The following is a 72089-nucleotide window of genomic DNA, read 5'->3' on the forward strand; positions in this document are numbered from 1 at the left end:
GTAGTTTCTGGTAACTATCTCGGTTAAGTCTGTTTCTACAAACTTTGGCTTTAGAAACACCTTACATGGTTCCATGTCGAATATGAAGTTTTTGAACCATATATCTTGCCCCCTTGGAATCTTTGTCACCAAAGCTATGACATTTGGGGAAATTTGTAAGTTCAGGATTCTGACCTTTTTTCTTGAGCCAGTGAAATGTAGTGCAAACTCTTTTTTCACCTAAGTATGTCCTCCCTGCAATTTTTTATAAAGCTTCCAACATCCTGCTTTCTTGAAGGCTTCTACAACTGATTTATCTCTGACTAAGACCTCGATGCTTTCGGGATTTGTTCTTAAACAATGACCAAACCTGTGACTTTTATTATCCTCTGTCATCTTTCCTTCTAAAATCATATAACAAATCAGCCTCGCTTGAAATTCTGTTGATCAGCCTCGCTTGCCTATGGTGGTCAGCCTCGCTTGAATTATGGATGAGAGAAACCTTGGTGAAAAATTACCAAAGCTTACCATTTGAAAAACAATTATGTTTGAGGGTTTGCATGCAAAATACAATGAGAGACTAGCCAACCCTTTCGAATTTGAAATTACCTTTCATGATGAGCCCTAAATTCGAAATGAAGAGTTTTGGATGGCGACATGCTTAAGGACTAACTCCTAGCTGACAACTAATAATGAAAATTTTAATGGAATCTTAACAGATTGATGTTTGACAAGACTGTTCCATGAATCGACACTTTCATAGCGCGCAGGGAAAGTGCTACGAAAAGAGCAGCGTTTCCGCAGTGCAAAATAGACATTTTACACTGTTTGCGCTACGAAAATGTGGTTTCGGGGCTAATTCCAAAAATTTTCAAAATGGTTTAAGTTATGAGTTTCTAAAAAGAATGTAAGACTCATGAAACATGGAATAAGGTTGTTAGACTTTATTTGGATATGAAAAATGAAACCTTTGAGACTCCTAACTTAGCACCTACCCATAAAAACATTGGGTGACTTGACACTTATCTAAGACCATGACTAGGAACAATGTAAACCCTTATTTTGGTGATAACAGGATGCACTAAAGTCCGACATGTAGGCCAAAGTTCCCTTTATATTTACCCAATATCCTCTCAAATAAACTTGCATGATTAAGGAAGCACCTGATCCGAATGGAAACTGGCATCCACCCATGGTATTCATCGACCCATGGTATTCATCTACTCATGGAATATACCCATACAATTATAAGTTGCATCAACCCATGGTATTCACCCACCCAAGGTATTTATCCACCCATGGAATTTACCGATGGTATTCTATGTGACATCCACCCTTGGTATGCATTCACCCATGGTATTTATCGATGGTATTGTAAGTGAGATCCACCCATGGTATTCAATCACCCATGGTATGTACCCACCCATGGAATTTACCTTTGGTATTATAACTAAAAAAATACTATAAGTAACAAGTCAAATTTTGTAAAATGATAGATTGTCCACCACAATGTAGCTTTTACATATTATCTATTTTAATAAAAAGTTTTTTGGTGGTTTTGTTTAATGTGTGTTCTCCTATTTTCTTCTGGCATTTCAATTTTTTAGATCTTGGGGTCCTTCCCCCAAGATATGGATCAATGGTATTAGATTCAAGTTATGAATCCATGGGAATAAGGGTTTGACGCATATTTTAGTTTTACTTTTTTGCACCAATGTTAAAAAAATTCATGCACATGCTACGACTTCTAGAGAGAAATTTCTTGGGCAAAGCAGGAAGATTTTTTTTTTTTCAATTCTTTGCACAAATTTTTTGGGTACGAGGTTTCGTATCAGATATGAAAATTTTGATGAAAAATTGACAAAAACAAATAACATATCTGGATTCCTTGTGAAAAAATACCTAAATTAAAAGAAAAGTTGACCAAATCAGGGTTCAGATGAGGGAGATATCGCTTATTTAAAATCAGTTGTAGTGCAAATTTTTTTTGACGATAATTTGGGGACAGTGGCTCTCCTATCATTTTTTGAAGTTTTTGTGTAGAATTTCAAAAAAATGATTGCAGATTTGAGAACCTCTCGAAAAATAACCCAATTTCAAAAAACAAATTGGTCGAATTAGAGTCTGGATGAGGGAGATATCGCTGATTTAAAATCAACTAATTTTTTCAGAACTTTTATGACGACAGGACACTTGCAACACGAATATGAGTTTCCGAAGTATCTAGATAGGGATTTCAATCACATGGGAAGATGCATAATGATTATTATATTTCCAAAAATATGTTATAATAAATATTATGAGTTATATTGACCGAGTTATGCCCATTTTAAATTAGTTTTTATATTTGAAGCAACATTCAGAGCAGTCTCCCTTCGGAGACGTGCCCTCCCACCCCGCTTTAGTAGGAACCTGCTTCACATTCATTAGTTTCAGCATAATAACATCTAGATTGGGTTCTTTGGAGATGTGCCCTCCCACCCTAGGCTGTGTAGGCACCTACTACTTCAACAATAAGAAACATCATGGTTATGGGTCAACCATACAAAATTATTGTTAATGAATTCCATTTGCTAGGTCGTACACTATTAGTATCATAGTTGGTCACAAGCATTACATGGTATATCTATCCTCAGATCTTTGTTTGTCTTGGTTATGGGTCATCCACAAACCCACACTTCATCAAATTCCATTTGCTAGGCTGCACACAGTCAGTATCACAGTTGGTCACAAGCATTATAGGGTATATATATCCTTAGAGATTCGTTCATCACGATTATGGGTTAACCACACAAAAACCTTCTCTTTAGTGGCTCTTCATATTCAACAAAGGCTTCTTAGGAGGGAACTTCACGCAAAGGGGACCATTGATTCTTAAGGAGAGAGGAATAATCCGAATGGAAATTGGCATCCACCCACAGTATTCATCAACCCATGGTATTCATCCACTCATGGAATATACCCATGCTATTGTAAGTTGCATCAGCCCATGGTATTCATCCACCAAAGGTATTTTTCCACCCTTGACCCATGGTATTGTAAGTGAGATCCACCCATGGTATCTACCCACCCATGGAATTTACCTTTGGTATTATAACTAAAAAAAGACTATAAGTAACAAGTCACATTTTGTAAAAGGATAGATTGTCCACCACAATGTAGCTTTTACAATTATTCTTTGTTTTAATAAAAAGTTTCTTGGTGGTTTTGTTTAATGTGTGTTCTCCTATCTTCTTCTAGCATTTCAATTTTTCAGATCTTGGGGCCCTGCCACCCCAAGATCCGGATCAATGCCAATTTCCATCAAAGTCAACCTAGATGCCTCAGACTATACTAGAATCTTTATACAAAATACCATAATATGTAGGTTCATTGGTCTTTTGCCAAAGCTAATAAACATGCATTCATGCACTTTTCTAACCTAACAATCATAAATTTAAGACTAAGTGTTTACCATGCACCATATATATTTTTTATTGTGAAATTTGACTTGGCCAAAGACATATGTCTCATCCTCAATTTAGACCCGTAGTCATGTGGTAATTGGGTCTAGGCATGAAGCTATGGTTCCCAACTTTCAAACCCTCTTCAGAAACCCTCTAGATTGCCTTGGTTTGGGTAATACACTGCAATATCCCTCTTTAGTGATTGAGCTTTGTATCTTAGGAAATGCCATTGGAAAATCACACTTTCAAAGCATATAAATGGAGAAAAATCATATGATCACATAAAACCACATATATGTAGGCACAAAATTGACCAAATAATTTCTAACCAAAATAAATATGGTTTCTAAAGATTATTCCTAGGCGTAACCTCTGAGCTACATGTATGTAGTTTTATGTTATTAGCTTGTTTTTGGAATTAGTGATGTTGCAACTCATTTTCCCACCATTAAAGACAACTACCTTTCAATATGATCACATAAACAATCCATTTGATGGTTAGGAGAAATGAATGAGCATAATGTAATAGAAAAGTGTCTCAAACAATAGATTTTTCTATTAGGTAAACTTGACTAGGGAAAAGAGTGAAAGTTGATTGGGTCAAATGGTAGTGGTTAGTGTACCCATGGTTTTCTACCCACAAAATTCATGTAAAAAAGGCTTGGTGAAGACTCTATTGTGATAAACTAGGGAGGTGAGAGGTGAAGTCCCACTTGACTGGCTTGGCCAGGTTTTCACAAAGGGATCTAATGGAATTTCATTAGCTAGGTTTTTCCTCAGAGTTGGGGTTTTTCCAGTGTAAAATTTGCGTGCATTGTGTTTATGTTTTGTGTTTTTTTCCTAGTTGGTTTAATGTTCTTCTCAGTAAATCTATTTCTCTCCTGTTAATTTTAACAATTGGTATCAGAGCCAAGTGTTGGCTTTAGAGGGACAAATTTGTTGCTAAGGGTTTATTTTGTGTGGTGAGAAAAAAATGTGAAGACTCAATTTTAGAAATAGCTACCAAAGAGGAGAGTACAATGGAAAGTTTGGGATTGGTGCCTTCATGCATAAGCTAGTTGAGGATATGAGATAAGTAACCAAGGAGAGATTGGCATAACAAATTGAGGCCAATCCAAGGACATAATCACAGAAGCTATGTAGAGATTAAGTTATGTATTGGTTGGCATATTGGCAACCATCTAGTGGGGAAGGATCCAAAGTGGTCGATCAAGGCACCACAAAGGAGGTAGCCTCACATTATGGCTAGTGAATGGCTTAGCTTGATATTTTGCAGAGCTAAGTTGGTCTAACATCTCCAACTACAATGGCATGAGTCTTTTGTGATCTATTCGAGGAAGGTGATTAAGAAGTCGTCCAACTGCTGAGGTGCATTATGTAAATTGTTGAGCAACATAACATAGATAAATGTGTAGGTATACATACTGTTCTAGCTAGAGATACATTTGTATGACATGACAGGGCTGGCCACGTGAATTGAACCTCAGACGTCGCTTTCAAATGCAAAGTTTTACACTTATGGCCAATGATGGGCGATTTTCACTCAACAAATAATTGTAAAGGGAGTAGTGCTCGAGATCACGATAAAGCTCGTTAGAATATGCATGTTTCTGTGTTGCACAATGGCGGTTTCTAATGGATACTTGTTTTGGGTTGCACATATCAATTTTAAGGTTACAATGATTAGCAGAGAACTATAAAAACCCTTGATTAGTGAATGAATCCAATTGTGGTCACACGAAAAAAATTTCTGGTAAATTTTGGTGCTAGACATAGATGATGCAGGGCATGCAGATACCCTGGGTATAAACTTTAAGGGGGGTAAGGTTTAGAGTGAGTGAGGATGACTCACTTGGCTAGTTTGGTCGGATTTAGTCAAGGGAAACCCCAAGTCAAGGTTTAAGGGGGGATTGTTAAGTAAACTTAAATTAGGGAAAGAGTCAAAGTTCACTATGTCAAATGGTAGTGGTTTCGGGCACATGGTTTAGCGTACTCATGGTTTTCTATCCATGGAATTCAAGTAATGAAGCCTTTAAAAGGCTAGGTGAATGCTCTATTATAATAGGTCATGAAGGTGAGTAGTGAAGACTCACTTGACCAACTTAGTTGGGTTTTGGCCAAGGGATATAATGGAATTCCGTTAGTTGGGTTTTCCCTGCAGTTGGAGTTTTCCCAGGGTAAATTTTATGTGCATTGTGTTTATGTTTTGTGTTTTGTTACTGGTTAGTTTAATGTTCCTCTCTAAATATATTTCTCTCTTGTTAATTTTAACATTATCCTTGCTAGAAGATTCATTAGCTGTAAAAAAATCATCTAGAAGGCCCACTAAAGAAAATGAGAGAACCTCATAAGGAGGCCCACCATGTTTTGAAAACCCTTAGGTAGGGACAAAAAATTATACAAAAGATACAAATGTGCAACAACTTTTGGAATCTCATGATATATATAAAAAGAAATCGTGAGTCCCTTCAACCACCCCAACCTAAAAAACGATTAAGGCTTAGATTATTAAAAATTAGAGCCAATGAGTAAAAGAGGGAAAGGAAGAGGAATAAGTCACGCAAACTATGATATAATAGCCAGATAATTTGATAAAAAAAACCATACAAAAATGATATTGAAACAGACAAAAAAAAGAAGAAGAAAAAGACACATCATGAATGCTAGAAGTGACATTTAAACACTAGAAGAAAAATATACATTATGAATGCAAGTAGTAGTCATGCCTTACCAGAAAAACCATGAAAAATAAGTCACTTACAAAGAAATTGCAAACCCCAACTGTAAATTTTGACAAAAATGATTATACACCTCAATAAAAAAATTGTTTTAATTTATATTATTTTGTTTGATTATGAAGTAGTCAATTTTTTAATTTATATTATTTTGTTTGATTATGAAGTAGTCAATTTTGCAATAATTTATTTTTGTTATACAAGCACTTAAAAATAATTAAAAAAAGAAAGAAATATAAACTAAGTACCTAAAAGATCCCTTACCTCCAAGTAATAGGGGACCAACTCAAATAAATGAAATAGTCAAAATTTTGTATCCATTAGTGGTGCAAGTTAAGCCATCATTTTTTAACGATAATTGTTACATTAAAAATAAATTAAAGAAAGGAAAAAAAATCCAGAACGGAATCATGTTAAATTGAAATAAAATAAAGTTTTTATTTTTTTTTATTTTTAATAAACGTTGATAATGATGACATTGTTTACTATCCCATAAGATCAACATGGCTTATGGAATAAATAATTCTTAAATAATTTATTAAAAGTCACTTTTATATTTGAGTATGGTGAAAATAAAAATATAAAATTCATCATAATGGTGTTATATCAAAGAGATTTGAATAATAATTAAATTATAAAATGATGTAAAAGTCTAACTTACATTATTAAGAGATAGACTATTAAATAAAAATAAAGTCATTTTTAAATTCATTTTTATCATAACTTTTATAAAATTATTCAAAATATTTTAAAATTAATTTAATAATCAATATATTAAATATTATCATATTTAACTACGAAAAACAGTATTATAAATTTATTTTATATAATTAAATTTTATTACAAATTTATTTAAAATATTTTAGGTTAAATATTATCCTATTTAATTAAAAAAAATAATATTATAAATTTATTTTATATAATTAAATTTTATTATAAATTTATTTAAAATATTTTGAAATTAATTTAATAATCAGTATATTAAATATTATCATATTTAACTAGGAAAAAGAACATTATAAATTTATTTTATATAATTAAATTTTATTATAAATTTATTTATATAAAATTAAAATGAAAAAGAAAAATGCCACATCCAAAAACACCATCTCGTACTAATCATATCACTAATTCATTTCTTTTGTGCAGGTCCATTTCAAGAAAATGATAATGGCAACATTAATATTTTTGTATTTTAATTATTATTTTTTCATTAATTAGATATTTTAGTTAATTGTTACAATCTTTTTTATATTTAAATGTAAATTTCTCAACTTGAACTTTATTATAAGATTCAGAATTAAAATAGATATAGACTAGTTTAATCCTTTTTAAATAGACAATATTTCGTATGAGGATTATTTTTATTTTTATTTTTGTTTTATTTTTTTAGATTATTTTTATTTTATTTTAACCGAATTAAAATGTTTGCATTACATTATTATTATTATTTTTAACTGAGTCGAAATGTTCACAGGGCCAGACATGACAATACATGACAACATCTCTTTTATAATAAATTGCGCTTCTTAACACAATAAATTTATTAAATTCTTTATTACATTGATTGGTTATATAAAATAATAAAACTTATATTTTATATATTAATTTTTAAAAGATTATAATAAAAAAATTAATAATTAAAATCATAAGTAAATTAATTATCTATTTAATTTATTTAATATTGCATAATATGTTTATCTTCTTATGTTTATCTTCTTGAATAATTTTATTTATTCAATTTTATATTATATAATATATTTATATTATTCAATAATTTTAATCATTATTTCTCTGTCATGTATTATTTTGTATTTTTCTCTGACCCTTTCCTCCTAGGGATCCATTGATTGTTCTCATCTTTTTGTTGCACAACTCAATTCATGTGAGTTGGTTTTTTAGTTATGATAGGGATGCTTTTGTTTTTACGAGAGGAATTGCAATTATTTATTAGACTGATTGGCAATAAGATAATAGAGTTTATATTTTGTATATTATTTAAAATAAAATAAAATAAAAAATTATAATAATTAAAATGATGGGTGTAAAATGAAAATTTAATTATTTATTTTATTTTATTAATTTTATATTACATAATATATTTATATTTTAGAATAATTTTAATTATTATTTTCGTGGTATGTATTGTTTTATATATATTTTTTAAATGTTGATTTTTAATATTTGATATGTGAATTTGATTTTTAGTTAATTTATATCACACAATATAGAAGAAAGTGTTAATTTTTACTTCATGATTTCTATATACTTAGCATAGTCTTTCTTCCCATGAATTTATTCACTATTTCTATCTTTTTGTTTCACAACCTAATTCATGTGAGTTGGTTTTCACTTATGACAACACTTGTTTTTGACTCCATATGATACTTTTTTTTAACTAGAGGAATCAACAATTAAGTTGGTGATCCGAATTTAAACAAGAACACAAAAAATTATAGATATAACCATAAATACAAATATGCAGCAAAAATAACACTTCATTTCATTAATATCAAATACTGAAATATGCTTACAAACATAATGGAAATAAGACTAGCTCGGGTGATGGTAGCTTATCTCTAAGAAGAGATGTGGTGGCTACATGCCTCTGAACTGTGTTACAATGAGGCTCAAGGGCCTATTTATTATTGAAAAACATGAGAAAACCTTAAACAACCAAAACCCTAACCCCAGGGATGTAATGCCAAGAGTTTGTGGGCCCCGTTGGGGTTAGTTGGGCAGCCAACTTCCTGGGGTCATAACTTGGTCATATTATCTCCATTTGGCGCATACGATACCTTGTTGGAAAGGTCTCTCTGAGTACTACAAGGTTTGAGTTAGGCCCTTTCCTTTGGCTATGGGCCTGCAACGAACCTTAAAAAAATGTCGTTTAGGGGTCAAAACTGCGCCAGAAGTTCAGGACCCAAAAAATTGCTAAAAATAGTAAATGCTGAAATAAACAAGGAAACAAATGAAAGTGACTGGAGGTTTAGGTGGGACAGGTGGGTGGCCACTAGTATCCACCTAGATCATTCCTCCCCCCTTAGGAAGTAATGGTCCCCATTGCATGCAGAGCCTCTATGAGGTGAGGAAATTTTTGTTGAACGTGGTCCCTAGTGAGCCACTTGCCTTGGTGTAGGAGTTGGCCAGTTTTGACAACCCCATATAGTTGGATCTTTTGCTGATGAGTGTTCTTGAACCGTGTTTCCATAATCCAATTAGTTGTGGTTTGTTCCATGGAGTTTTGGTTTAACTCTGTTGGTGTGAGTTGCTTTGCAATGTCTGATGTGTCTAGCAATTGTGGGAAGTATGGTCGAAGGCGGTCCACATTGAACACGAGGTGTAGGCCAAGGAATGGGGGGATGATGAGCTCAAAAGCATTGTCTCCCACAACCTTGGTAATGGTGTAAGGGCCATATCAAAGTGGCATGATCTTCTGATGGGCTTCGATAAGGTGTTCCTTTTGTAAATGCAACTAGACTTTGTTGCCCACCTGAAACTTGTATGACACCCAATGTTGGTCATGTCACTGCTTGTACTTGGCATTTGACTTCTCCAAGATGTCATGAACCTGCTGGTGGATGTGTTGGATGCGTTTAATAAATCTGGTCACTTTATCAGCCTTAGACAATACATGTGTGGATTTTGTCTGCGTAGTCACATGAGGCATGACAACATCAATCAGACACAATGGTTGAAATCCTAGACCCACTTGAAAGGGATTGTGAGCCATCGAGCTATGGAGAGCTCTATTATAATTGTGCTACACATATGGAAGACTCTCATCCTAGGTTCGAGGATGCTTGGAGTTGTACATGCAGAGTATGTGCACTATCATCCTATTGATGACCTCCGTTTGGACATCAGTTTGGGGATGGAAGGCAGTTGATTTGGTGAGCTTGGTGTCCAATTGTGTCCAGAGGCTTGACCAGAATGTGCCCAAGCTATCCTGATATGATATAATGGTATGCGGGATGCCAAAATGTACCCATACTCGTTCAAAGAATAATTTCGCAGTGTCCTCTGCTGTGATACTCTTCTTGCAAGCCACCAATATAGCCATCTTAGAAAATTTGTCCATGACCACAAATACACAATCATTACCATTCTTGGTAGAAGGGAGGCAGACATATATTCCATGGAGATGGATTCCCACGGCTGGCTGGGAGTAGGCAGAGGAGTCTACAAGCCTTGCTTCTTGATGGTTGGCTTGGTCATGGCACAAGTAGTTCAGGATCTGATATATTTCCCAACATCCATTCGGAGTTTGGGCCAATAAAAGTACTTTTGTAGTACAACCACAATTTTTCCCACACCAAAGTGTCTTGCGACCCGACTGTAGTGTGCCTCCCAAATCAACTTGGCACACTCACTTGAAGGAACATAAAGATGGCCCAGGTAGCATAATAATGTATCCTGGAGGTGGAATTCAGGAACTTGCTTTCCAACTACTAGGATTTGGTATGTCAAGGTGAACTCTGGATCATTTTTGTATAGTTGCAGCCATCTAGAGGTCTCGTGACCACAAGAGTTGAGAACAATAGCCTGTGCTGCAAATGGGGGGCGAATGAGGCAGTCTGCAACATGATTGGTGCTGCCCTTTTTGTATTTAATGTTCAAGTGGAATTGTTGCAGATAGTAGACCACTTCTGATGACAATTGTTTTACAACTTCCCCTATGTCTGTATAAACTAATGCGGTGGTGGATGACCGTCTCCTTCCCTAGAATGTAGTGATTCCATTGTTGGAAAGCCTGCACGATGGAATGCATCTCTTTATCATAGGTGGGGTACTTCTGAATTGTATCAGAAAGTGTCTCACTATGATAGGCTGCTAGATGCCTGTGCTGGGTGAGGACTGCACCAATAACATAGTATGAGGCATCTGTCTTGATTTCAAATGGATGCTGCAAGTATGGTAATGTGAGTACCGGTGCAAAGCAGAGGCGGTGCTTCAACTCAACAAACTGTTGGGTTGTGTTATATTCTTTCCACGTAGTTAATAGGGGGTTTGAAGGGCACCCGTAACCCCACTTTATGGGGTCTGGGGCAGCGCCCCGGAAAATTTTGGTTTTGGACCATATGTTAGGTTGGGCGGACCCACCTATGGTTTTGTGCATGATTTTCGCACATGTTTTTTGGACGCGATGGTTTTTGGTCCATGGTATTGGATGCGATGGTTTTCGGTTCATGGTATTGGATGCTTCGGCATGTATAAATATGTATTGTAACATTGAAAGGAACATAATGAAAAATAAAGCTGGTAGTCCTGGTTTTGGGATCCAGGGAAAAATCTCTGTGCATATGTGTTTTATGGGTTATGCTCTCGCATTGTTTATTTTCTTTGTTTAAGAATTCGTATGCAGGTAATTTCTGTACAGGGTTAAAACCTACATTTGGTATCAGAGCTGTTTTGGCTTCAAGGGGACGCCTTTGTTGCTGAGGGGTTTCGCTCGGGCCTGTGGTAGACCCTATTCAGTGGGAGATCTGCGAGATCGATTCTGGTGGTGAAAGAAGATGGCGAGCAGTGGAAAGATAGAGATTGAGAAGTTCAATGGTCAGAATTTTGAGTTGTGGAAACTCAAGATGGAGGATCTGTTGGTGGATAAAGATCAGTGGATCGCGGTAGATCCGGGTACTAAACCATCGGGAGTGACTGATGAAGAATGGAAGAAGTTGGATCGGAAGGCAAAGAGCACAATACGATTGTGTGTCTCGGATTCAGTATTGCTGAATGTATCAGGGGAAGCTACGGCAAAGGCTTTGTGGGTCAAGTTAGGGACTTTGTACCAATCTAAGTCTCTGGTGAATAAACTGTTCCTGCGGAAAAAGCTGTATAACCTGAGGATGAAAGATGGAGACTCGGTGACAGAGCATCTGAATGCGTTTAATACTGTGGTAAGTCAGTTATTATCTGTTGATATTAAAATTTCAGATGAAGATAAGTGCATCAGTCTGTTGTGTTCTCTACCAGATTCGTGGGATATTCCGGTTATTGCAATAGGTAGCAATGCAACTGCTTTGTAGTTTGATGAAATAGTCTCAGCCTTGCTGACGGAGGAGATGAGACGGAAAAATATGGACAACCAGAATGGTGATGCCTTGTCTGTACGAGGACGGTCCCAGAACAGAAACAAAAATAAGTCATCGAGTGGGAGATCTAAATCTAGAGGGAGATCTAAATCTCCAGGAAAACCTACAAAGGTGGTGTGTTGGAAATGCGGAAAGGAAGGGTACTTCAGAAGGGATTGTAAATCTAAAGCTCCTGATAAAGGAAAGGGATTTGATGATGCTCCTTCTGTAGAGGCGAAAACCACCTCAGATATCGAAGGTGGGGATGTGTACTTGGCTTCTTCAAGTACACATGTAGATCATGAGGCATGGTTGATTGACTCAGGTGCATCCTTTCACTTCACTCCCCATAGAGAGTGGTTCTCGAGTATGAGAAATACGATGGTGGTGATGTCTTCTTAGGAGATGATAGGAAGGCTAGAATCATTGGTCGGGGAAAAGTAAAGTTGAAGTTGCAAGGTGGAAGGGTTAGAACACTTCCGGGTGTTCTACATATTCCTGCATTGGCCAGAAATCTGATTTCTGTAAGCAAGTTGGATGATGTAGGTGTAAAGACGGTGTTCGAGAAGGATACCTGCAAGATGGTTCGAGGAGCACTGATATTAATGCGGGTAGTTCGGATTGGAACTCTGTACAAGCTGCAAGGTAGCACTGTTGTTGATGGGTGCAATAGTTCTATGGTTCCTGAAAATGGAGTAGAGAATCTAGTGGTATCTGGAGAGAAGACCATGTTGTGGCATCAAAGGCTTGGACATATTGGAGAGAAGGGCCTTCGAATACTTCATGGTAAAGGTATGGTAGAAGGTATGAATAATAGCTCTCTGGATTTTGATTTCTGTGAAAATTGTGTATATGGGAAGTAGAATCGGGTGAGTTTCCCCTCTGGTGGTAAGAGGACGAAACATATATTAGAGCTTGTGCACAGTGATGTGTTTGGACCTGTGAAGGTTCCATCACTGGGTAAGTCTGTGTACTATGTATCATTCATAGATGACTTCTCAAGGAATACATGGATATATTTTCTTAAGAAGAAATCTGAAGTCTTTGACAGGTTTAAAGAATTTAAGGCTCTGGTGGAAAATCAGATAGAGAAGAAGATAAAGGTGTTGAGGACAGATAATGGTAGAGAATTTTGCAGCAAGGAATTTGAAAATTTTTGTAAGAAGTGTGGTATAGCACGGCAGAAGACTACTCCATATACACCTCAGCAAAATGGAGTCGCTGAAAGAATGAACAAGACGTTGATGGAAAGGGCAAGAAGCATGCTCAGTGGTGCCGGGTTAGGACAGGAATTCTGGGCAGAGGCGGTGGATACTGCATGTTACTTGATCAACAGATCACCTTCATTAGCGTTGGAGGATAAGACTCCACAAGAAGTATGGACTGGTAAGAAACCCTCTCTTTCACATCTAAGGGTATTTCGATGTGATGCATATGTACATGTTCCAAAGGAGAAACGAACCAAGTTGGATAGTAAATCTGAAAAGTGCATCTTTATTGGGTATAAGGATGGTTTAAAGGGTTATAAGCTTTGGAACCCAGTCACACGGAAGGTTGTGTACAGCCGAGATGTGTTGTTTAGAGAGGTAAAAGATGTTATTCAACATGAAGTCCAACCAAAGGAACTTGAGAAGATAGAGTTTGAGCCAAAGGAGGAAGAATCAGACTCTGCAGCAGAGGAGGAATCAGAAGATGAAGAGCCACAAACTCCGGCTGTGAGAAGATCAGTTCGAGAAAGAAGGCAGCCAGAAAGGTATAGTCCATCTGCTTTCAGTTCAAATTTTGCTTTGTCTGTTACTGATAATGATCCCAGAACTGTGAAGGAAGCAGTGGATTCAGAGGATGGAAAACTCTGGAAAGAGGCCATGGTCGATGAAATGGCATCTTTGCACAAAAATGAGGCTTGGGATCTGGTGGAGTTGCCGGCTGGAAGAAAACCCATTGGCAGCAAATGGGTTTTCAAGAAGAAGACAAATGCAGAAGGAAAGGTGGAGAAATACAAAGCTCGGTTGGTAGCAAAAGGTTATTCCCAGGTGCCGGGAATTGATTTTGGTGATATTTTTTCTCCTGTTGCCAAGGTAACTTCTATTAGATTACTTTTATCTGTTGCTGCTGCTTTTGATTTTGAGGTAGAACAGATGGATGTGAAGACAACATTTCTTCACGGGGATTTGGAAGAGGAAATCTACATGAAGCAACCTGAAGGCTTTGCGGTGAAGGGTAAGAAAGAACTGGTATGTAAGTTAAAGAAGTCTCTGTATGGGTTAAAACAGTCACCAAGGATGTGGTATCAGAAATTTGATACATTTATACGGGGACTTGGGTTCACCAGAAGCAAAGCAGATCATTGTGTGTATTTTAAATTAATTGGTGACCGTATTATTTATCTGGTCTTGTATGTGGATGATATGTTGCTGGTTGGAAATGACAAAGAAATTATCCAGGATTTGAAGACCCAATTGTCCTCCAAATTCGACATGAAAGATCTTGGTGCTGCAAACTATATTTTGGGCATGGAAATTAAAAGAGATCGGTCAAAGAGGAAGCTCTGGTTAAACCAGAGGAAGTATGTCGAGACAATACTCCAGAGGTTTAATATGCAGGATAGTAAACCGGTGAAGGTTCCTATTCTTGTAGGTGTGAGGTTATCTGTTGAACAGTGTCCCAAGACACAAGAAGAGGAAGAGGACATGTCCCGTGTTCCATATGCAAGTGCAGTGGGTAGCCTGATGTATGCAATGGTATGTACTAGACCAGACATTGCACATGCAGTGGGAGTATTGAGCAGGTTTATGTCAAAACCTGGGAAGGAGCATTAGACAGCAGTGAAGCGGGTTTTTAGGTATTTGCGTGGCACTAGTGATTATGGTTTGTGCTACCAAGGAAGCCCAGGATTGGACAGAGTTTTGGATATTCATGGCTTTGTTGATGCAGACTGGGTTGGAGATCTGGATCAGAGAAGATCTACAAGTGGGTATGTGTTTAACCTATTTGGAGGTGCAGTCAGTTGGATGAGTAAGAAACAATCTGTAGTGGCACTATCAACTACAGAGGCAGAATACATGGCAACCACTCATGCAAGCAAGGAAGCAGTTTGGTTGCAGAGATTGTGTTCAAGTATGGGGTTAGTACAGGGAGCTATAAGAATAGACTGTGACAGCCAAAGTGCAATTTTCTTGGCAAAGAACCCTGCTTATCATTCAAAGACAAAGCACATTGTTGTTCAGTATCACTTTGTGAGGGATATGATAGAAGACAGAAAGGTGTTGCTGGTAAAGGTGGACACTTTGAAGAATACTGCAGATGCATTGACAAAATCTGTGAGCTTTGAGAAGTTCTCTTGGTGTAGAGAAGCAATGGGAATCTCAGGGCTGAAAAAATGACTAAGCTCTCCTGTGGCCCCCTGTGGAAAGAAAACAACAAGTGGGAGATTGTTGGGTTGTGTTATATTCTTTCCACGTAGTTAATAGGGGGTTTGAAGGGCACCCGTAACCCCACTTTATGGGGTCCGGGGCAGCGCCCCGGAAAATTTTGGTTTTGGACCATATGTTAGGTTGGGCAGACCCACCTATGGTTTTGTGCATGATTTTCGCACATGTTTTTTGGACGCGATGGTTTTCGGTCCATGGTATTGGATGCTTTGGCATGTATAAATATGTATTGTAACATTGAAAGGAACATAATGAAAAATAAAGCTGGTAGTCCCGATTTTGGGATCCAGGGAAAAATCTCTGTGCATATGTGTTTTATGGGTTATGCTCTCGCATTGTTTATTTTCTTTGTTTAAGAATTCGTATGCAGGTAATTTCTGTACAGGGTTAAAACTTTTCGTTTACCCTGCCCTCGAACCAGGAAATTTTTTCTTTTGCCCTGCCCTTAGTAATCTGACTCAAAGGCCCAGTGATATGGGAGAATCCCAACACGAACCTTCGACAAAAGTTTGCTAGGCCCAAAAAGCTGCAAAGATCCATTAGAGTGGTCGAGGCTAGACAATCTCGAATGACTTGGATCTTGGCCGGGTCCACATGCATGCCATGCTCATCTATGATGTAACCCAAGTATTGGATCTGGCTCATGCCAAAGGTGCATTTCTCCAAGTTGGCACACAGTTTGTGCTACTCAAGGGTTTGAAGGACCTACCGTATGTGTTGAAAGTGTTCTTCCCAACTCTTGTTGAAGATGAGGATGTCGTCTAGATAAATCACCATGAATGAGTTGGTGAAGGACCGAAATATGTCATCCATTAGGCTCATAAAAGTAGCAGGGGCATTTGTCAACCCAAAGGGAATAAAAAACCATTCAAAAATTCCTTCCTTGGATTTAAAGGTAGTCTTCCATACATCTGTGGGCTATATTGGAACCTGGTGATAACCATACTTCAGATCTATCTTGCTGAAATACTTGGCCCCCTTGAGCCGGTCCAACAGGTCATCAATTCATGCGATTGGATACCTGTTCCTGATAGTGATTTTTTTAGTGCTCGATAATAAATGTAGAGCTTCTAGGTCTCATCCTTTTCTATACAAGTACAATCGGGATCCCACAAGGAGAGGAACTTGGTCAGATGTGCCCTTTTTGCAGCAACTCCTGGATTTTTGCTTAATCTCTTCATTTTCCAAAATGGAGTAGTGATATATCGGCCTGTTGGGTAGAGGTGTTCTAGGAGTTAGATCGATTGAATGCTTGACTTGACAATGCAAGGGTACCCTTATGGGTGAGGAGAAGATGTCCTTGTATTCTTCCACAACCGTATCCACTTGCTTCTACTTCTTGGAGGAACCCTTCCTGGGGGCCATGGATGTGGATATGACCTTCCCCTTACTTTGAGAGAGAATAAAAAAGAAAACAAATTTCCAAATCTGGGAGATGACCTTACTACATTGCTTAGCAAAGATCAAAGAGATGGTGGTAGGTGGGGTTACCTCCAGTATCTTGTATAACTTAGTACCCAAAGAAATAATAACAGAGTTAGTCTAGACTCATATACAACATGTTGCTTACATAAGTATGGTTGTCCTAATAATATATCACAAAATTCAAGAGGAGAAACACCATGCAATATTTCATCCATGAAGGGCTTGATGCTGTAGGGAAGACGACACTACTGGCTTACGCAGAGATCTCGTCCTTGGTTAAGCCACCTGATGGAGTACGAATACAAATGTGTTGTAGTCGATAGGCCCAACCACTTCATGACCTCTTCTGAAATGAGGTTCTTTTGGCTCCCACTGTCGATAATGAATTGCAAAGAAGAACCCTTCACCCACCTTTGCGAGTGGAATAGGCGCTCACCCTCTTCTAGATCTTGAGGCTCAATCTTCTGGATCTTGGTGGTGGCCACAGTGGCACTGGGCTCCATGTTAATAATATTCTTCCCTTTATCATTACCCTTGTCAGGTTTTGACTCAAAGTTGGAACATGCGTCAGACTCGAAAGCCTTCAACTCGGCCACCAGTGACTGCCTGGACCAACTGATAAGCCCCAAAAATGGGTAACTTATTGGGCTCATTTTGCCTATTATTCTTGATTAATCCACCATTCTTCATAATTTATGCATCCTTTTGAATATATTTATGTTGAATGAATGAATGAGAATAGTCACTTGACCATGAAGTCTAATACGTGCTTATTGCAGATTTTTGGACATCTTTTGGACCAAGGTCAAGCATTTATGAGCTAGTTGACAGCCAAATACGAGGGAACAAGGTTGAGGATTAGTAGGAAGGGTGTCTCCTACACTAAATTGCCCCTTCCTCGAGTTCTCCACCATTATCTTGGAGTTCAGCAGCCCACCAAAGATGATTTCCAAGGGCAGTCGAGTAGCGTTTGTGAAGTGGCTGATTACTTGCAGTTTTGAGCAGCCGAGCCCCTCAAGTTAAGGAGGGTTGTTGGAGGTCCTCATGGTGCATAAGTAGGAAGGATTCAAGCGTTGGTATTTTAGCTCTTGAACAGTTGTTTTTCGCACTTTGGTGCTGCTCTGCCTTTCAGCTCATTTTCGAGCTTTTGTTGTAAACATTTTTGTGACATGGTTATTTTTTGAGTAATGGAGATAAATTTCACTTTGCACCAGCTCTGAGCTTTTCTTAGGAGGCTATAGCTCTTGGGTTTGGGCCCAACCCAAGTTCCAGTACCTCCTTTGTGTACTATTATGTGTTTTCTTTGCATTCATAGAATAATTTCTGCTATTTAGGTTAATATCTTGCTTTGTTACTTAGGTTGCTTTTGATGATTAAAATAGCTTTTCATGCTTCATGTTGATTTGACAGTTTGATAACAGAGAAGATTTGGAAAAAGGTCACCAAGCAATCCTTGATCTCATCTCTCCCTCCTTGGGACCATGAGCTGAGACTAAGGCATACTTGCTGCCACAAAAACACTATTTTGCCTTTCAATGCAATTGCAAGTGTTAGATTTTTTTTAGTTGGAAAAGTTGATACCAGTTGTGCTTGCATATTTAGATCTATTCTTGCTTAGGTTTCCATAGTTATCTTGCATGATTTCCTATTCATAACTTGTTGTTCAACATGTTTCTGGTTTTTAGGTCAGATTAGGTCAAAGTAGATAGATCTCTGATTTTTCTAGTATTTCTTTGATTAGTTTTGAGAAATAGTGTGCATATCACCTATAATACATCCTTTCCTATCATGCCTTCATCACAAAACTAGCTCCAACCCCAAATTCCGGGTTCCTTCCTTCCATTTGCCACACTTTTCCAATTTGACCTAATTTCCACATTTTTGTGCAACATTGCTCCCTCCATCCTTGAACAAATCCAACCATCTTCATCCCTCCTCAGCCTCATTTACCAAGTCCTAGTCCTCTTCACATCCTCATCCATCCTCCATTTCCACTTTCCCACTGTCTTTCCACCATCAACCCTCCAAAATCCTCTTTCGGATCTTCCTGTAGAACATCCTGTAGAACCCTTGTAGACTTCATGTAGAAGATCATGTGAGCAGTTTCTCGAGATCTGATCATTGTGAAACTCTTTGGAAGGGTGCTAGGGATCCCTCAGGCCCTCTTCTCACCTTCCCAACCTCTTGCAAGCACCCGCTCCATTTCCTTTCGCCAATCAACCTCTGCACAACCAAAAACAGTTAAAGCACATGCATAATAATTCTGCAAGATTACTCAAAAATACAAAAAGATGTTTTTTCCAGATTTTACTTCAAAAATAGCTTAGTCACATGCATTTTACCTTTCAAAGAATCAATGGCATCCATTTCAGCAACTTTCATCTCTTTTCTTGCACTAGTAGGGTTAGTCGGTAAAACTAGGGTTTGCAAGGGTTTGCATTTCCTTTCAGCTTTCATCTCCTTTCTGCAAGTAGACTAGCCCCCTTTGAGTTAGCTTTCATCCATCACAGTTAAAAGATTCTTCTAAGAGCTCATAGAAATTGGCTTAAGCTCCTAGCAGACTTGTGCCAACTGATCAAGTGACAGCCTGCAGCAAGAGCTAGTACTTGTGCATATAACACCGTCACTTCCAAGTTTGTTACGAACTACCGGGTTGATAAAAGTAAAGAAGGGAGTCCCAGGAGTTGTAGCATCATTGCTGCAATACTGGAGCCCACCATATTTTTGGCGCCGTGCGTCAGAGTATTCGTGATTGTTGCTTTTCTTCTATTTTCTACTGCAACCATCTGCTAAGTAGTTTATTTCAGCAAGAGTAGAGTAGTTATTTCATTTCCATTCTGTAATTTCATTTCCGCAAAAGTAGATTAGACATTTCCTGCTTTCATTTCATTTCAGCAAGCGTAGATTAGAATTTCCTGCTTTCATAGATTAGCATTTCAATTCCGCAATTTCAATTTTGCAAGTGTAGATTAGCATTTCAATTCCACAATTTCAATTCTGCAAGCGTAGATTAACATTTCAATTCTGCAATTTCCGTTCTGCAAGCGTAGCTTAGAATTTCATTCCTACAATTTCATTTCAGCAACATAGATTAGTCCTTTCCTACCTTCATTTCAATTCTGCATTTTCATTTCAGCAAGATAGATTTTAGTTAATTGTAGTTCAATCTATTTCAGTTTTGTAGGTACAAGCAGAAAAAAAAAAAAAAAAAAAAAATCAACCAAAAATATTTCATTTCATGCCTCGTAGGAACAAAGACAATACAGGAAAATTCTTACCCAACACCCCCACCAAATCACTAAGTCACCCTTCTCTCTTCTTCGGTGGCAGTGATCCAGAAGAACCTATAAGTGAACCTCCAGAGATATACGAAGATCCTATAATAGAAGAAGAGCAAGAAGACGTTCCTCTTGAGACCATGGCTGAACACACGAATGATATAGGGAATGAGGAGAGAATAGAAGGTGCCTTTCCCATACGAGAGACAAATGGGGACACAAAAATGAAAAACATAAGTCCCTCAGCCTTACCTCACTTCCATGGATTGACCACTGAAGACCCTGATACCTTCTTGTTTGAGTTTGTTGTCCTTTGTCGAACTTATGACTATGCAGAAGACGAGCAAGAGTTGAACCTCTTTCCCTCTACCCTCAAGGATGCAACACTACGTTGGTTCACAGGGTTACCTAGAAACAGTATCACAACTTGGGCTCAGATGCATCAAGCCTTTAACAACAAATACTGGGATTACTGTAGATCAAAGGAGACGAAGGGAGAAATATTTCAAATGACCATGGGAAGTGATGAGTCTTTGGAATACTATGAAGAAAGGTTCCAACTTAGTTATAAAAGGGCCAGGTGCACACTTGACCCTGAATCTCTGAAGCTGGTTCTGCTTCGAGGAGTCCCTGAAGACCTTCTAGATACCCTCCATTTGCTAGCTGGAGGAGACATCTACCAACTACCTTATGATGACATAAAGACCGTGTTTAGAAACCATTCTAGGGCATCCTAGAAAAGAGGTAGGGGGAATCCATTTTCAGCTAGTGCCACCTTCTCCAAACATGAGTTTACAAATCAGATGGAAGACCTTAAAAGTAAGGTGAGACAGACCATTGCCATGCAACTGGATACTTTCCGAATCCAATAGAAGAAAGAGGAAGCTGAGAGGGTTTTGGCCCTCTTTTGTCCCAGATGCACAAGGAGGCATCCTAAGAACGAGTGTCCATTGAACTCAGTGGAGGTATGTTTCGTTTGTGAGGGAGACCACCCTACAAACTAGTGCCCAACCTTACCCAGACTTAAAGCTGTGTACCAAGGAGCTGAAGGAGCCACTGAACCACTCTACTTCCTCAACCAAAGGAGGCCACATGGATCTAGAACTTACCAGCAGGGGATGCAAGGGACATCCCAAACTTATTACAACCCCAACCAATCCACTCACATACCTTCTTGGGGTTCCCCTGCTCATCCTTCCTGGTCTGCACCCTCTCCTTGGTCATATCCATCTCAATACCATACTCAACCTGCTGCTCATTCGTTTCATTCTCATGTTCAGCCACAACCTCACTGGAATGCACTGCAACAGGGGTGGAGGCCCTAGTACAACTCGCCTCCCACCATTTTGCCTCCACCACCTGCTCAACCACAACCATTACCTCTTGCTCCTCCAAGACAACCCTAGATGCCTGCTCAAGAACCCAAACCCTAATAACTGACAGGCTCAATAGGTATATACTGGAGAGACAACATGCCCTACCTACACTGTGGAGATTCAGGAGATCAACCTACGATTTGGGAAGGTCCTCCCAGATAGCCAACCTCCTCCTAAGGAGGATGAAGTAGAGGAACAAGAAAGTGAACCCAAAGCCATTCCACCCTTTCCTGAGAGACTAACTGGAAACACGCAACCAAACCTAGAAGAGACTGAACTTCTGGGAGAATTTAAACAACTGTGTGTAAAAATACCACTTCTCCAGGCCATTAAAGATGTACCAATCAAAGAGAAGTGTTTTAGGCACCCAGGCAGGTGCAAGAGAGATGCCCCAACTATCAATGTCATAGGACAACTGTCCGACCTAATGTTGGGACAAGTAATCTGTCCAAAATATTTGGACCCTGGGAGTCCTGTAGTGGATGTCCACATCAATGGCACCATAATCCCCCACACCCTGATTGATCTAGGGGCTACCATTAATGTGATGACCAGGGACACTATGCTCAAACTTAACCTTCAGGGTCCCCTAAGGAAGACCTCGACAATACTGCAGTTAGCAGACCGCCCCACTGTGACTCCTAAAGGGATTGTGGAAGATGTCCTGGTCTCTATGGATTCTTCAGAGTACCCTGCGGACTTTTTGGTCCTTCAGCCAAAGGCAAAACTCACTAGATACCCCCTCATTTTGGGAAGGCCTTGGTTAGCTACTGCAGATGCTTACATCAGTTGTCGAGCTGGGAGCATGACCATTAAGAATGGGTCAATGTCCAAACAGCTAGTCCTATATCCTCCTGCCCAACATTTGTTCAAACATGACTTACCTCTCTGGTTGGAGGAGGAAGATGAGGATGAAGTCTACACTTCACTAGTGTGCACCGTGGAAGCCACCAGGGGAGGGCCTCAACCCGAGGATGACCTTATTGAGAATTTAATTCAAAATCCACCTCCCAGTGTGCTGCCATTAGAAGAGTTGGTAAGAGACACCCAAGCCAGTGCTTTAGTGGATCTCTGTGTAGCTGATCTGACCTTTTCCCGAGTTAAGAATGTGGAATTTGGCCCTGAAAGAACCTTGAAGATCAACTCATCCCTATCTCCCTCTCAAGAGAAGAAGCTGTGTAGCTTATTGAACCGCCATTTGGATGCTTTTACTTGGAGCTATAAGGAGATGAAAGGAATCCACCCTTCAGTTTGTACCCATCACATTTACATTAAAGAGGATTGTAAACTAGTCTGACAGCCTCAGAGGAGAATGAATCCAGCCCTTAAGGACATTGTCAAAGAAGAATTGCAAAAGTTGTTGGATGCAGGATTCATCTACCCCATCTCTGACAGCGAGTGGGTTTCTCCTCTGGTGCTTGTGCCTAAGAAAAATGGGAAGTGGAGAATCTGTGTAGATTATCGAGAACTTAACAAAGCTACCAAGAAGGACCATTTCCCTTTGCCTTCAATAGATCAAGTGTTAGATGGCCTGGCAGGGAAGAAGTTATTTTCCTTCCTAGATGGGTTTAGCGGGTATAATCAGATCCAAATCAGCCCAGAAGACCAAGATAAGACCACTTTCACTTGTCCATGGGGTACCTTTGCCTACCGGGTCCTTCCCTTTGGGTTATGCAACGCTCCTACCACTTTCCAGAGAGAAGTACTAAGCATATTTGATGAGCTGGTTCATGATTCGGTGGAAATCTATATGGATGACTTTACTCCTTATGGGTCCAACTTCCAAGAAGCAGTGACTAACCTGGGAAAAGTTTTAGCCAAGTGTGTTGAAATGAACTTGTCCCTTAGTCCTGAAAAATGTGAATTCTTGATGACTGAAGGGACCGTGCTAGGTCATATAATTTCTCAGCAAGGATTACAGGTGGATCCCAACAAGATTGCTATCATCCAAAGGGTTCCACCTCCTCAAAAGGTAAGGGATGTTCAGAGTTTTTTAGGCTTAGTGGGATATTATAGAAGGTTCATTACAGATTTCAGTAAGCTAGTGATGAGCCCCAAATTTTGGTAACATTTTGGGCTCATTTGGCCTACTTACCTTGCTCAACCCTTCATTTTTATCACTTATGCATCATTTCTTAGTATATTCATGTTATTTGTAGGAAGGAGGGCAGTCATTATGCCTATGTGGCTAATACACGTTTATTTCAGGTTTTTTGACATTAAATAGAGCAAAGACCACACAGATGGAGGCAAGGAGACAGCTAAGGTGGCATTGCAGGTTTATAGGAAGGTTTTCCACAGCCTTGAATGACCTTCCTCGTGATCTCCACCCCAACTCCGAGCTCCAACAACTATCACCACCAAGCTAGAAGGCAGCCAACGGATTCTACATGAACAACAGTTTACTTGTAGTTGGACAGCCAAGCCCCACTAATTTAGGAGGCCAGCTTGGCCCTCATAATGTATAAATATTGAAGCTGTAGCCTTCAATGGGGACTTTTGAACCTTTGTTGCAGATTTTGAATCACGAGCTATAGCTCTGTTTTGCTCTTTATAAGCCATTTTTGGCATGTTGTTAGACTTGTGATTATGATCTTTTAATAAGAGGCAGGCAGATTTGAGTTCAATTCTGAGTTCTTAGAGGAGCTATAGCTCTCAGGTTTGGGCCCAACCTGAGAGTAATAGGCCTCCTTTCTTTGTATTGTTACTTGTCTTTCCTTTCCGCATTTCATTTCTTTGCCTTGACATGCATTTGGAAAACACAGTCTGTTGATTTGAATTTCTTGATGTGATTAAGTAGGTTAGTCTTATGTATAAAATGCTTTCAATAGTTTATATTAGAATAGGAGGATTAGAATTCATCAGAGTTCCAAGAAAAGGTTGATCGTACACTCACTTCCACCTCTGTTTAGAGATTGGGAGTGTAGACTGTGCCAACCACCAAAAAACGCAGTCTTACAAGTTCATGCAAGCTTTAAAGTCATATTCCCATTGGTAGAAGTGTCCATGCATTTAGATCTTGAGCAAACAACTCCTTGTTTCAGCACCATGCACGATTTCTCTCTTAACTCACATCGCTGTTCTTTGGTTTTTAATACAACAGTTAGAATAGGTTGATGAATTCTCGGTTTTGTGCAAGACAGAGGTGATTTGTTCCATTTACACTGCGCAGCACCACTCTATCACGTCCTTATCCTTCTCAGCCGTGCCTAAGCCATCTCCTTACCTCCCAGTTAGATCATTTGGCCACCATCTCTTCTGTTATCCACGTTGTTTTATCTTTTCGGCCTTCCATTTGCCTCTACCCTTCTATCGACCAACCAGCTTGACACACCCCTTCTCCATATCATCTCTCTGTCCATAGGCCATCACAAGCTCCCCTCTCATCCTACCTATCCACCCATACAGCTCATTCACTCCTCCATCACCCAAAACTCCGACTGCAGAACATCCTGTAGAAGTAGCAGACTTCCTGTAGAAATCCTGAGCTTCCTGTAGGATCCCCTGCAGACATCCTGTAGAATCTTGCAAACACAGTTACCAGGCACCTGAACGTTGTGAGCTTTTGTGGAATGATGTTAGGGATCCCCTGGAACCTCTCAGAGTCCTCCTAACCTTTCCCAAGCCTTCCTCTCCTTAAACTACACCTGCACAGTCAAGACCCAGTAAGAAGCACAGTCATAATAACTCCAACCACTTGAGCAAAAATACAAAAACATGTTCTCTTCAGATGAAAGTAGTTTAAACTCATGCATCTCATCTCACTAGAAGTAATGGCATCATTTTTAGAAGTTGCATTCCCACCATTGCATCGTAAGGATTAAGCTGGTCAGATTAGGGTTTACTAGGGTTTCCATGCTTTGTTGGCTTTCAGTTCATTCTTGCAAAATAGGTTAATTTCCTTTGAGATAGCTTTCGTTCATCACTTCAAAAGCTTCTTCTGAGAACATATAGAAGTTGGCTTGAGCCCTAACGGACTTGTGCCAGCTAACCAAGTGACAGCTGCGACAAGAGCTAGTACTTGTGCATACATCACCGTCGCTTCCAAGTTTGTTACGAACTACCGGGTTGATAAAATTAGAGAAGGAAGCTCCAGGAGTTGTAGCATTATTGCTACAATACTGGAGCCCACCATATTTTTGGCGCCGTTGTCGGGGAAGCGTCAGAGTATTAGTAATTGTTGCTTTTTCTTCTATTTTCCTACTCTCGCCTTCTGCCAAGTAGTTTATTTCATTTCCATTCTGCAAAAGTAGCATAGACATTTCCTGCTTTCATATATTAGCATTTCAATTCCGCAATTGCAATTTTGCAAGCATAGATTAGCATTTCAATTCTGCAAGCGTAGACTAGAATTTCCATTCCTGTAATTCCATTTGAGCAAAGTAGATTAGTTCTTTCCTGCTTTCATTTCAATTCTGCATTTTTATTTCAGCAAGATAGTTAGTTGTAGATCAATCTGTTTCAGTTTTGCAGGTACCAAAGAAAAAAACAAAAGTAATCAAAAGTCTTTCCATTTCATGCCTCGTAGGAATCGAGATAAAATAGGAAAATTCTTACCCAACACCCCCACCACATCACTGAGTCACCCTTCTCTCTTCTTCGGTGACAGTGATCCAGAAGAACCTATAGGTGAACCTCCTGAGATATACGAAGATCCTATAGCAGAAGAAGAATTAGAGACCATCCCATCTGAAGCTATGGCTGACAATAGAGGAGAAGATGAGAGAATAGAAGGTGCCTTCCCCATCCGAGAAACCAATGGAGACATGAAAATGAAAAACATTAGTCCCTCCGCTCTACCTCACTTCCATGGTCTGACTACTGAAGATCCTGATACCTTCCTGTTTGAGTTTGTTGTCCTATGTCGAACCTATGACTATACTGAAGATGAGCAGAAGCTGAAACTCTTCCCTTCAACTCTTAAGGATGCAGCATTACGCTGGTTCATGGGCTTACCTGGGAATAGTATCACCACTTGGGCTCAGATGCAGCAAGCTTTCAATACCAAGTACCGGGACTACTGTAGGTCCAAGGAAACCAAGGGAGAAATCTTTCGGATGACCATGGGAAATGATGAGTCCTTAGAGGATTATGAGGAGAGGTTCCAACTTAGCTATAAACGGGCCAGGTGCACACTTGACCCTGAATCCCTCAAGTTGGTCCTGCTCCGAGGAGTCCCTGAAGACCTCTTAGATATCCTTCACATGTTAGCTGGGGGAGATATTTACCAACTGCCTTATGAGGACATCAAGACTGTGTTTAGAAACCACTCTAGGGCAGCCCGGAAACGAGGTAGAGGAAACCTCCTCTCAGCTGGTATTCCTTTCTCCAAGCATGAGTTTGAAAATCAATTAGAAGATCTTAAGAGTGAGGTGAGACAAACCATTGCCATGCAACTTGACACATTCAGGATCCAGCAGAAGAAGGAAGAAGCTGAGAGGGCCTTGGCTATCTTCTGCCCTAGATGTACAAGGAGACACCCTAAGAACGAATGCCCATTGCATTCGGTTGAAGTGTGCTTCATTTGTGAGGAGGACCATCCCACAAATCAATGTCCAACCTTACCTGGGCTTAAAGACATGTACCAAGGGACAGAAACCCCCACTGAACCTCTCTATTTCCTCAACCAAAGGAGGCCACAAGGACCTATACCTTACCAGCAGGGGATGCAAGGGGCACCCCAAGCTTATTACAGCCCCAACCAATCTACTCCTATGCCTTCCTGGGGTCCCCCTGCTCATCCTTCCTGGTCTATGCCTCCTCCATGGTCTTATCCACCTCAGTACCCTACTCAGCCCACTACTCATTCATATCACTCACATGCCCAACCACAGCCTCAGTGGAATGCACCTCAGTCGGGGTGGAGGCCCCAGTACAACACTCCTCCCGCCATTTTGCCTCCACCACCAGTTCAACCTCAACCATTACCTCCTGCTCCTCCAAGGCAACCTCAAATGCCTGCTCAACCGAACCCGAACCCCAACAATAGACAGGTCCAGCAGGTATACACTGGGGAAACATCATGCCCTACCTATGCTGTGGAGATCCAAGAGATCAATCTTCGATCTGGAAAGACTCTTCCAGATCGCCAACCTCGTCCCCCAGAGGACGAGGAATACAAACAGGAAAGTGAACCAAAGGCTATTCCACCCTTTCCTGAGAGACTAACAGCCACCACACAACCCAACCTAGAGGAGGATGAGCTTCTGGGAGAGCTCAAGCAGTTGTGTGTGAAAATACCACTTCTCCAAGCCATCAAGGATGTGCCAATATACAACAAACTGGTTAAGGAAAAGTGTTTCAAACACCCAGGCAGGCGAAAGAGAGATGCTTCAACCATCAATGTCTTAGGACAACTGTCTGACCTTATGTTAGGACAAGTCATCTGCCCAAAGTACCTAGATCCGGGAAGTTCTGTAGTAGATGTCCACATCAATGGCACCATCATACCACACACCTTGATTGATCTGGGGGCTGCCATTAATGTGATGACCAGGGATACCATGCTCAAACTCAATCTTCAGGGTTCCTGGAGGAAGACCTCGACAGTCCTGCAACTAGCAGATCGCTCCACCGTGACTCCCGAAGGGATTGTGGAGGATGTCTTGGTCTCTGTCGACTCTTGGGAATACCCTGCAGATTTCTTGGTTCTGCAACCCAAGGCAAAGCTTACTGGATATCCTCTTATTTTGGGAAGGCCTTGGTTAGCCATTGCAGATGCTTACATAAGTTGCCGTGCAGGAAACATGACCATCAAAAATGGTCCTATGTCCAAGCAGCTAGTCCTATACCCTCCTACCCAACCCTCCTTAGAGCATGACTTACCACTGTGGTTGGAGGAAGGAGAAGAGGATGAGGTGTACTCAGCACCTTTGTGCACCCTAGACACCACTAGAAGAGACCCCCCAACCGAGGATGACTTGATTGAGACCTTAATCCAGAATCCACCTCCCAGTGCACTATCCTTAGAGAAATTGGTGGAGGATGCCCAAGCCAGCACCTTAGTGGACCTTTGTGCCACCAACCCTGTCACTCCCAGAGTCAAGAATGTGGAGTTCGGCCCTGAGAGAATGTTAAAGATCAGCTCCTCCCTATCTCCTTCCCAGGAAAAGGAGCTGTGTAGCCTGTTGGCCAGTCATCTAGATGCTTTTGCTTGGAGCTATAAGGAGATGAAAGGAGTCCATCCTTCGGTCTGTACCCATCACATATACATCAAAGAGGATTGTAAACCGGTTAGGCAACCTCAGAGGAGAATGAATCCAGCCCTTAAGGACATTGTCAAGGAAGAATTACAAAAACTGTTGGATGCCGGATTCATTTACCCCATCTCAGATAGTGAATGGGTGTCCCCTCTGGTGTTGGTTCCCAAGAAAAATGGGAAGTGGAGAATCTGTGTGGACTACCGAGAACTGAACAAAGCTACCAAGAAAGACCATTTCCCTCTACCTTTCATAGATCAAGTGTTGGATGGACTGGCAGGAAAGAAGTTCTTCTCTTTCCTGGATGGGTTTAGCGGGTACAACCAAATCCAAATCAGCCCGGAAGACCAAGATAAGACCACCTTCACTTGTCCTTGGGGTACCTTTGCCTACCGAGTTCTTCCCTTTGGGCTATGCAATGCTCCTGCTACCTTCCAGAGAGCTATCTTGAGCATCTTCTCGGAGCTGGTCCATGATGCGGTGGAAATCTATATGGATGACTTCACTCCTTATGGGTCCAACTTCCAGGAAGCATTGTCCAATCTGGGAAAGGTCCTAACCAAATGCATTGAGATGAACCTGTCCCTTAGTCCTGAAAAATGTGAATTCCTGATGACTGAAGGGACCGTGCTAGGCCATACCATTTCTTGCTAAGGGTTACAAGTGGATCCTAACAAAATTGCTCTCATCAAGAAGGTTCCACCTCCCCAAAAGGTAAGGGATGTTAGGAGTTTCCTAGGATTAGCAGGGTATTACAGGAGATTCATTAAAGACTTCAACAAGCTAGCCTCGCCATTGTTTGGCCTGTTGGCAAAAGATGTGGAGTTTAAATGGACTGACGATTGTCAGAGGGCTTTGAATGAATTAAAGGACAAGTTGGTGTCAGCCCCAATCTTGAGAGGTCCAAACTGGGCCCTACCTTTCCACATCCACACTGATGCCTCGAACAAAGCCATAGGGGCAGCTTTAGGACAAGTTGAACAAAAACTTCCATATGCCATTTACTTTGTTAGCAAAAACTTGTCCAAAGCTGAACTGAATTACACTGTAACCGAGAAAGAATTCTTGGCTGTGGTCCATGCACTGAACAAGTTCCGACATTATATTACTGGCTATCAAACCTTTGTACATACGGATCATGCTGCAATTAGATATTTAATGAATAAACCAGATGTGAATGCTCGTATTATTAGATGGTTACTTTTGTTGCAGCAGTTTGATTTGACCATTGTTGACAAACGAGGTAAAGAAAATGTTGTTGCTGACTTTTTATCCAGATTGGATTTGTCTGCAGATGAGGATGGAACAGTGGATGACCAGATGCCTGATGAACATCTGTTTGCTATCTCAGTACTCTCTCCATGGTTTGCTGATATAGCAAACTACCTTGTTTCAGCACAGTTCCCTCCGCACCTATCTTCAAGAGAGAAGAGCAGAATCATCAGAAAAAGTGCCTCATTTACTTGGATCGAGGGAAATCTGTTCAAGCTTGGCCCTGATCAGATCTTAAGGCGTTGTGTAAGGGAGGAGGAAGTCTTTGATATCCTCCTCACCTGTCATGATGGGCCTTGTGGAGGACATTTTGCAGCAAAGAGGACTGCCTTCAAAATCCTGCAGGCAGGCTACTATTGGTCCACACTTCATCAAGATGTCAGAAGGTATATCAGCCAATGTGACCGATGCCAAAGAATGGGGAAACTGACTCAAAGGGATGAGATGCCTCTCCAACCTCAAGTGACTCTTGAGCCATTTGAGAAGTGGGGTATGGATTTTGTGGGTCCAATCAACGCTCCTTCGAGGCAAAGGTCTTACATCATTGTGTGCACTTACTACCTGACAAAGTGGGCAGAGACTAAAGCAATCAAGGCAGCAACAGAAGAAAAGGTGGCTGAGTTCTTAAGAGAGAACATCTTCTACAAATTTGGCTACCCAAGAGAGCTGGTCACCGATCAAGGGAGCCAGTTCACATCCAACTTAATTGAAGACCTACTAGCTCATCACAAAATCAAGCATAGGACTTCCACCCCCTATCATCCACAGGCAAATGGGCAAGTGGAAGTCACCAACAGAGCATTGGAAGGGATTTTGACTAAGGTGGTGAGCAGCAGTAGGAAAGATTGGGCAGATCGCCTGGTTGAGGCCACATGGGCTTACAACACCACCTGGAAGACCACCACCGGCTTCACACCTTATGAGCTGGTCTATGGGAAGAAAGCTTTGCTGTCCATTGAATTTGAATACAACACTTTGAGGATGGCGGCTCAGCTAGACCTAGATCTCAGCCATGCACAACAAGAAAGGTTATTGCAGCTGAATGGACTGGACGAGCACCGGATGCAGGCCCTCCTTCACTCAGAAATGGTTCAACTTCAGAGAAAGGTGTGGCATGACCAACACCTCCATGACAAGCAATTCCAGCTAGGAGATGGGGCATTGTTGTATGACTCCAGGTACAAAGATTTCAAGGGGAAGCTGAGAACCAGATGGCTAGGACCATATGCAGTGGAGAAATGCCATGACAATGGATCTGTTCTTATTCGGACCATTGATGAGGAAGCCATCCCCATGCTTTTCAATGGGCATCGATTGAAGATCTACAGGAAACCTCTCTCAAGACAAGAGTTCATCAAAACTATGGAGAAATCAGCGTTGGTCATAGAGAAGGGTTCTGCCTCTGCTTTGGGCATACCCTGAAAGATCTAAAAAAAAAAAATAAAGATCCTTGGGTGAAAACCTTTCTGAGGCTCCCAAGGCAGGTGGTAGGGGTGAAAACCTCATTGAGGCGCCCCTATTGTCTTTCAAAAAAAAAAAAGAAAAAAAGAGATTTGAAAAAGATCCTTGAGTGAAAACCTCTCTGAGGCGCTTAAGGCAGATGGCAAGGGTGAAAACCTCATTGAGGCGCCCCTGCTATCTTTCAAAAAAAAAAGAAAAAAACAATATGCAAAAAGGACAGGGATAGCAAGTTTATAATGTGAAAGTGCATGCAGGTTGCAGGTGTTCTATGAAGGAGAGGAGGTCTCTCAACTCAAAGCCAAGGATCCTTATCATGCTGCCAGGAGACCTCACCAGCACCTCCTCCAAGAATGCTCATATTCTCCAAGGTATGGGCACGATTTCATCACAGCTTAAGTCTTCTACAGGAAGATGCAGACTTTCTACAGGAAGGTGCAGACTTTCTACAGGAAATGCAAACTTTCTACAGGAAGTTCTGTATTTCTACAGGAAACTTCCTGTAGAAGTTCGGGACGACCCAGAATTCATTGTATGAGGAGATCTAACGACCAAGGATCGGTTTGGATTCATGCAAGCTACTGTTGTCACCCTTACACACTGGTGTCACCTCTTTCTACCACCCCTGTCGACATGCAATGAAGATACCTGCACCATCAAAGCAGATCATTGAGTTATCAAGAGAAAGCAATTTTTTTTAAAAGAAAAAAATGCTGAGATGTCATACCATATCCATCACAGCCATCCAAGAGCTCTGTGAATGTGATCGTGAGGCCACTGCCTTCGTCGTGCAGCATGCACCCGAGGAGGAAAAACTGTTACAGGACATCCTGCAGGAGTCTCGTAATAGTTAAGCCCGCTAGAGTGTACACCATTCACAGCGCTTGCCACATGCAATGAAAACGCGGGCGCATGCAGCCGAAGCATCCAATTCATCGTCAGCGGCCTGTGAATATGAACCGCCGGACCTGTGCAAATCCACCAGCAGCAAATGAATCCACTCATCGTCGTCCAAGAACCGAAAAATCGTGTTGCGGCCGCACAGGTAAGTGCCTCGACCCTTTCTTCCGTCGAATTGCATGAATTTTACTTTGAAAATGTTTGCAAGTGTGAAGTGAATGGGTTGAGCGGTTGTATGGCCATTCGACTGGCCACGTCGACCAGTTAGTGGTTTAGTCGGATGTTTGGGGCGGTGGACGTGGCAAAAAGGAACGGGCAGTGCACACGTGAGAGCCATCCCGTCGGGAAAAATGAGTTTTAACAGAAGAGACGGCGGCGGATCTGCGGGGAATGATGCGGCAGTAAGGGAACTCGCAGACGAATGATGGAGTGACGTCGTCCAACGGTCCGGCAGGGACAACTCACCCCCGCGCCACGGATTCCGCCGAATTCAAATCTAATCGGCTAGATTGCCACCCCATGCATTTATCATTCACCGTTTGAGACTCGAGTGATCATCCGGATCCCTCTGCAGCTCGACACTCCAAGTCCTTGGCCATTCGAATGCCTGTGAAGCAACACCAAGAGCGCAGACCCACTGCAGTATGCTCCAGAATTCGTGCGCTGCTCCTACAGGAAAGCTGTTTCTACAGGAAATCGGGTTCCTCACGTCAAAAGGTGGCGGATTAAAAAGGTAAGCCTCAACTCTCCATGCAATTGGTTTTGAGGGTGGCAGAATCGACGTCTACAGTCTGGTCGTAGAAATTTTTTGCAAATATTGTCTGCCGTTGCATGAATTGTCGTCCTACAGGATGTCAGTGTAATTAAGCTATGATAAGGTCCTCGGGAGATAAGCTTTGTGAATTATATGCATGACAGAGACGTAATTCTACGCTCTGTCCCAGTAGGCCAAATTTCTTCCGCATTCGCCACCTCCAGCTAACGCAGCAGTTTTCACCATGCCGGGTGGGTTCATCAGAAGGGAACCAACTGATTCAACGAAGTTAAGAGAAAATCCTGAGGTGGTGGAGCTCTTCACGCGAGCGCAATGGATATCCTTCTGTGACAAATTGCAAGGCTATGAGGACGAGGTGGCAGAGGAGTTTTTGCAAGCTCTGAGGCCAAAATCCAAAACATTGGCCACTGTTAACTTCAGGGGTTTGAGTCTCAGACTCACCCCACAATTCATCAGCCAAGTTACTGAGCTCCCAATGGGATTACCATGGGATAAAGAAGAAAGGAAATTGGGCCAACAGGCTAAGAAAGAATTCTTTCCACCAGAGGAGGAATTCTCAGAAGATAAAAATGGGGTTCGTAGAACCAGTTTACTGCCACCGTGGAATGAAGTTAGCCTGCAGATAATGAAGTACATCACCTGCGAAGGCCGTTTTAGCATTGTATATGGGTATCACTTTCGGTTACTCACTGAATTAAGGCACCAGATGGATCTACCTGTAGAAAACAAGCTCAGTCTCCCCTACTTTCTACTACAGTCTCTGATTGAGTGTGCCACCAAGTTGAAAGAAGGCACACCAGACCAGGTAGCCCACCATGGTCTCATCAAACTCCTCGTGGAGGATGCGCTCCACACATACAAGGTTTCTCTCTCATGGGAAGCCTTCAGAAATTTGACCAAGGATGGTGATATAAAGATGCTGACCGAAGAGCTCGGTTCATCTAGCAGTGAGGAGAAAAAGTCAGTGCCCGCAGCGAAGAAAGAAAAAGGCCAGAAGACCCCGACCACAGAGCAGAAGGAAAGCAAGAGAAGAAACAAGAGAAAAAGGGTGCCAAAGAGAAAGATGACACACCCGTTTTGATGGCAAGAGAGAAAAGATTGCAAAGCAGAGTGGACAAGGCTAAGAAGGTCCACATCAGCAAAAGTGCCTCGACAGCAACCGCAACCAAGTCAAAAAGTAAAACTCATGTAGCAAAACAAACCAAAGCGGTGACACCTGTTTCTACAGGAAAACCGAAACTGGCTTCTACAGGAAGCCCGAAATTAACTGAAAAAGGGTCTTCTACAGGAAGCCCGAAATTAACTAAAATAAGGTCTTCTACAGGAAGCCCTGAAAAAGTGAAACCCAAGGAGAAGAAAGCTGACATTCTGGCAAGGGAGGCAGCAGCTGTGCTGGCTGCCCTCAGCACACCTCCTAAGCCAAAGGAGAAGAGGAAGAGGGAGACCCCTCTATATTTTAAAGCTAGAAGAAGTGTGAGAATAAAGACGGGCAAGCCACAACCTCCGTCCAGCAGTCCAATCATTATTGAAGATGCCCCTACTTCGCCCAAGGAAAGGTCCCCCTCGAGGATATCAGTCACCTATGAGAGGGGAAGCCCGAAGAAAACTACGTGGCAAGAAAGGTTAGACCAATTGAATACAAAAGCTCGGCTACAGGATGCTGAAGATGCTCTACAGGAAACCTTAGCTAAGCTTAAAGAAACTGAGAGAATGGAAGGAGAAGCATCCTTATCACCATCGAGGGAGGGCGAAGTAGAGCCACCCAAAGAAGTGGAGAAAGAGCATATTCCAGAGCCCAGCCCTCAGCCAAGTCTGAGTTCATATTACAACTTTTTAGAGGCTGGCAAAATTATACCTCAGAAATTTACTGTGCCACTATTTTTTGCATTGGAGGAAGAAAGAGTCCGTACACACACGTGGATGAAAATAGCCAAGTCAAAGGGTGTGGCGGACATAGGTCCCTTGCAGGAGCAGCTCAAGGAGGCCAGAAGTGAATTGTCCATGGCTAAACACGTGGCAAATTGCCAACGAGTGTTCCTACAGGAAGAAAACCAAAATCTGAGATTGCAGCTACAGGAGCTGAGGGCAGGGACAGGTACATCCTCCAAGGACACCACAGCAGAACAGCAAGGCAAAGAGGAACTGAAAACCGGTCTTGGGGAGCCAACTACACATCTACAGGAAGCAAAACAACAAGCACAAATTGAGGTGCAAGCTCTCAGAGAGCAGCTGCAGCAGAAAGAGGCACAATTGGCCTGCATGGCCAGCTGGGCCATGGATGCTATCCAATGTAGACAGCCGGCCAAATCCTATGGCCTGTACTTGAAAGACCAATGGCTGCAATTTCAAATCAATACCTTGGCGCAAAGAGGTATCTCTCAACTCCAAGACCCACAGCAATTCACTGAAGTATGCAATACAAGCTCATCAGAGGATAGGGCCAAATAAGCGGAGTTCTACCTCCATAATCTGGCCCTGCCTAATGTAGTTTCATGGGATCCCAATACGGCCTTGGGAGATATGCAATTAATGGCATTTGCCTCATGGCTGAACCATGAGGACAAAAGGGCAGCAGAAGCCAAAGCGGTCATGAACTGAGAGCTGAACGAGCCATTGCTCATCAGACCAGAACCAGGGGATCCAGTTGCACTAATATCGGCACACCAACATTTGTCCACTGACCCTCAAGCTTCATTAAGATATATGGATCAACAGGCCCAAGCCATAGCTCATTTTGAGGACATGGAGAGACTGTTAGGAGACAACGCTGTCCAAGCATGCACCCGCAGATGGAATACATTGGCCCACAGTCTGAAAATCCGAGAGTACCATACCCCAACTCGGATGAGGGAAGCTCTGGTACGGGTGGCCCTCTATAAGAAATCCATGCAAAACCTCCAGGCCTGCTGGATTGGCCTTAAACTCAGCCCACCACTGCTGCTAGGATTGATGGAAGGCAGCACAGAGACAGATGATAATGAACAGTGGGAAGAGGTAAAAAGAAGGGCTGGGTTTCATATCAGCAAGGAGGACACTACTACAAAGGCTTGGGATGTAAGGGTAGCAGTGAAGGCAATGAAGGATGAAGAGTTGGACTAGTTGCTCAAGGATGAGCAAATATTTTAGCTGGGGGGTGATGATGAGCCCCAAATTTTGGTAACATTTTGGGCTCATTTGGCCTACTTACCTTGCTCAACCCTTCATTTTTATCACTTATGCATCATTTCTTAGTATATTCATGTTATTTGTAGGAAGGAGGGCAGTCATTATGCCTATGTGGCTAATACATGTTTATTTCAGGTTTTTTGACATTAAATAGAGCAAAGACCACGCAGATGGAGTCAAGGAGACAACCAAGGTGGCATTGCGGGTTTATAGGAAGGTTGTCCACAGCCTTGAATGACCTTCCTCGTGATCTCCACCCCAACTCCGAGCTCCAACAGCTATCACCACCAAGCTAGAAGGCAGCCAACGGATTCTACAGGAACAGCAGTTTACTTGTAGTTGGACAGCCAAGCCCCACTAATTTAGGAGGCCAGCTTGGCCCTCATAATGTATAAATATTGAGGTTGTAGCCTTCGATGGGGACTTTTGAACCTTTGTTGCAGATTTTGAATCACGAGCTATAGCTCTGTTTTGCTCTTTGTAAGCCATTTTTGGCATGTTGTTAGACTTGTGATTATGATCTTTTAATAAGAGGCAGGCAGATTTGAGTTCAATTCTGAGTTCTTAGAGGAGCTATAGCTCTCAGGTTTGGGCCCAACCTGAGAGCAATAGGCCTCCTTTCTTTGTATTGTTACTTGTCTTTCCTTTCAGCATTTCATTTCTTTGCCTTGACATGCATTTGGAAAACACAGTCTGCTGATTTGAATTTCTTGATGTGATTAAGTAGGTTAGTCTTATGGATAAAATGCTTTCAGCAGTTTAGATTAGAATAGGAGGATTAGAATTCATCAGAGTTCCAAGAAAAGGTTGATCGTACACTCACTTCCACATCTATTTAGAGATTGGGAGTGTAGACCGTGCCAACCACCAAAAAACGCAGTCTTACAAGTTCATGCAAGCTTTAAAGGAATATTCCCATTGGTAGAAGTGTCTATGCATTTAGATCTTGAGCAACAACTCCTTGTTTCAGCACCATGCACGATTTCTCTCTTAACTCACATCGTTGTTCTTTTGTTTTTAATACAACAGTTAGAATAGGTTGATGAATTCTTGGTTTTGTGCAAGACAGAGGTGATTTGTTCCATTTACACTGCGCAACACCACTCTATCACGTCCTTATCCTTCTCAGTCGTGCCTAAGCCATCTCCTTACCTCCTAGTTAGATCATTTGGCCACCATCTCTTCTGTTATCCACGTTGTTTTATCTTTTCGGCCTTCCATTTGCCTCTACCCTTCTATCGACCAACCAGCTTGACACACCCCTTCTCCATATCATCTCTCTGTCCATAGGCCATCACAAGCTCCCCTCTCATCCTACCTATCCACCCATACAACTCATTCATTCCTCCATCACCCAAAACTCCAACTGCAGAACATCCTGTAGAAGGTAGCAGACTTCCTGTAGAAATCCCGAGCTTCCTGTAGGATCCCCTGCAGACATCCTGTAGAAGCTTGCAAACACGGTTACCAGGCACCTGAACGTTGTGAGCTTCTGTGGAATGATGTTAGGGATCCCCTGGAACCTCTCAGAGTCCTCCTGACCTTTCCCAAGCCTTCCTCTCCTTAAACTACACCTGCACAGTCAAGACCCAGTAAGAAGCACAGTCATAATAACTCCAACCACTTGAGAAAAAATACAAAAACATGTTCTCTTCAGATGAAAGTAGTTTAAACTCATGCATCTCATCTCACTAGAAGTAATGGCATCATTTTTAGAAGTTTCATTCCCACCATTGCATCGTAAGGATTAAGCTGGTCAGATTAGGGTTTACTAGGGTTTCCATGCTTTGTTGGCTTTCAGTTCATTCTTGCAAAATAGGTTAATTTCCTTTGAGATAGCTTTCGTTCATCACTTCAAAAGCTTCTTCTGAGAACATATAGAAGTTGGCTTGAGCCCTAGCGGACTTTTTCCAGCTGACTAAGTGACAGCTGTGACAAGAGCTAGTACTTGTGTATACAGCACCGTCGCTTCCAAGTTTGTTACGAACTACCGGGTTGATAAAATTAGAGAAGGAAGCTCCAGGAGTTGTAGCATTATTGCTACAATACTGAGCCCACCAGCTAGCCTCTCCATTGTTTGGTCTTTTGGAGAAAGATGTTGATTTTATATGTACTGACAACTGTCAAGAGGCTCTGGATGTGTTGAAGGATAAGATGGTAACTACCTCAATCTTGAGAGGTCCAAACTGGGCCCTACCTTTCCACATTCACACGGATGCCTCGAACAAAGCCATAGGAGCAACCTTAGGACAAGTTGAAGAGAAGCTACCGTATGCCATATATTTTGTCAGTAAAAGCCTGTCCGAGGCAGAATTAAACTATACTGTAACTAATAAAGAGCTCCTAGCTGTAGTCCATTTCCTAAACAAGTTCAGGCACTACATCACTGGTTATCAAACATTTTTATGCACTAATCATGCTGCAATTAGGTATTTGATGAATAAACCTGATGTAAATGCTCGTATCATTAGATGGTTACTTTTATTGCAGTAATTTGATTTGACCATTGTTGATAAGCCAGGTAAGGAAAATGTTGTTGCTGATTTTCTATCTAGACTAGATTTTCCTATAGGTGAAGAAGGGGTGGTGGATGATCAACTGCCAGATGAACACCTGTTTGCTATTTCAGTACTCTCTCCATGGTTTGCTGACATAGCAAATTACTTGGTTTCAACACAATTCCCGCCACACCTATCCTCAAAAGAGAAGAGCAAGATCGTGAGGAAAAGCGCCCCATTCACTTGGATTGGGGGCAACCTGTTCAAACTTGGCCCAGATCAGATTTTGAGGCATTTTTTCAGGGAGGAGGAAGTTTTTGACATCCTCCTAACCTGTCATGATGGACCCTGTGGAGGCCACTTTGCAGCAAAAATAACTTCTTTCAAAATTCTACAAGCAGGCTACTATTGGCCCACTCTTCATCAAGATGTCAGAAGATACATTAGCCAATGTGACCGATGTCAAAGGATGGGGAAACCGACTCCATGGGATAAAATGCCCCTCCAACCTCAGGTGACTTTCGAGCCATTTGAGAAGTGGGGCATGGACTTTGTGGGTCCTATCAACCCTCCTTCAAAACAAAAGTCTTACATCATTGTGTGCATGGACTGCTTGACAAAGTGGGCAGAAACAAAGGCAATCAAGGCAGCAACAGAAGAAAAAGTGGCTGAGTTTTTGAGGGAAAATATCTTCTATAAGTTTGGCTACCCAAGAGAGTTAGTCACAGATCAAGGAACCCAGTTTACCTCTAACCTGGTTGAAGACCTGCTTGCTCATCACAAGATTAAGCACAAAAATTCCATCCCTTATCATCCGCAAGCAAATGGACAGGTGGAAGTCACTAACAAGGCTTTGGAAGAGATCTTGACTAAAGTGGTGAGCAGCAGCAGAAAACATTGGGCCGATCACTTGGTTGAGGCCACCTAGGCCTACAACACTACTTGGAAAACTACAACAAGTTTCACACCTTATGAGTTGGTCTACGGGAAGAAGGCTTTGCTGTCCATAGAATTTGAATACAACACATTGAGGTTGGCAGCTCAGCTGGACCTAGATCTCAGCCACGCACAACAGGAAAGACTACTTCAGCTGAATGGACTAGATGAACAAAGAATGCAGGCCCTCCTCCACTCAGAGGTGGTCCAACTTCAAAGAAAAATATGGCATTACTGGCACCTTAAAGAGAAGCAATTTCAGCGAGGAGATTGGGCACTGTTATGATTCAAAATACAAGGATTTCAAAGGGAAGCTGAGGACAAGATGGTTGGGACCATATACAGTGGAGAAATCTAACGACAATGGTTCAGTCCTTATCAGGACCATTGATGAAGAAGCCATCTCCATGCTCGTCAATGGGCATCGATTGAAGATCTACAAGAAGCCCCTTTCTAAGCAGGAGTTCATTGAAACTCTGGATAAATCAGTGCTGGTAGTGGAGCAGGCCCCTGTCTCCACCCCACCCACATTCTGAGCACCAAAAAAAAAAAAAACAGGAAAAGAATAAAAGATCCTTGGGTGAAAACCTCTTGGAGGCACCCAGGGCAGGCAGTGGGGGTGAAAACCTCCTAGAGGTGCCCTGGCTGTCTCAAAAAAAAAAAACCTGACTTCTGTTGAAAAAATTGCATGTTGTAGGAAGGACATTGCAGGTTAGGAGGATCGCACAAAACAAGGACAGAGGTTAGCACCAGGCTGCAAGCATCCCTCACAATCAATTCCTCCATGACCACTACCCTTTCCTAAGATTTGATCTCATCCAGGTTAAGATTTCACCTTCTACAGGAAGTTCTATGTCTTCTACAAGAAGTTTTGTGTCTTCTATAGGAAAATCCTATATAACCTACAGACAAGTCGGAATTGATCTCGGAAGAGAATCCGAAGGGTGGGAATTTGCCTATGAGACCTGGAAACATCCATGTTTCCGTCCATCGCCATATGTCACCCTCTTCCATCTCTTTACACCTTCGTTGCACTCATCCTTTTATTTGTTCCTGCACAGTCACACACAGAAAACCTTGTTTTCTTCATACTGCTAGCAAAAACTTTTATTGACAAATCAAGCAGCAGTTTCTCACTCACCATACCTGTCAATCTCCATCTCAACTCCTCATCAGCCGAAATCCTCGTCAACAGTATAGCCTTGCTCATTCTAGCTTGCATTCCAGGAGGAGAAGCAACTACAGGACATCCTACAGGAATCCTGTAGCAGCTGATCCCTCTGGAAGACATACTCTGGAGACAGGGACAACCAAGAATGGTAAAAGAGAGATGCAAAGAGCTCTTTGTGAACGTAAGAATATTAGCAGCAGCCGAAGCCAAGCATGCAGTGTGCATGCAGCAATAGCAAATGAAGGAATGGGTTCCAAAACCCATGCATGCAGCAACAGCAAACGAAGGAATGGGTTCCAAAACCCGAAATCTGCATAACGCGGTCGTGACCACACAGGTAAGTGCCTAAACTCATTCGTCAATTGCATAAATCATATTTTAAAAGCTGCATGCCTATGGGAATGGTTCGGATTGAGTGGAATCAGTGGCCAGTCAACTGGCCACCCTCGGCCAGTTACATATCCTCGTGGGATCCAAACGAGCCCCGTTACATTCAAAATTGCTAATGAGATGTGCAACCAGCACATGTGGAGTGTCCATTCAGGGAGAAATCACCGGGACTGGTAGTGGTGGCGGCGAATAACGGTAGAGAGGAGGTGATGGCGGTCAAAAACACGCAGAAACATTATGGCTGTGATGTCGAACCAACGGTCCAGTCCAGCCACCTCATCCCCTCACCACGAATCACGTCGTAGTTAAAAGATGCTCGGCTAAAACATGCACCACCTTCTGTTCACTCTGCACTCACAACATCCTCGACTGGAGTATGCATCCACTGCTTCCAAAAATAGTTAACCAGTCATCCTCCACCAGTTTTTCTACCTGTGTTCGAAAATATCCCGCGTATCGGGCTCGCTCAGAAGCACAATGTCATTCTACAGGAATCAGGGGCCTTCTACAGGAAAGAACAACTTTACGAAGCAGGAAAACCTAGTATTTTGGTGAATTTGGAGCTCCAAACAAGGTAGGCTCGAAAAAACTCCTCTATGCATGATGTGTTTGTGCAAGGTGGTGAATTGAACAACATCAGATTGAAAAATTAGAGGAAAATTCTGCCTGTGTATTGGAAGTAAAACATTTTCCTGCATATTGCACTGAGTTTCCCCAGTTTCTCTGCATCAAAAATCTCCTCCATGTTTTCTTTTTAAATTCTCCTGTAAGGAAGATATATACAGCCGTAGAGGCCAGCCTGTGTGTGAAAAAAATTTGAATTTGCATATCTATGTGTGTGCTGAGAAGGGAACCTGATCCTTATGCTCTATTTGTAAAAAAAAAATTCTTCCTTTCATAAACAGACAGTCGAGTTCTGGGTGACAGCAGTCTTAAAACAAGGGAATTTTTGCTAGTTGATATTGAACACGTGAGAAATTCCTTCTTGAGTTCAGGGGAAACCAAATTCAGTTATCCTCTGTTTTAGATTGACTGTTTGGTTGCCTAAGCATTTCCTTTTCTGATTAAAACATAAAAAGAGCACTCTCACCATTCCAGGAGGATTCATAAGGAAAGAACCCTCAGACTCTAGCAAACTTCACGAGCATCCTGAGGTGGTGGACCTTTTCACCTGAGCAAATTGGATATCCCTCTTTGACAAAATTCAGGGTCATGATGAGGAGATAACTGAGGAGTTTTTAATGTCCCTGAGACCACAGTCAAAAACACATGCCATAATTAGTTTTAAGGGTTTGACCCTAGAACTCACCCCTGAGCTCATCAGTCGAGTTACTAGTCTACCATTGGGGCTACTTTGGAGCAAAGAAGAGAGGTCATTGGGCCAAGTTGCTAAGAAAACATTCTTTCTACCCGAGGAGCATCCCGTAGAAGACAAAAATGGGGTTAGAAGAACTAGCTTGCCTCCTCTCTGGAGTGAAGTCAGTTTCCAAATTATGAAGTACATCACATGTGAAGGGAGGTTTAGCATCATCTATGGTTATCATTTCAGGCTGCTGTGTGAACTAAGGCATGGGATTGACTTGCCTCCAGCCAAGAAACTGAGCATCCCCTATTTCCTTCTTCAGTCACTAATTGAATGTGGTACAAAGTTAAATGAAGGGATCCCGGATCAGTTGACCCATCATGGGCTCATCAAACTATTGGTGGAAGATGCTTTGCACACCTACACTGTCCCCATATCTTGGGAAATCTTCAGAAACATGTCTAGGGATGACAATATTAGAATTTTAGCCGAAAACATCACCCCATCCAGCAGTGAGGAGGGAGAACACACTGAAGAAGGTGAGAAAACCAATGATGAAGGAACACAGGACATTCAAGCACAAAAAGAACAGCAAGAAAAAGGGGAAATGGGCAAGATTGCTGAGCGTAAAACAGAGGAAGAAACAACAGCAAAAACACCAAGGGAAAAGAGGATGAAGAGTAGAACAGAGAAGGCCGAAAAAGCCCAAATGAAGGCTGCCACAGCCAAAGCAGGCACATAGAAACAAAAGGAAAAGACACACCCTGAGATCTCAACAACACAGAAAAAAACAGTTGACACAGGGATTTCTACAGGAAGCAAGGAAAAATGATAGCAAGAGGAGAAATCAATTGAGATATTGGCAAGGGAGGCAGCAGCTGTGCTTGCTGCCTTAAACACATCCAAAACAAAAAGGGAAGAGAAAGAGGCAAACCTCCATGTACTTTAAAGCAAGGAGAAGCACAAGGATCAAAGTGGGCAGACCCCAGCCATAGTCAAAGGAGCCAATTGTCATTGAGGGCACAACAACGAAACCAAAAGAAGAGTCTCCTTCAAAGATATCTATCACCTATGAACGAGGAAGCCCAAAAACCTCCACCTGGAGAGAGAAAATTCGGATGATGGACTCAAAGACAACTCTACAGGAAGTTGAGACATCTCTACAAGAAACTCTAGCTAAGTTAAAGGAGACCGAGAAATTGGAGAAAAAGGCAGCCAAACCATCACAGGGAGAGGAAAATACCGAGGAGATACTGGAACCAAGCCCTCATCCTAGCTTGGTCTCATACTACAACCTGTTAGAGGGTGGGCAAATCATCCCACAGAAATTTGTTGTACCACTCTTCTTTACATTGGAACAGGAGAGGATCAGAACACACACATGGATGAAAATTGCCAAATCTAAGGGAATTGAGGACATAGGCCACATGGAGGAGAAGTTAAAAGAATTAAGAGGAGAACTAGCCATGGTCAGGCATGTAGAAAGCTGCAAAAGAGCCCAGCTGCAGGAGGAGAATGAGTTTTTGAAAAAATAGTTGCAGCTATAGGAAGTCCACAAGGAAGGTAGGCTATCCATTTTGGGTGGGCAAAAACAGCAAGAAGGACCTCTAGCAGATAAAGACACAACTGAGAAACAATAGAAGGAGGCAGAGCTACAAGTTGAGATGCTTACAAAACTGCTGCAAGAATAGGAGTCTCAGGCAAAAGAAAAGATACAGGGTTTAAAACAACAGTTGCAAGAAAAAGACGCCCAGATGGCCTGCATGGCCAGCTGGGCAATAGAAGTCTTACAATGGAAACTTGCTAATTCATATGTCTTATATCTTAAAGATCAATGGTTGCAATTTCAGATTAACACCTTGGCCCAGAGGGGCACCATTCCATTTCAGAATTACCATCAGTTTATGGACTTATGTGACAGTAGCTCAATAGAAGATAAGGCCAAGTTATCAAAATTCTATTTACACAACTTGGCCCTTCCAAACATGAATCTGTGAGACCACAATGCTACATTGGGAGATGTGAAACTCATGGCCATGGACTCTTGGTTAAACCATGAGGAAAAGAGGGCAACAGAAATTCAGAATGTTATGAACAGGGAGCTAAGGGAGCCACTCATGATCAGAGCAGAACCAGACGATCCATTAGCTTTAGTGTATGCCCATCAGCACCTTGCCAACAACCCCCAGGTTCTCCCAGACTACATTGAAAGACAAGCTTAGGCCATTGCTCACTTTGAGGACATGGAAAGACTGTTGGGGGATAACTGCATTCATGCTTGCACAAGGAGATGGAACACACTGTCCCACAGTCTGAAAATAAGAGAATACTACTCCCTAACAAGGATGAGGGAGGCCTTGGCAAGAGTACCACTCCATAAACATTCAATGCAAAATTTGCAGGCCAACTGGATCGGCCTAAAGTTCAGTCCTCCATTGCTTTTAGGACTGCTGGAAGGGGTCAAAGAAGAAGAAGAGCACATGCAATGGAAGGAAGTAGAGAGAAAAGAAGGGTTTCATGACCATGAAGAGGACATCACCTCGGAAACCTGGGATGTTAGAGAGGCAGTCAAAGAAATCAAATATGATGAGTTGGGTTAGTTGCTCAGAGGATGAGCAACACATTTAGCAGGGGGGTGATGATGAGACCAAAAAATGGGTAAGTTATTAGGCTCATTTTTCCTATTATTCTCAATTAATCCACCATTCTTCATAGTTTATGCATGCTTTTGAATATATTTATGTTAATTGAATGAATGAGAATAGTCACTTGACCATGAAGTCTAATATGTGCTTATTGCAGATTTTTGGACATCTTTTGGACCAAGGTCAAGCATTTATGAGCTAGTTGACAGCCAAATATGAGGGAACAAGGCTGAGATTTAGTAGGAAGGGTGTCTCCTACACTAAATGGCCCCTTCCTCGAGTTCTTCACCATTAGCTCGGAGTTCAGCAACCCACCAAAGATGATTTCCAAGGGCAACCGAGCAACTTTTGTGAAGTGGCTGATTACTTGCGGTTTTGAGCAGCCAAGCCCCTCAAGTTAAGGAGGGTTGTTGGAGGTCCTCGTGGTGCATAAGTAGGAAGGCTTCAAGCCTTGGTAGTCTAGCTCTTGAACAGTTGTTTTTCGCACTTTGGTGCTGCTCTGCCTTTCAACTCATTTTCGAGCTTTTGCTGTAAACATTTTTGTGACATGGTTATTTTTTGAGTAATGGAGATAAATTTCACTTTGCACCAGCTCTGAACTTTTCTTAGGAGGCTGTAGCTCTTGGGGTTGGGCCCAACCCAAGTGCCAATACCTCCTTTGTGTACTATTATGTGTTTTCTTTGCATTCATAGAGTAATTTCTGTTATTTAGGTTAAGATCTTGCTTTGTTACTTAGGTTGCTTTTGATGATTAAAATAACTTTTCATGCTTTAGGTTGATTTGACAGTTTGATAACAGAGAAGATCTGCAAAAAGGCCACCAAGAAATCCTTGATCCCGTCTCTCCCTCCTTGGGACCATGAGCTGAGACCAAGGCATACTTGCTACCACAAAAACACTATTTTGCCTTTCAATGCAAGTGCAAGTGTTAGATTTTTTTAGTTGGAAAAGTTGATACCAGTTGTGCTTGCATATTTAGATCTGTTCTTGCTTAGGTTTCCATAGTTATCTTGCATGATTTTCTATTGATAACTTGTTGTTCAACATGTTTATGGTTTTTAGGTCAGATTAGGTCAAAGTAGATAGATCTCTGATTTTTCTAGTATTTCTTTGATTAGTTTTGAGAAATAGTGTGCAGCTCACCTGTAATACATCCCTGCCTATCCTGCATTCATCACACAACCTGCTCCAACCCCAAATTCCGGATTCCTTCCCTCCATTTGCCACACTTTTCCAATTTAACTTAATTTCCACCTTTTTGTGCAACATTTCTCCCTCCATCCTTGAACAAATCCAACCATATTCATCCCTCCTTAGCCTCATTTATCAGGTCCTATACCTCTTCACATCCTCATCCATCCTCCATTTCCACTTTCCCACCGTCTTTCCACCATCAACCCTCCAAAATCCTCTTTCGGATCTTCCTGTAGAACATCCTGTAGAACCCCTACAGACTTCCTGTAGAAGATCACGTGAGCAGTTTCTCGAGATCTGATCACTGTGAAACTCTCTGGAAGGGTGCTAGGGACCCCTTAGGCCCTCTTCTCACCTTCCCAACCTCCTGCAAGCACCCGCTCCATTTCCTTTCACCAATCAACCTCTGCACAACCAAAAATAGTTAAAGCACATGCATAATAATTCTGCAAGATTACTCAAAAATACAAAAATATGTTTTTTCCAGATTTTACTTCAGAAATAGCTTAGTCACATGCATTTTACCTTTCAAAGAATCAATGGCATCCATTTCAACAACTTTCATCTCTTTTCTTGCACCAGTAGGGTTAGTCGGTAAAACTAGGGTTTTCTAGGGTTTGCATTTCCTTTCAGCTTTCATCTCCTTTCTACAAGTAGACTAGCCCCCTTTGAGTTAGCTTTCATCCATCACAGTTAAAAGCTTCTTCTAAGAGCTCATAGAAGTTGGTTAAAGCTCCTAGTGGACTTGTGCTAGCTGATCAAGTGACAACCTGCAGCAAGAGCTAGTACTTGTGCATATAGCACCATCGCTTCCAAGTTTGTTACGAACTACCAGGTTGATAAAAGTAAAGAAGGGAGTCCCAGGAGTTGTCGCGTCATTGCTGCAATACTGGAGCCCACCACCAACACTCACTTGTGTGGTGAGTGGAGCTCTTATGGAACTCACACCACTTTCCCATGTCCTTCTTTGTCTTCGTGGTGTTGTTATTTGCTTATGGCTTCAACGAGTTATTTTGGGTTGCCTCGCCTTGGCTTTGCCCTTTACTCTATGGTTTGGGGGCGCCTTTCCCTTGCTTGGGATTCACAGATCCAAAGTCTAGCTTTTTATGTTTAAGCTTCTGCTCGATCTTGACAGCATATTAGTACGTCGTGCCAAACGAGGAGATGTCCAGGAACTCCATATCATCCTAGATGTACCCGTGTAGGCAGTTGCGGTACTTCAGTACCAAATGTTTCTCAAAATCCTTGATACCCAACTTCATGTAAAGGGTATGAAAACAATTGGTAAACTCCAACACATCTTGGTTCATTCCCTATTGCAGTGTGGTCCACTTTATGTATTTATCCTCATAGCTCCCAATAGGGTAGTACTACTCCTTGATGGTGTCCAGGAACGAATCCCAAGTGGGTGCAACCGAAAATAGTGAGGGCGTACTTTCATCCTTCTCACAGTAGGTTTCCCACCAATCCTTGATGTGGGGGGCAGCTTTGAGAAGAGCAAAAGTAATATTTTCCCGGTTGGACAAATAATGAAGAGAAAAATATCCCTTTATCAGATTTAACCATTTATCCATGACGTTTGCATCTATCTGACCCTCAAATATGGGAATGTCGAAGTTAACTTGTAACTTAAAGGGTGTGGCGCTTCTAGAGTAGCTACTAGAAGTAGATGCGTCGCCCTTAGGTAGCCGCTGAAGGATCTGGGAAAAGTTTTCCATCATCATGTTTCTCTATCACTTGAGGGATTCTTCGAGCAAGATTTTGAGAGGATCTCCTACCCCCTTGTATTTCTTTTCTTCCGTAATGGTAGGCCACCGGGTTTTGCGAGGTTGGTCTTACAAAGGTTCGACTAGTTCAAGCCCTAACTCCTTATATCCTAACCTCGTTGGGGAGATGCAAAGAAAAACAAGGAAAGAGCAGACGACTCTGATACCACTGATCCAAATTTAAATAGTAACACAAAAAATTAATGATATAACCATAAATACAAAGATGCAACAGAATAACACTTCATTTCATTAATACTAAATACTGAAATATGATTACAAACAGAATGGAAATAAGACTAGCTCGGGCGATGGTAGCTTATCTCTGAGAAGAGATGTGGCTGTTACATGCCTCTAAACTATGTTATAATGAATCTCAAGGGCCTCTTTATTATTGAAAAACAAGATAAAACCCTAAACAACCAAAACCCTAACCCTAGGAGATGTAACACCAAGAGTTTGTGGGCCCCATTGGGGTTAGTTGGGCAACAAACTTCCCGGGGTCATAACTTGGTCATATTATCTCCGTTTGGTGCGTACGATACCTTTTTGGAAAGGTATCTCCAAGTACTACAAGATTTACCATAGGTCCTTACCTTTGGTTATGAACCTACAACAGATCTAAAAAAAATTCCGTTTAGGGGGTCAAAACTGCTCCGAAAGTTCAGGACCCAAAAAACTGCTAAAAATAGTAAATGCTAAAATAAACAAGGAAACAAATGAAATTGACTAGAGGTCTAGGTGGGATAGGTGGGTAACCACCAATATCCACCTAGATTAGTTGGTTTCTTACTTGTTAGAGAGGTTCACATAAACTTGACTTAGTCATGTTACCAAAGGTTTTTGAAATCCATATTTATGAGAACTCATGGTTTTACCCATAGTATTCATGTGGAATATAGCCATTTTAAGGCAGAAAGACTCTAGGTAAATTTTTCCTAGGGGCCAATGGGATCCCAACAATAGTCTATTTAGACACCGCCACTTCTCTTAGTGTTTTGTGATCCTAAAACTCGTATCAAAGCTTGGTCAATATCATAGCTGGAGTTGAGCATTGATAGCCTAGTAGTATATGTGTGTTGAAGGTTGATCTTAGGACCAAGTTGAAAGTTATATAAAGATATGAAAAGGGAAAAATCATGTTCCATAGAGCGGAAAATAGTGGGATAGAAGGCAACTTTGGGGAGATCATCAAGATGAAAATGGTTTTGATAGTTGAAACATGAGTACAGATAATGAGTTCAAGAATGACGACAATGTGTTGGTGGATGAGCCCATGGTGAAAGTGATCAATAGCTATGTAAGGAGGCAAGTAGCAAGAAAGGCTAGGTTAAGGTATGGATCAACAAAGTTAGAGATGTAGCGAGAGAGTGGTTGTATGGACGAGAAAATGTAGAGGGAGTCAATGGTTTGAGGATAGTGAAGGAGCCAATGTGTGATGATAGTCACAATGGTGTGATAACACCAAATGGTGTATGAACACTCTAAGTATTTTTCTCCAAGCCAAGTATATTTCCCCAAGAAGTTGTAAGGCCTGTTGTTTAAGTATACATGTTGTGCAAGGGCACACACTGTTGTAAGGTCTTAAGACTTTGATCATGCGTACATGTAGTGTAGTGGCACATGGAGTCATCAAGTTGTGGAATGGACCACTTGGATAGGAATCAGGGTGGCAGGTGTACTGGTATCCTAGCTTGGGTGGGGGGGGGAGATGTGAGACCTTAGGTGAGATGGTTGATAAATGATTGGGACTAGGTTAATGTCCTCAAGTTTATTTTAAGGGGGGATTGTTATGGTGGTACGTGTAAACTTGACTTTGTCAAGTTATCGAAGGTTTTCGAGCTCCAATTTTATGAGAACCCATGGTATTCATGTGGAATATAGCCTATTTTAAGGTAGAAAGTCTCTAGGTAAATTTGTCATGGTGTCCAATGGGTATTTGAAAATGGTGTCTAGAGACACCACCACTTCTCTTGGTGTTTTGTGATCATAACATTACTTCAGTAACATGAGGTCAATTTTTGTTGCTACCACTATAACCCCAAGGTTCCTATGTATAACCTCTCCGAAGACACAGGTATGTTGGGGGGATTTGAACTTCGAATCTCTTGGTACATAACATTTCATTTTCACGACACTTCCAAATTGAGCTATCCTTTGGGGGCTCACTCCATATGATGTTAAATTTTAAGTAGTTTTACACTTTAATATCCACATGTCTATTGAAGTTGTCTGTATGATTGTAGTAAAGTTTTTGGATTTCCATTATGTTGGAGTTTATAAATTTTCAAGTGGATATTCTACCCATTATCATATTGATTTATTGCAACATATTTTCCCCATTTTCCTTTCTTATAACATTCTTATATGCAACTTTTCAACACCTTTTTACCTATTAAACAACATTTCTCTTATATGTTTCACTCTTTAAATATAATTTTCTCTCTTCCTTATATTCTTCCTCTTTAAACTTATTTTCTTCATTTTCCATAACCTTAACCAAATATTGATACTACCCATATTATATGTTGTATTTATATAAAATCAAGTTTTTAGAAAATAAATACTCAACCCATGTTAAACTTGCTGGATAGTGTTGTTGTTGATGTCAAAGTTGGGAACTCAAAAGCAAAAGGAATAATGTAAAAGTCATAAGGGTACTATAGAAAAATGATGCTCAAACCATGGAGAGTCCAAGTTAGAACCAACACCCTCCAAGTATAATCCAATTACAAATTATTTGGAGACCTCCAAGTGAGAACAACTATTGGAATAAAGATCACACTTAGATCAATGTTCAAACAAACATGTCATTTTTACCAATTTTTGGAGAAATGGGAATATTCAGATTATCTACCTTTCATGGAGATGAGACAAGACTTCAAGAGTGCTAAAGACATTAACGAGTTTATATATGAATATGATACCCATTCAATAATGTTGCCTCTTCCAATCTCCTCAACCTTAATGATGAAATAAGGCTAACAACATATCTTGACAGTACTCGACCCCCACATAAATTGAAACTTTAACTAGTCGGTCCCAACAAAAAGAAGACATCTAAACCACTATAAATTTCCCACGTGTGAGGTCATTTTAATAACAATTAGGTCAATGGTATTGGAAAATGTGATATGTGGTAAAAGGTGGATAAGGCCTGTGATATAGAGGACAAGAACCATGTGATCTATGGTAGAAGGAATTTGGTAGTTAAGGAATTTTTATGCAGTCTAAGAGTATGCCCTATGGTCAAATTTGAAGTGGACAAAGTCCAAGTCTGGAGTTGAAATTTGAGATAATGTTGCAATTTTACAGTGTGAAGCCTATGGTCATTTGCTTTGAGGTCTATTTTGAAGAGAGATGGATTTTTTGTGTAACATATTGTGTAAGGTTTCAAAATTTTTATGCCCGTCTTAATTCAAGTAGGGTTGGAGTAGTCAATCCACAAGTTTCTAGACTTGTGATTTGTGTTTTATCCTTGATATTTAGATTAGATCGAGCCCTTTAAGAGAGTGGTTGGTAACCTCTTTCTGACCAAGCCATAACACATATTAGTGAGAGCAACAAGAAGCATACCTTCAAGGTTGTGAAGGCCTATTTGGTTCCAGGTGTTTTGAAAATCCCTATGTAGCAGAAAGAAACCTACAATGCTAAGTACAAGCTGCCAGGTAGGAAGACCTTCTCTTAGAACATATGATAAGCCTAAGAATTGACAATTAAACAATGAAGAACAAGATTTGAGGAAGTTTAAATTCCGGGAACAAAAACCTCTATTTGGTCAAATACAAAGAATTGAAGTGTAACATATCAAGTCTAAGGAGCCATGTCAAGAATCCTAGTTGAAGAGCCAAAAGTTATGGTGTATAAGTCAAGTGGATATGATCAAACTTGAAGGTACAAACCTAAGGGTTGTATGGTTAGATGAAAACTCACTGAAGTATTTGTTGAGGACAAGAAGTTATTGTTAATAGATCCAAGGAATAACTTGAAGATGTATATTGGTGCCAACAATATGCTGAGTTGGTGCTCAACTGGGGGATTGGTTTTTCCTATAGGTTGGTGCCTACATTCATTGATTTTTGCTCAACCAAGGGAATGAAATATCCTATAGGTTGGTTCCTACAAAATTTGTAAGTTGGTGCTTACTTTGAGTGAGGAAGTTTACAAAATCTTTATAAATATGATTTTACACAATATTTATAAAGATAAATTGTACAAGTGTTTCTCACATAAATATTTGTGTTTCATTATTTATGTCTATCAAATGTTTTAAATACTAAAATTTGTTAATAGTAATGAAATAGTGATTCATGCCCCCTCCATTATTTCCAACAATTTCTATCGGAGTGAGTTCCTTCATATACAACCTAACAGTTGGAAGGTATACCTTAAAAACAAAGATGGAAAACTCAAGAAGGCATGATTCCAAACCCTCGAAAGAATTATCCTACATAGTCATGAATACATAACCTTTTAAAGAACATGAAGACAACAGAAATATTTATTGATATCTAGAAGAAGTTTACATGATTGATTTTGAAGTAGAATTTTTGGTTGCTCAAGAAAAAATAGCGAGGCTTAAAAAGAAAATATAAGGCTTAAAGAGTGTGTGCAAATCCTTGAAGAAAGAGTCATAACATTTATAAAACATAAATTTTCCTCCTAAGATGTCAAGCAAATTAAGTAGAAAAGATAGAAGAAATGTTGTCAATCTAGTTGAAGGAAAAGGTTTAGGATTATGAGAAGTTAGAAGCAGAAGTTGATCAAAAGCCGAAAGAGCAAGAGAAAATATTTGAAGAATTCATCTCCTTGAAAATTCAGCTAGAGGAAGCAACGAGAATAGAATAAGTGATGAAAATCTAGTTTCTGGAAAACTAAGAAAATTACGAGCATCTTGAAGCAGAGATTGTCTCATTAAGGAATGAAGTAGACAAGCTCAACAAGAACTTGAAAAGTTCTCAAATGTTGGATGATATTCTTAGTAGTCAAAGATCACCATATGAAAAAAAAGGTCTTGTTTATGGAGGTGAGACTTCATACAAAGAATATGCAAGCCTTCAATCACCAGAAAATAAAATTAAGGAAAATCCTGTAGTCTATGCTAATATTCTTCAAAGTCCAAATCACCATGAAAGCAAGGAAATAAATCATGACAAGTTTGGGAGAGCTACTACACCAAAAAGCTATTTTGATTCCCTCAAGGGATCCCTACACAATACAAGACACAATAAAATAAGAGAAAAGGATCAACAAAGAGTTGAATCTTCTCCAAAGCAAAAGAAATTTAGAAGATCTGCTTCATCAAGACAATCCTTCTCAGCCATAAGCCCTTATCATACCTCTAGAAACAAAATTGTAGTAAATCAAATCAAATTTCCCAATGGATACAATATAAATCATAATTCATTGTCTCCCTCTTTCAAGTACAATACCAAATGCTCAAAGTGCCACAACTTTGGTAATATAGCACGTGATTTCAAAGCAACCTGAAATGGATCCCTAAAAAAATCAAGGAAGATTATATTCCCTCAAGCACAAAGAAAATTTCACCAAGGTTTGGAGAAGAAAACAAGAAGAGTTAAAGATCAAATAACATGATCTAGCTTTGAATGCTCATCTGACCAGTTAAAAACCAAAGCCTACACCTTGCTGACTCAGAGCCTCAACCACTTTTGGTACATAAATTTCATTAAGGGCTCATGTGAGAATACCACACCAAATTTGCCATATCCCCAACTCTGCCTAGATGTTATTAAGGAGGGTATCGTAGCAGGAGTTCTAAAAGAAGAAAAAAGAATATAAATTCAAGAGATGCTAGGTTGGCTGGACAAAAGCAATTTGTTGATGTAAGTGAAGTCGACACAGATACTATTTTTCCATTTTTATTGGTTTTCAGTGTGGAAGAATCCCAATTGGTAGATTTTGGAAGCAATACAAGAAAAGATCATGGTTTTCAGTAGCAAGGGAAATATATGATGAAGCTATAGTGGAATATGTTTTTTACAATAAGATAATTTTGTTGGCCATTCGCCCATAATACAATGAGCAAGATATATTTTATGGTTACCTTGAAGGATATTTTTTGCAAGAGTTTATCCAACAAAGTTTTTCTTCCACTATGTGTCTCTATAATATATGACACTTTGAAGTTATTAAAGGATGAACAAAGGCCTATGGTCCTTACAAATTGTGAAAGACGAAATAAAAGACACATCATTGTAGTTAATCAACACATTAAAAGTTGTTGCATCTAGTAATCATTATTTGGCCTTTGCATATGTGGGATATTAAAAGTGGGAAGAATTTGTTGACACTTTCAATGTGGGGTGAATTATTTTTTTGCCAATGATCATTGTATGGAATGGAGACTTGGAGTATTATTTTGTGAATAACTTGAAAACCTTAAATGACGAAAATTTGGAATCATATATTACCCATTTTCTTGAAGGCTACTAGTAAGGAAGAACCATAAAGCAAAGTGGAAAATGACCTTCCTTTCTTGATTTCCTTTATCTATTAATCAACATGGATACCATGTATATATATATATATATATCTATATCTATATATATATATATATATATATATATATATATATATATATATATATATATATATATATATTATACTAGCTATTCTCACACTTTCCCTTAATATGAGTAGCTTTGAAAGTGAGAGGAGACAAGGAATTTAATGAAATTGTTCTCTTGTACACTACAAAAGGGATGATACACCTTTTCTTTAGCCAGTAAGCATCTACAAAGGTTCCCGAAGTGATTGACCTGGGACTAAAACCAATACGAATTGAGAAAGTAATAGTTCTTGATGGAGGAATAATGAGTTCAGGGTTAGAGTATGAACGACATGAAGACAATTATGACAACACAACATAGATTTTGAGTAATCCCTGGCTCTCTCAAAAGATTTGAAGAACCCCATAAAGCTTGATAACTTAAGAAAGGCCCATATTTGTGATAATATTGTTGTGGTGAACTATCTTGTATGGCTTGATACACAGATGCATGAGATCTATGGAGTTGTTGGTTATTTCACTAAAGTCAATGGCTTAAATCAAGGAAAGTACTTGTTTTTGGGGTTGGTTAGTCAGTTCCATTTGATTTTCTCATTCTCTTGTAACATCAACACATCTATATTAGACATGAAAATTGACAAAGGTATCCGTGAATGACAAGTTGGAGGAATTTTGATCATAGAACAAATATTTAATTAGTAGGTCCAAATGCTACTATCATTCATTATGCATCAAATAAAGAAACTTGCATTGAATTGTGGCCTAACAATATATGGATGTCAATTTTTAAAGGTTCTTTTAGTATTCTTGAATAAGAAATTGAACTTTGTAAGAGAGGAAAAGGAAAAGGTATAAGTCACAAAAACTATGATATAATAACAAGAAAATTTGATAAAAAACGCCATGCAAAAATGATATTGAAACAGAAAAAAGACACATCATGAATGCCAAAAATGACATTTAAACACTAGAAAAAAATTACACATTGTAAATGTAAGCACTAGTCATGCCTACGAAGAAAACCATAAAATATGAACAAAACTTGCAAAAACATTGCACAAACCCCAACCATAAACTTTGACAAAAATGATTATATGCCTCAATAAAAAAATGTTTTAATTCATATTATTTTGTTTATTATGAAGTAATAATTTTACAATAATTTATTCTGGTTATACATGCACTTAAAAATAATTAATATATATATATATATATATATATATATAAACTAAGTACTTAAAAGATCCCTTACCTCCCAGTAATAGGGGATCAACTCAAATAAATGAAGTAGTCCTCAAAATTTTGTATCCATTAGTGGTGCAAGTTAAGCTATTATTTCCTAACGATAATTGTGATATTAAAAAATTAAAGAAAGAAAAAACAAAAATTCCAGAACTGAAACATGTTACATTGAAATAAAATAAAGTTTCTTTTTAACAAGGGTTGATAATGATGACATTGTTTACTATCCCCTAAGATCAACATGGCTTATTGAATGAATAATTCTTAAATATTTTTTAAACAATCAATTTTATATTGGAGTATAATGAAAATACAATATAAAATTCATCATAATGGTGTTATATCAAAGAGACTTGAATAATAATTAAATTATAAGATTATGTAAAATTCTAACTTACACTATTAAGAGAGATATATCAAATAAAAATAAAGTCATTTTTATCATAGCTTTTATAAAATTATTTAAAATATTTTAAAATTAAGTTAATAATCAATATATTAAATATTATCATATTTAACTAAGAAAAATAATATTATAATTTTGTTTTATATTATTTTTATTTATTTATTTTATTTTTTTTTTTTATTTTTTTTTATTTTTTTTTAATAAGACTAATTCTATTAAGAGAAGACATATGGTACAAACAGAGCTTTCAGAGAAGCGAAGCTAAAGAGCAAGGGAGCCGGAAATGATATGTTATCAACCTCGGTCCCAAAGAGTAACCACGGCCTAAGCAAAAGATGACAGAGAGGACAGAAAGAACGAGCTGGACTAGGGAGTCTACCCAGCATGGGCAGAATCTTCCAATCTACATTTTTTACCTTTCTTTTTACTGACTTTGACCCAACCATTTTGATCTGGCTGGGCCAGAACTACTTGTAGACTATTCTGTGCTAAAGGAGGAGACTCCTTTTCTGAATCATAAGGCGAAGACTCATGATAACATTTCTACGAGAACAGAGGCGCAGAAGGATCCTTAGCGCGGGCTGAGGGCGAGTCCTTCGGTTGCTCCAAATTCTCCTCTTCCACTTCAATGTCCTCCTCATCAGAGCTAGAGGACTCTATGTCATCCATAGGGGGTATATCACAAGGTTTCCAACTCTTGGATTTGGATTTACGAGTGAAATTCTTCTTTTTGTCGAAGAACGATGCACATGTGTTCTGGAGATTCCCCGTCTAATGGCAATGGCGACACCTGAAGGCTGTGTTCTCATAGTCCAAAGTTTGCATCCAATGGAAGTCCCCGACTTTGAGGATGATCTGATCTGACAACCCTTTACTAATGTCTATTTCTGCACAAATTCTGCCAAATTTTGTTTTATATAATTAAATATTATTATAAATATTTTAATCAATATATTAAATATTTTTTTTTTTTGCTAATGCAAGAGTCGTGCCTTCTATTTCAAATAACCAAAAGGAGAAAATTACATATAATACAAACAACTAGAGGTTGAACCATTTAGCCTAAGGTTTTACTCCCTAACCCAAAGGTTGAAGTAATCAAAGACCCATACAACAGAGAGAATAAAAGCAAAAGATGAGTAGCCTGCTCGGACCCACCAACATGCACGCCGTATCATAGCCATTAATTATCCTCGCCTAATCCAACAGTGGAGGATCATATCGCAAGGACAAAAAGCTCAGAGAATTACCGCCCGAAGAGGGCGCTATTCTCTCTCCAACCTTGGCCACATGTAGAGTGGTGAGTGGAATCGCTCTTAACTCAAAAAAACCACTCCTGGTTTTATGGGCGCGCAATATATCATAAACCACCCCACGGCCGGTATTGACACCACGGGGATTAATGCCTTGCCTGGACCCACCAACAAGCACGTCGTATCATAGCCATCGATTATCCTTGCCCGATCCAACGGTGGAGGATCATATCACATGATCAAAAATCTCAGAGAATTACCACCCGATGAGGGCAGTATTCTCTCTCCTGCCTTGGCCACGTGTAGAGTGGTGAGTGGGATCGCTCCCAACCTAGAAAAACTACTTCCGGCTTTAAGGGTGTGCGATATACCATAAACCACCCCACGACCAGTATTGAAACCACAAGTAATAATTTGGAGGGTTTCATGTTGGTTGATAAAGCCAAGACTGTGGTCCTTCACAACACCTCTGCTCCTCATTTGCTTGATCCCTAGGAAGAAGGAACTCGTCTTACCACCCTTGATATTCGCTGTTCGAGCCTCTGAGAATCGCTGGCTGCTAAGCAACTTCCACCTAAGACCTCTGTGATCGTGCTCTCCTGGGCTGAGAATGCTGGCAGAGACCTACATCCCTATTACAAAAACCCCTCTGAAACACCACTTCATATTGGATCCATATAAGCCACACCCAGTCTCTGTGGCTGATAACCTACTCTATTTCGATAGAGCAATCGGTCCTCATCTGCCTGAATGAGACAATTCTCCCTCAAACTGCCCTCTGGCATCTCTTGCCATATGAACTTGACACTGCTTTTGGTATAGAGAGCCCCTTTATTAGCCAGAATGTCTGCCAATTTATTGGTCGTCCTTCGTACATGAGCGAAGCTTACGACTCTCAAGTGCAGAAGGTGGAACTGTATCCTTTGAAAGACCTGAAGCAGCCTCCGGTGTCTTGTGACCTTTAGCGGCACCGAACCACAATAGATTCTCTTGACCGAATTGATGATTAGCTTAGAGTTAACTTCAATGATGATGTTCTGAAGATTGTCCTGCTTGAGGATATCTAGACTTTGTTCTAGTGCTATTAGCTCCGCCATATTATTTGTGGCTCTTCCCAGTTGGCAATGAAAAATAAAATGGATGCATCCATTTTCATCCCTTAACACCCCACCATAACCATTCATACCTGGATTGCCTTTAGAGGCTCCATCTATGTTGAATTTCATAAAACCCCGAGGGGAAGGATGCTAGAAGTATTTTTCAATGACCAGTTTCTTGAGCTTCACGTCCATGCCCTGAGGAATGAGCCCCTACATACCCAACTGAAGAAGTATCTTCATATCAGCATTTGAAGGGGGGTTTTTTGGGGGATCTACAGTAAATTTCCCACCGTCTCCTTGATCTGACTTAAGATCTGAGTCATGATGCTTTGGTAGGAACTTTTTTTATGTTTGAAGATTCTGTTGTTCCTTTCTTTCCATACATTCCATATTATGAAGCTTGGAGTTAAAGCCCAAGCTTTGCTGATTATTTCATAATTAGAAAAGTTTCCTCTCCAGTTATTAAGGGTATTGGTGATGCTCCCTCTGTCCCTGTTTGTCATTCTGAAAATGAAGGCAAAAGCATCCCACAAGTTGGAGGTGAATATGCAGGTGTTGAGTAGGTGCTCCATCGTTTCCTCTTGAGACTCACAAAGCTGGCATCTAGAAGGTCCCAGAACACCCCTCTTCCTAATGTTCTCCCAAGTAAGAATTTTCTTATGATGTACCAGCCACATGAAAAGTTTGGTTTTCATCCATCCTTGATGTCTCCATAGGTTTTGCCAAACCCTATCTGGTTCATTAGAATCAAGCTCCAGGACTAAGCGCTTTGCCTCCTTAAGATTAAAGGTGCCTTCATTATTATTGCCCCATCTAAGTTGGTCATGATCCTCTGATACCAGTATTTTCCTTTGGTCCAACATTGTTAGAAGTGCATCGACTTTTACTTTCAAGGGGCAGTCATCCCTGTACTCCATATTCTTCTAGGTACGCCATTTTCCTTCACTGCTAGTCTGATCCCAAAAATCTTTTACCCTAAGTAGTCCTTTGGTGTCAGTATCATTCTTGAGCTCCACAAAGTCCTCTCTTAGCAGTATAGGTTCTTGTTGCCATTTATCCTCCCAAAACAAAGCTAGATCTCCCGCTTTGATTTCCCAGAAACTTTTTTTTTGAACTATGCTTCTATTTTCCCATGCTTTATTCCAGATGTAGGAGCCTTTTATGATGCTAGACATCATTATAAGGTTACTGTTTTGCCAATTACTAGCGTATTTCTCCTTCCAAATACGAGCCCACTGTGCCTCTGGATCTTTAACCCATCTCCACCATAGTTTAGCCCCTAAAACTTTGTTTAGTACTTCCGAGTCATCCAAACCTAGACCTCCATGGTTTTTAGGTCTGCAAATAGTATCCCAGGCTACCATGGCCCATTTCTTTTTCTCCTCCCCCTTACCCCAAAGAAAGTCTCTTTGAATGATTCTAAATTGATGCAAGACTCCTTTTGGAGCTGGAAGGGCTAAAAGCATGAAGGTGGGGATTGATTGAAGGATAGCTTTTGTAAGCAGTAGTCGGCCTGCCAAGTTCAAAGATCTAATGGTCCATTTCCTAGTCTTGTCCTGCATCTTTTTAATCACTGGCTCCCAGATACTCTTAAGTAGAGGTTTGTCAGTTAGTGGAACTCCCAAGTATTTGGAAGGTAGCACATCTCTTTGAAAGCCCAGAATTCTGGAGATATTCCTCTGAATAACAATATTAGTATTAAAGAAGAAGATCTTAGATTTAGAGAGGCTTACCTCTGTACCAGCTGCCATGGAAAAGTCACTTAGGATTAGTTTATATGCTAGTGCCTCTTTGAGCGTGGGAATGCCCTGAAGCATAGTATCATCTACAAATTGCTGATGGGTCAAACCCTGTCCAGTCTCGGAGAGTCTGAGACCCTAGATAGTACCCACTTCTTTAGCATGCTTGATATATTGACCAAGTCCTTCCATCATGAAGATAAAAAGAAAGGGGGAGAGAGGATCTCCTTACCTGATGCCTATTTTTAAAAGTTTTAAATGGAGAACCATTAACCAGAATTGAAAAACTAGAAGAAGTCACCAGGTCCATGACCCACTTGACCCAGTTGTGGTCAAATCCGAAGGTTAGAAGGACCTTCCTGATGTAGTTCCAATTCAACTTATCATAAGCCTTAGCTAGGTCCAGCTGCATAATCATTCCCGCCTTCTTATTACTTAACAAAGAATGCACCACCTCATGTGCTTGGATGATGTTATTTAGAATTTGTCTACCCTCCACATAACCTGTTTGCTCCACAAAAACCAGAGTGGGGAGAAGGGGTTTGAGTCTATTGGCAATTACTTTGGATAGTATCTTGTACACCACATTGCACAAGGCTATGGGTCTGAATCTTTCTGGAGTCAGGGCATTGTTCTGTTTGGGGATCAGAGAGATGAAAGATGTATTAAGCACCTTCAGAATGGTTCTACTCATTCTAGAGTCCTCTACGACATCCAGAATATATTGCTTGCAATGTTCCAGCAAGCTTTAAAAAAATCGACGTTGAAACCATCAGGGCTAGGCGCTTTTCCATTTTGCATTTCTTTGATAACCTCACTAACCTCATCTTCATTCATCAACCTATTGAGATTGTAATTATCTTCCCTTGTTACTAACTTAGGAATGTGCTTTGTGAAGTGCCTCATACAATGAGCTCTATCTAAGATGGTCTCCTCTGCAATACTTAGGAAATGTTGAACCAACACAGCTTCTATGTCTTTATGGGTATTGAGTAATTGACCTTCAGAGTCCTTGATCATTGAGATCCTATTATGCGACCTGTTCTCCATAGTGGATCTGTGGAAAAACCTTGTGTTTCTCTTCCCTTATTTTAGCCATTGAACCCTTGATTTTTGTCTCCAAAGTATCTCCTCTTGTTTACATAGATTCTCCCAATCCTGCTGAAGCTTGGTGGCTTGATCGTTCCTTGCCCTATCAAAGCCATTCGTGATGAGGGCTTGATTGAGTTCCTACATTGTACCTTCGACAACTTTTTTCACTTCAAAAATATTGCCAAACTCATTCTTGTTCTAATCTTTGAGTTTGAGCTTGATATGTTTCAGTTGTTTGTGTAGTAGAGACATTATCGTACCCTGAATCTGCAGATCCTCTATCCACCATTTAGCAATGTTGCTGATAAAATCTGGGTGGGTGAGCCAGATATTCTCAAATCTAAAAGGTCTGTTCTTGGGGGTGCCAATGCCCTACACCTCAAGTTGGACAGGCCAATGGTCCGAGCCACCGAAGGGGAGAATTCTCACTATCATATCCATGCCTATGAGCATGAGGTCCTCTAAGGTAAGGAATCTGTCTAGTTTTGAGGCTACTTGAGACTCACCTCCTCTCTTATTGTTCCATGTAAAGAGGCCATTACTCGTATCTGTGTCAACCAGCTTCATGTTGTCAAGAAAATTCTGAAATCCTATAAGGTCTTTGCTTAACGTTTTGGTCCCACCTTTTTTCTCCGTAAGGGATTTGATCATGTTAAAGTCCCCTCCCATTTTCCATGGTATTTCTGCGTGTCTATCTCTTAGTTCCCCAAGAGAATCTAAAAGCCTGAGTTTATCATCAGGTCTTTGAGGCCCATAAACATTTGTAATTAAATACATCTCCCTGTCTCCCACAGTCTGAATAACCACTGATAAATAATTCCTAGATGCCTTAGCATCTATTATGCCAATCTTTTGGGGGTTCCAAAGAGTAAGGATACCTCCTGCTATTTTGACCACTTTGACTTCTAGAAACTCATATTTATTGAGCCATCTACTGTGTATCTCCTTTATTTTTTGAATGGAATATTTAGTTTCCTGGATAAAGATCATGTCTGGAGCTTCTTGTTTCATTCTATTGTTGAGTAACCTTTGTTTCCTTTTACTTCCTAGACCTCTGATATTCCAAGATGTTAGCTTCATTATGAAAGATTTGTAAAGGAGTAACTGATTAGATCTTTCATCTTACCTTAATCTATCATTAGTTTTCCACATTCCACCAGTAACTGATTTAGTTTTTTCCTGCCCCTTTTCCTTCCTGGATTCCTGGGAGCTAGTCCTGGTGTGGTTCTTATAATTTTCACCCCTTCGTTGCCCTGCCTTTCTATGTGTCTTTGTCCTTCGAGCTCGTTAGTCTGGGTTCTCCATAGGAACAACTGCTGCACTCTGTTAAACTCTTCTTGAGGTAATGAGTCCACCCCTCCCGTGGTCCCCTGTTTCAAGAAACCTTCCAGATCTAGGTGTTCTCTGTCAAGAATATCCTACAGTTCATGATCCTTCGTTTCCATCTCACTCGGGGTCATTTCTTGGTCCCTTTCCAGTTCCTCGTTGTTCAACATAGTCCCTTTCTGTTTATAAGTATCCTGTGTTTTCACACTATTTTCTTCCTTATCTTTCTCTCCTTGGCTTTCCTCCATTTCCTGATCTACCTTTGTTGCCTCTTCCTCTTCTTCTAATACTTGGAACCTGTTCAGACTGGCCTGTTGCCCCTCTGTTTGATTTTTCTTGGGCCCCCTTTTACCCCCCTTTCCTCTATACCCTATTTTGTGAAAGCTTTCAGTATCTTTCACTATGGTAGCTTTACTTTTGTTCTCTATTTTACTAAGAGGGCAATCTCTAAATAGGTGCCCATGTTCATGGCACCTTCGACATTTGAAAGGAATATGTTCATAATCCACGGTTTGCACCCATTCTTCATCAAAAACTTCCAGGATGATCTCTCCGGTAGAACTCTAGAGAGATCCATCTCCACAAATATTCCAGCGAAGGAAGTGTATTTTCCCCTTCTGATAGCCTCAGATGCTTTGACAAAACGCCCTAGTTTATTTCCTATTGTAGATAAAGATTCAGTTTGCCAGTAATCTAGAGGTAGGGAATAGAGTCTTACCCAGACCAGGACCAAAGTGAAAGTCTCACGTTCCGGTATGAAATTCATCATCCAAGGCCGCATATAAAGGCCTGTAGCTGCATAGAAGTAGGGCCCTCCTTCAAACACCTTGTCTTTGTCCTCTATATTTGTGAAGACTACCGTGAAGAAACCTTTTGATCCAAGATGTAGGTCTATGCCTCCTTTAGGTTTCCAGTGGTATTTAATCCACGCCTGCAACGCCTTCTCAGTGGGCCATAATCCCATGAATTTACAAATGATAGCATAGGTCCGCATGTGATCCCTGTGCGCCTGCAGTGCAGGATCATTTAAAACTACTCTGGGTGTGACCTCAGCCTTAGGCTTACATGGACCCTTTTGCGTTTTGATTTCTGCTTCCTGTTTTTTGTCCTCTTCCTCATTTCCTTTTAAACTGTTGTCCTCCCTTGAATTGGTCAAGTCCTGCGCCTCGTCAATGTTCCTTTTCCCTTCTCCTGAAAGACTTCTAGCTGTCTCCAACGGTTTCTTACCTCGACTGGCTACTGCTTGTCTGTAGGAGGGAGTGGAGCTCCCCCCTTTGCGCCCCTCCATGGCATTCAACTCCTGAATATTCTTGAAACCCTAGTTCTTACCAGTTCCGCTCTCAAAAATCATGTACTAGAAGTCGTTCCAATATATTAAATATTATCATATTTACCTAAGAAAAATAATATTATAACTTTGCTTTATATAATTATATTTTATTATAAATTTATTTTAAATATTTTAAAATTAATTCAATAATCAATATATTAAATATTACCATATTTAACTAAGAAAAATAATATTATAAATTTATTTTATATAATTAAATTTTATTATAAATTTATTTATATAAAATCAAAATGAAAAAGAAAAAGAAAAATGCCACATCCAAAAACACCATCTATTACTAATCACATCATTATTCATTTCTTTTGTGAATGTCCATTTCAAGAAAAGGATAATGGCAAGATTAATACTTTTGTATTGCAACCATTATTTTTTCATTAATTAGATATTTTAGTCAAAGGTCATCATTTAATATTTTTATATCTAAATCTAAATTTTTCAACTTGAACTTTATCATAATATAATATATTTAGAAAATTATATATTTATATCTATAACAAAAATAGATTTTTTTTTTTTTTACGTAATTAGTAGATCAAAATGGATCTAGGCTAGTTTAATCCCTTTTAAATAGGCAATATTCCACATGAATACCATATGCCATTTTTATTTTTATTTTTGTTTTATTTTTATAGGGTTATTTTTATTTTATTTTAACATTGTTAAAATATTTACACTACATAAATATTTTTATTTAATTTAATTTTTATTTTTATTTAATATAATTTAAATGAGTCAAAATATTCACATAAGACATGACAATGCATTACAACATCTATTCTATAATTGGGCTTTTTGATGTAATAAATTTATTAAGCTTTTTATCACATTGATTAATTATGTAAAATAATAAAACTTATATTTTCTATATTATTTTTTAAAAGATTATAATAATTAAAATTATAGATGTATTAATTATCTATTTAATTAATTTTATATTACATAATATGTTTATATTCTTGAATAGTTTTAATCATTATATCCTGTATTATTTTGTATTTTTTCTCTTAAAATGTTGATTTCTAATATTTAATATTTAATATTTAATATTTAATATTTAATATTTGACTTCTAGTTAATTTATATCACACAATATAGAAAAAATTGCTTCCTCCCATGAATCCATTGATTGTTCTCATCTTTTTTTTCACAACCCAATTCATGTGAGTTGGTTTTTTAAGTTATGAAAACACTTATATTTTACTACATAGTTACTAGACTGATTGGCCATAAGATAATAGAGTTTATATGTTGTATATTATTTAAAAAATTAAAGTAAAAAGTTATAATAATTATGGGTGTAATAAGAAGATCTAATTATTTATTTAAGCAATTTTATATTGCATAATATATTTATATTATCTAATAATTTTAATCATTATTTCTATGGGATATATTGTTTTTTTTTAATGTTGATTTCTAATAATTGATATGTAAATTTGACTTTTAGTTAATTTATATCACACAATATAGAAGAAAATGTTAAAGTTTTATTTTTGATTTCCATATATTTGGTATAGTTTTTTCTCCATTGACTGTTCCCATCTTTTTGTTTCACAACCCAATTCACATGAGCTAGTTTTTAGTTATGATAACACTTGTTTTTCACTTCATAGGATGTTTTTTTTTTACTAAAGGAATCAACAACTAGGCTGGTTTTGTACTTGTTAGTGTGGTTCACATAAACTTGACTCAGTCAAGTTACTAAAGGTTTTCAAGCTCCATATTTATGAGAACTCATGGTTTTAACCATAGTATTCATGTGGAATATAACCCATTTTAAGGCGGAAAGACTCTAGGTAAATTTGTCCTAATGGTCAGTGGGATCCCAACAATAATGTCTTTAGACACCACCACTTCTTTTAGTGTTTCGTGATATCAAAGCTTGGTGAATATCATAGTTGGAGTTGAACATTGATAGCCTAGTAGTATATGTGTGTTGAAGGTTGATCTTAAGACTGAGTTGAAAGTTGTATAAAGATATGAAAAGGGAAAAATCATGATCCATAGAGCAGAAAATAGTGGGATAGAAGGCAACGTTGGGGAGATCATCAAGATGAAAATGGTTTTGACAATTGAAAAACGAGTAAAGATAATGAGTTCAAGAATGAGGACAACGTGTTGGTGGATGAGCCCTTGGTGAAAGTGATCAATAACTATGTAAGAAGGCAAGTAGTAAGAAATGCTAGGTCAATGTATGGATCAACAAAGTTAGAGATGTACGATAGAGTGGTCGTATGAGCGAGAAAATAGAGATGGAGTCAATGGTTTGAGCATAGTGAAGGAGCCAATGTGTAATTCGAGTCGCAATGGTGTGTGAAAAATCTAAGTCTTTTGGTCCAAGACAAGTATATTTCCCCAAGAATTTGTAAGGCCTATTGTTCAGGTATACATTTTGTGTAAGAGCACAGACTGTTGTAAGGTCTTAAGACTTTGATCATGTGTACATGTAGTGTAGTGGCACATGGAGTCATCAAGTTGTGGAATGGACCACTTGGATAAGTATCAGGGTGGCAGGTGTACTGGTATCCTTAGGTGAGATGGTTGATAAATGATTGGGACTAGGTTAATGTTATTGAGTTAAGTTTAAGGGGGGTGGATGTGAGATCTTAGGTGAGATGGTTGATAAATGATTGGGACTAGGTTAATGTTATTGAGTTAAGTTTAAGGGGGGATTGTTAGGGTGGTTCGTGTAAACTTGACTTGGTCAAGTTACTAAAGGTTTTCGAGCTCCAAGTTTACAGAATTCATGGTATGCATGTGGAATATAGCCTATTTTAAGGTAGAAAGTCTCTAGGTAATTTTTTCTTGCTCGCCAATGGGATCCTGACAATAGTGTCTTTGGACACCACTGCTTCTCTTGGTGTTTTTTGATCATAACAATACTTTGGTAACACGTGGTCAATTTTGATCGCTACCACATAACCCCAAGGTTCCTATGTATAACCCTTCTGAAGACACAGGTAAGCTGGGGGGATTTGAACCTCGAATCTCTTGGTACATAACATTTCATTTTCACGACACTTTCCAATTGAGCTATCACTTGGGGGCTCACTCCATATGATGTTAAATTTTAAGTACTTTTACACTTTAATCTCCACGTGTCTATTGAAGTTGTCTGTATGATTGCAGTAAAGTTTTTGGATTTCCATTATGTCAAAGTTTATAAATTTTCAAGTGGATACTCTACCCATTATCATATTGCTTTCTTGTAACATATTTTCCCCATTTTCCCTTCTTATAACATTCTTATATGCAACTTTTCAACACCTTTTTACCTATTAAACACCATTTCTCTTATATGTTTCACTCTTTAAATATATTTTTCTCTATTCCTTATATTCTTCCTCTTTAAACTTATTTTCTTCATTTTCCTTAACCTTAACCAAATATTGATACTACCCATATTATATGTTGTATTTATATAAAATCAAGTTTTTAGAAAAAAATTACTCGACCCATGTTAAACTTGTTGGATAGTGTTTTCATTCATGTCAAAGTTGGGAAGTCAAAAGCAAAAGGAATAGTGTAAAAGTCATAAGGGCGCTATAGCAAAATGATTCTCAAAACAGGGAGAGTCCAAGTTAGAGGAGACCAACACCCTCCAAGTACAATCCCATTACAAATTATTTGGAGAGCTCCAAGTTAGAACAACTATTGGAATAAATATCACACTTAGATCAATGTTCAAACAAACATGTCATTTTTCCCAATTTTTGGAGAAATAAGAATATTTAGATTATCTACCTTTCATGGAGATGAGACAAGACTTCAAGAGTGCTAAAGACATTAAGGAGTTTATATATGAATATGATACCCATTCAAGAATATTTCCTCTTCCAATCTCCTCAACCTCAATGAAGAAATAAGGCTAAGAACATATCTTGAAAGTAGTTAACCCACACATAAATTGAAACTTTAACTAGTCAACCCCAACAAAAAGAATACATCTAAACCACTATAAATTTCCCATGTGTGAGGTCATTTGAATAATAATTATCTCAATAGTTTTGGAAAATGTGATATGTGGTAAAAGGTGGATAAGGCTTGTGATATAGAGGACAATAACCTTGTGATATATGGTAGAAGGAATTATGTAGTTAAGGAGTTTTTATGCAGTCTAATAGTATGCCCTGCGGTCAACTTTGAAGTGGGCAAAGTCAAGATCTGTAGTTGAAATTTGAGATAATCTTGCAATTTTACAGTGTGAATCATATGGTCATTTTCTTTAAGGTCTGTTTTGAAGAGAGGTGGAATTTTTGTGTAACATATTGTGTAAAAGGTCAAAATTTTTAGGCCTGTCTTAATTCTGGTAGTGTTGGAGTAGTCAATCCACAAATTTCTAGATTTGTGATTTGTGTTTTATCCTTGATATTTAGATTAGAATGAGCCCTTTAAAAGAGTGGTTGGTAACCTCTTTCTGACTAAGCCATAACACATATTTGTGAGAGCAATAAGAAGCATACCTTTAAGGTTGTGAAGGACTATTTGGTTCCTAGTGTTTTGAAAATCCCCATGTAGCAGAAAGAAACCTACAGTGCTGAGTACAAGATGTTAGGTAGGGAGACCTTCTCTTAGAACATATGATAAGCCTAAGCATTTACAATTTAACAATGAATAACAAGAGTTTAGGAAGTTGAAATTCTAGGAAGGAAAACCTCTATTTGGTTAAATAGAAAGAATTGAAATGTAGCATATCAAGTCTAAGGAGCCATGTCAAGAATCCTATTTGAAGAGACAAAATTAAAGATGTACAAGTCAAGTGGCTACGATCAAGCTTAAAGGCACAAACCTAAGGGTTGTATGGTTAGATGACAACTCACTAAATAATATGTTGAGGACAAGAAGCTATTGTTGATAGGTCCAAGGAATAAATTGAAGATGTGGGTTGGTGCCTACAGTATGCTAAGTTGGTGCTCAGTTGGGGGATTGGTATATCCTTTACGTTGATGCCCACATTCATTGATTTCTTGCTCAGCCAAGGGAATGAAATCTCTTGTAGGTTGGTTCCTACAAAAGTTGTAAGTTGGTGCATACTTTATATGAGGAAGTGTACAAAATATTTACAAAGATAACTTTACAAAATATTTACAAAGATAAATTGTACAAGTGTTTCTTACATAAATATTTGTGTTTCATGATTTATGTGTATCAAATGTTTTAAAAACTAAAATTTGTTAATAATAAAGAAATAGTGATTCATGACGCCTCTCAGTATTTCCAACAATTGGTATCAGAGCGGGTTCCTTCATATACAACCTAACAGTTGGAAGGTATACCTAAGAAACACAAATGGAAAAGTCAAGAAGGTGTGACTCCAAACCCCCGAAAGAAGTATCCTCCATAGTCATGAATACATAACCTTTTAAAGAAGATGAAGACAATAGAAAGATTTAGTAACATTTAGAAGAAGTTTACACCATTGATTTTGAAGTAGAATTTGTGGTCACTCAAGAACAAATAGTCGGGATTAAAAAAGCAAATATAAGGCTTAAATAGTGTTTGAAAATCCTTTAAGAAAAGAGTCATAACATTTATGAAACATAAATTGTCCTCCTAAGATGTCAAGCAAATGAAGTAGAAAAGAGAGAAGAAATGTTGTCAATTCAGTTAAAGGAAAAGGTTAAGGATTATGAGAAGCTAGAAGTAGAAGTTGATCAAAAGCAGAAAGAGCGAAAGAAAATATTTGATTAATTCATCTCCTTCAAAATTCAGCTAGAGGAAGCAAGGAGAACAAAATAAATGAAAATCCAGCTGAAGGAAAAATAAGAAAATTGTGAGTGGCTTGAAGCAAAGATTGTCTCATTAACTAATGAAGTAGACAAGCTCAACAAACTTGAAAATTTCTCAAATGTTGGATGATATTCTTAGTAGTAAAATATCACCATATGACAAAAAATGTCTTGGTTATGTGTAGGTTTTAACCCGTACAATAATTCCCTGCATACGAATTCTAAAAACAGAAAATAAACAATGGCAAGAGCATAAAACATAAAACAGATATACACAAAGATTTTTCCCTGGATCCCAAAACTGGGACTACCATATTGATTTTTAATTATGTTCCTTTCAATGTTACAATACATATATATACATGCCGAAGCATCCATGAACCCCAATCCATTAACCTTGGATTAGAACATAACCATAGTTCCCTTGACCGGATCTACAAAATACCATGGACATAAAACCATCATGCCCAAAGCCATGTGTGAAATCCATGCAAAAAACCATAGGTAGGTCCGCCCACCTAATATAGGGTAGTCGTGGAAAGAATATAGCACAACCGAACAATATGAAGGTGAGACTTCATACAAAAAATATGCAAGCCTTAAGTCACCAGAAAATAAAATTAAGGAAAATCCTGAAGGCTATGTTAATATTCTTCAAAGTCCAAATCACCATGAAAGCAAGGAAATAACTCATGACGAGTTTGGAAGAGCTACTACACCAAAAAGATATTTTGATGCCCTCAAGGGATACCTACACATTGCAAGACACAATAAAATAAGAGAAAAGGATCAACAAAGAGTTGAATCTTCTCCAAAGAAAAACGACTTTTGAAGATCTGCTTCATCAAGACAATCCTTCTCAGCCATAATCCCTTATCATACCTCTATAAACAAAATTGTATGAAATCAAATCAGAGGTCCCAATGGATAAAACAACATAAATCATAATTCATTTTCTCCCTCTTTCAAGTACAATACCAAATACTACAAGTGCCACAACTTTGGGCATATAGCACGTGATTTCAAAGTAGCTTGAATGGCTCCCTAAACAAATCAAGGAAGAAAATATTCCCTCAAGCATAGAGAAAATTTCACCAAGGTTTGGAGAAGAAAACAAGAAGAGTTAGAGATCAAATAACATGATCTAGCTTTGAATGCTCATCTGACTAGTTAAAAACTAAAGCCTACACCTTTTCGACTCAGAGCCTCCTCCAATTTTGGTACATAAATATCATTAAGGGCTCATGCGAGAAAGACCATCCCAAATTTTCCACATCCCGAACTCTACCTAGATATTATCAAGGAGGGTATTGTAGCAGTGTTTCTCAAAGAAGAAAAAGGAGTATAAAGTCAAGAGAGGCCAGATTGGCTGGACAAAAGCAATTTGTTGATGTAAGTGAAGTCAAAACATATACTATTTTTCATTTTTTGTTGTTTTTGGTGTGGAAGAATCCCAATTGGTATATTTTGGAAGTAATACAAGAAAAGAGCGTGGTTTTCAGTAGAAAAGGAAATTTCTGATGAAGCTATGGTGGAATATGATTTTTACAAGAAGCTAACTTTGTTGGCCATTCACCAGAATACAATGAGCAAGACATATTTTATGGTTCCCTTGAAGGAGATATTTTGCAAGAGTTTATCCAGTAAAGTTTTGCTTCAATTATGTGTCTCTATAAGATATGACACTTTGAAGTTAGTAAAGGATGAACAAAGGCCTATGGTCCTTACAAATTGTGAAAGATGAAACGAAAGACACATCACTACAGTTAGTCAAGACATTAAAAGTTGCTACATTTCGTAATCATTATTTGGCCTTTGCATGTATGGGATCTTAAAAGTGGGAATAATTTGTTGATACTTTCAATGTGGGGTGAAAAACAAAATTAACAATGATCATTGCATGGAA

Source organism: Pinus tabuliformis, chromosome 2_1 (assembly GCF_031772625.1).
Source record: "Pinus tabuliformis cultivar Carrire ecotype Pingquan chromosome 2_1, CPIR1, whole genome shotgun sequence".
NCBI lineage: Eukaryota > Viridiplantae > Streptophyta > Pinopsida > Pinales > Pinaceae > Pinus > Pinus tabuliformis.